Source organism: Salvelinus fontinalis, chromosome 23 (assembly GCF_029448725.1).
Source record: "Salvelinus fontinalis isolate EN_2023a chromosome 23, ASM2944872v1, whole genome shotgun sequence".
NCBI classification, from domain to species: domain Eukaryota; kingdom Metazoa; phylum Chordata; class Actinopteri; order Salmoniformes; family Salmonidae; genus Salvelinus; species Salvelinus fontinalis.
Window position 1 is genome coordinate 10,201,623 of NC_074687.1, and position 72,089 is coordinate 10,273,711.

Sequence of the window (72,089 nt, forward strand, 5' to 3'; positions counted from 1 at the left end):
CGATATTTCTGACGGTTGCATAATGATATTGATGGGGGTCAAGGACATTAAAACAGTCAAGGACATTAAAACATTAAAAGCGATGATCAATTATATAATTACATTATCTAATTTGGATGAAATCACATATTGAAAAATGTGGTGGGGCGAGAACGTACTGTATGTTGGGAACATTGGTTAAGTCATATCTCCAATAGTGTAGTTATTAGTGTAGAAAATAATGGAAGGGAGATCGAAGATGGAGGGGTGTCAGAGGAGTGGAAGGGGAGTGGCAGTGGGAGTGGCAACGGGAGTGGCAGTGGAGTGTCAGCGGAGTGTCAGGGGAGTGACAGTGGAGTGGCAGAGGATTGGCATTGGAGTGGCAAACCACATGGCAGGACAGAGGGAAAGAGACCATGTAAACTCTGGTTAATTAAGGATATTGAATAATGAAATATGGAAGGAAATGTCGAGAGGGAGAAGCCCAACATAAATGGTGCACTGGTAAAGATAGATTTCAGGGCTGTATTCAATGACGTATTCATGACATATTTGATTCGACATTGGAGGCAATTATCTGAAGGATTTAATTAATGTCAATCAAAGCTGAATACGTGGTGGAGGGGTGGGAAGAGCTTTTGAACAAAAATATTAAGTTCTCACATCGATCTGGCACATAGACGTAAGTCTAACATAATAGTTCTGCTCATAATTTTTGGAAGCAGGTAGCCTAGTGGTTAGAGCGTTGGATTTGTAACCGAAAGGCTGCAATATCGAATCCCAGAGCTGACCAGGTAAAAATCTGCCATTCTGCCCCTGAACAAGGCACTTAACCCCACTGTTCCTAATCTGTCATTGAAAATAAGAATTTGTTCTTAACTGACTTGCGTAGGTAAAGAATGGTAACAAATTCTAAATATAAATCACATTTCAGATAAGCACGGAATTGAAAGGCTATTCCACAGATGTCCTTATGATTGACCTATTATTAATCAAATTACCCTACATATCCTATATTCTGACATGGAAATACATGTTTTCTTATTTATGTTGCTATGATGCATAGACTGTAACCTTGGGAACTTTATTGAAGGCTATGTTGTAAATGAGAACTTGTTCTCAACTGGCCTACCTGGTTAAATAAAGGTGAAATAAAAATATATATATTTCTGAAGGATTTGAAACCCTTGAGACAACGGAGACATGGATTGTGTATGTGTGTCATTCAGAGGGGGAATGGGCAATACAAAAGGTGCCGGCTGCACTGGTCTCTGTGTGTTAAGAACTGCACAAACTTTCATGCTCAACAGTTTCCCGTGTGTATCAAGAATGGTCCACCACCCAAAGGACATCCGGCCAACTTGACACAACTGTGGAAGCATTAGAGTCAACATGACACCTTGTAGAGTCCATGCCCTGACTAATTGAGGATTTTCTGAGGGGCAAAAGGGGTTGCAGGTCAATATGTTTTGTGCACTTACAGTGGTGTATATCACCTAGAGAATATACTCAACCTAATTTTGGTATGAGAACAAAGTGTTCGAGTTGTGCATGGAAGTCCCCTTGCTGGCTGTATATTATGGTGTGTGCATTCTCAGACATGCCTAAAATTCATTGCATTTTAAACTATCTTAGTTGTACTATTAAACTAAACTGTTCTGATCCAGACTCAAGAGGATATTTAATATTTAGCATATTTAGCATTAGGAAACAGTGTCAGTTAACCTGTTCCAGGCAGAACATCTTCAGCTATAGACCAAAACCAGACGCTGATAGACTCAGTGCTATAGCATAAACAGGCCCTTCTTGCTGCATGTGGCTGCCCAACACCATTTACATGGCTTTACATTGTCACTTCAATTTGTATCACTACTTGAATATATCTTCAAATCTCCCTAAATCTGTTCAATAAAGTACATGACACACATGAATGAGATCTCACACACAAGGATTCAACCTAATGGAGATGAATCACTTTTCATTCTGAAATCCAAGAGAGCATCAAACAATTAGCGCTCGTACTCCTGGCCTGGAGGCAGAAAACACCCGCTTGCCCCCTTCCCCCCCTTGTCTGATTCTTACAAACCAAACAAATAGACAAGCTCTCGCTGCAGAATGATCAGACCTCCTTTCCCTGAGTTTAAGCACAGTTACCAGATAGTTTTTCTGCAGCTCTTTCTGCAGAGAAAGACATATGGCTCCCTTTAAGGGCATGAGAGGCTCTCAATCAAGCACCAACAGTCAAACACTTTCAGACAGATAAAGGAGAAAACCAGATCTGCAAGATTACCGTTTCCTGGCTGTTCAAGCACTGTCTCTTAAAGAGCAACTAACCGTACAAACTAACGAATAAAACTAACGGCCGGTGGCCTCGATATAAGTCAGAAACATGTATTCTAGTGTCAAAATTGAATACGAAGTGTAAATAGGATAACTTTGGTGATAAAGTCAGTCTCATCTAAAATGGAGTTTGGAACCTCAGTGCGACTCAACGAGTATTTGACGGTGGAATTCGATTACAATTATGTCAACAAATCATGCCCCCTTTTGCCAAGCTCCACCTGCAAATCGCCCCCCTCCGCCCACTTCACTTCCCTTCGTTGAATGCGGCGATGTTGTTTCACAGCACCTAACGCATTCACAGGATCACAGCCTTTTGAGACTGAAAACCACTATATGTACTGATGCATGCTTCCAGCAGGATGCACCACCAGCAACTATGGTTTGCATGCCCTGCTGAAGGACCCTGTAATGCGGAATAGGTGGTTGGAGTTTGTTGTTCCCCAGTGGTGGTGAGTATACCGGTAGCTAGACCATAGACCGCTGGTTATGGAGCTAGTTATGTAGATTTTGATCATTATTATCACTAAAATCACTAGCATAACTGATGTTAGCTAGCTAGCTAGCCGATGTCGCAAAGTGCTATACAGAAACCCAGCCTAAAACCGCAAACAGCAAGCAATGCAGATGTAGAAACACTGTGGCTAGGAAAAACTCCCTAGAAAGGCAGGAACCTAGGAAGAAACCTAGAGAGGAACCAGGCTCTGAGGGGTGGCCAGTCCTCTTCTGGCTGTGCAGGGTGGAGATTATAACAGTACATGGCCAAGATGTTCAAACGTTCATAGATGACTAGCAGGGTCAAATAATAATAATCAAAGTGGTTGTAGAGGGCGTAACACATAGGTGCAACAGGTCAGCACCTCAGGAGTAAAGTTGGCCTTTCATAGCCGAACATTCAGAGTTCGAGACAGCAGGTGCGTTAGAGAGAGACAGTCGAAAACAGCAGTTCAGGGTTCCATAGAAGCAGGCAGAACAGTTTAAACTGGAGCAGAAGTACAATCAGGTGGACTGGTGACAACAAAGATTCATCAGGCCAGTCAGTCTTGGTCCTCCGAGAGGAGAAGGAGAGAGAAAGAATTAGAGGGAGCATACTTAAATTCACACAGGACACCGGATAAGACAGGATAATTACACCAGCTTTAACAGACTGACCCTTGCCCCCCAACACATAAACTATTGTAGCATTGATACTGAAGGCTGAGACAGGAGGGGTCGGGAGACACTGTGCAAAGCTGTCATCTAAGCAAATGGTGGCTACTTTGAAGAATCTCAAATATAACATATATTTTCATTTGTTTAAAACTTTTTGCGTTACTACATGATTCCAAATGTGTAATTTCATAGTTGCGATGATGTCTTCACTATTATTCGACAATGTAGAAAATTGCAAAAAAAAAGAAAAACACTTGAATGAGTAGGTGTGTCTAAACGTTTGACTTGTACTGAAAGCATTCACACCCCTGAGTCAATACATGATAAATTGGATTGTACAATATTTGTCCCAAATTTTTTATTTTATTCTTTAAGCGATGTCAACATTGGTTGTTGATCATTGCAAGACAACAATTTTCAAGTCTTGCCGTAGATTTTCAAAATTGTACCTTGGCCACTCAGGAACATTCACTGTCTTCTTGGTAAGCAACTCCAGTGAAGATTTGGCCTTGTGTTTAAGGTAATTATCCTGTTGAAAGGTAAATGAATCTCCCAGGGTGTCTGGTGGAAAGCAGACTGGTTTTCCTCTAGGATTTTGCCCGTGCTTAGCTCCATTCCATATGTTTTTTTTTGTCCTGAAAAACTCCCCAGTCTTTAATGATTACAAGCATACCCATAACACGATGCAACACATTTCTTAAAAATATGGAGAGTAGTACTCAGTAATGTGTTCTATTGAATTTTGGCACAAACATAATTCTTTGTATTCAAGACATAAAGTGACATTATTTGTTGATTATATTCTACTACTTTGATGCATATCATGTCCAGCGCTTAACCTAGCCTGGTAGAACCAGCCTAATCGCTGTGTCCACCATTTTTTTCATGTCACATTTTATGATATCTGAAGTGAAATAGAAAGGTGATTACAGCAATCTGTTTTTTTCCACCAGGCTAATCATAACCACCATTGACTGTGTGTGTGTGTGTGTGTGTGTGTGTGTGTGTGTGTGTGTGTGTGTGTGTGTGTGTGTGTGTGTGTGTGTGTGTGTGTGTGTGTGTGTGTGTGTGTGTGCACGCGCACGTGCGTGCGTGCGTGCGTGTGAGCGCGCGTTAGGGGCCAGGAGCTGATATACGTTGCCATGGGGATCTGGCAAAGGCCTCACCTCCAACCTCACGTCTTGCCTGCTCACCAACGTTTGTCGATGGGGAGAACAGAATTAGGTAGGTTTAGTTGGACTTGTTCAAACTTCAACATAGTATATGTTTGTGTGTCAGACATCACCTATACATAACTGCCATTGGTAATAGAACAGTCAACTCAACCCATCCACTCAATACATCCACTCAATTCAACCACTCAATACAACCACTCAATACATCCACTCAATACAACCACTCAATACATCCACTCAATACATCCACTCAATACAACCACTCAATACATCCACTCAATACATCCACTCAATACAACCACTCAATACAACCACTCAATACATCCACTCAATACAACCACTCAATACAACCACTCAATACATCCACTCAATACATCCACTCGACACATCCACTCGACCCATCCACTCGACACATCCACTCAATACATCCACAATGAGGTAGATAATTATACAGTACAGTATACATGTCCAGTAATAGCAACACCCTTTTAATCCCATGTGTCACTGATGAACTCTGTCTCAACTCTGTCTATTTATGCAAATAGACTGGAGATTTTGCCTGACGGCAGCCTCAGTCGTTTGATGGAGACCATAATTGGGTAGGATTTATCTGACCTGTGCGAACTTAAACATAGTACTGTTTGTGTGTCAGATATTACGTATTCTAACTGCCCTTGGTAATAGAACAGTGACTGTATGTGTTCACATAATTATTTTTGGAGCCAGCACATGGCGACTTGCAAGCAGTGGTGAAAAAAGTACCCTATTGTCATACTGTAAAAGTAAAGATACCTTGATAGAAAATTACTCAAGTAAAAGTGAATGTCACTCAGCAAAATACTACTTGAGTAAAAGTCTAAAAGTATTTGGTAAGTATCAAAAGTAAATGTAATTGAAAAAAGTTAAATGATAAATCCTTTAAAATTGCTTAAATTAAGCAAACCAGAAGGCACAATTATCATATTTTTTTAAGGATAACCAGGGTCACACTCCAACATTTGCATTTGTGTTTAGTGAGTCTGCCAGGTCAGAGGCAGTAGGGATGAACAGGGATGTTCTCTTGATAAATTTGCGAATTGGACCATAATCCTGACCTGCTAAGCATAAAAAAATGTAACGAGTACTTTTGGATATCAGGGAAAATGTATGGAGTAAAAAGTATGTTATTTTCTTTAGGAATGTAGTGAAGTAAAAGTAAAAGTTGTCAAAAATATAAATAGTAAAGTAAAGTACAGATACCACAAAAAAATACTTTTAAGTAGTACTTTAAACTATTTTTACTTAAGTACAACACTAATTGCATGTCCAGACTGACAGACAGGCTTGGTACTGATGTCTCTGAATGGAGAGAGACCTGGCCCTCTGACAGACAGGCTTGGTACTGATGTCTCTGAATGGAGAGAGACCTGGCACTCTGACAGACAGGCTTGGTACTGATGTCTCTGAATGGAGAGAGACCTTGCCCTCTGACAGACAGGCTTGGTACTGATGTCTCTGAATGGAGAGAGACCTGGCCCTCTGACAGACAGGCTTGGTACTGATGTCTCTGAATGGAGAGAGACCTGGCACTCTGACAGACAGGCTTGGTACTGATGTCTCTGAATGGAGAGAGACCTGGCACTCTGACAGACAGGCTTGGTACTGATGTCTCTGAATGGAGAGAGACCTGGCCCTCTGACAGACAGGCTTGGTACTGATGTCTCTGAATGGAGAGAGACCTGGCCCTCTGACAGACAGGCTTGGTACTGATGTCTCTGAATGGAGAGAGACCTGGCACTCTGACAGACAGGCTTGGTACTGATGTCTCTGAATGGAGAGAGACCTTGCCCTCTGACAGACAGGCTTGGTACTGATGTCTCTGAATGGAGAGAGACCTGGCCCTCTGACAGACAGGCTTGGTACTGATGTCTCTGAATGGAGAGAGACCTGGCACTCTGACAGACAGGCTTGGTACTGATGTCTCTGAATGGAGAGAGACCTGGCACTCTGACAGACAGGCTTGGTACTGATGTCTCTGAATGGAGAGAGACCTGGCACTCTGACAGACAGGCTTGGTACTGATGTCTCTGAATGGAGAGAGACCTTGCACTCTGACAGACAGGCTTGGTACTGATGTCTCTGAATGGAGAGAGACCTTGCACTCTGACAGACAGGCTTGGTACTGATGTCTCTGAATGGAGAGAGACCTTGCACTCTGACAGACAGGCTTGGTACTGATGTCTCTGAATGGAGAGAGACCTGGCACTCTGACAGACAGGCTTGGTACTGATGTCTCTGAATGGAGAGAGACCTTGCACTCTGACAGACAGGCTTGGTACTGATGTCTCTGAATGGAGAGAGACCTGGCACTCTGACAGACAGGCTTGGTACTGATGTCTCTGAATGGAGAGAGACCTGGCCCTCTGACAGACAGGCTTGGTACTGATGTCTCTGAATGGAGAGAGACCTGGCACTCTGACAGACGGGCTTGATACTGATGTCTCTGAATGGAGAGAGACCTGGCACTCTGACAGACAGGCTTGGTACTGATGTCTCTGAATGGAGAGAGACCTGGCACTCTGACAGACAGGCTTGGTACTGATGTCTCTGAATGGAGAGAGACCTGGCACTCTGACAGACAGGCTTGGTACTGATGTCTCTGAATGGAGAGAGACCTGGCACTCTGACAGACAGGCTTGGTACTGATGTCTCTGAATGGAGAGAGACCTGGCACTCTGACAGACAGGCTTGGTACTGATGTCTCTGAATGGAGAGAGACCTGGCACTCTGACAGACAGGCTTGGTACTGATGTCTCTGAATGGAGAGAGACCTGGCCCTCTGACAGACAGGCTTGGTACTGATGTCTCTGAATGGAGAGAGACCTGGCCCTCTGACAGACAGGCTTGGTACTGATGTCTCTGAATGGAGAGAGACCTTGCCCTCTGACAGACAGGCTTGGTACTGATGTCTCTGAATGGAGAGAGACCTGGCCCTCTGACAGACAGGCTTGGTACTGATGTCTCTGAATGGAGAGAGACCTTGCCCTCTGACAGACAGGCTTGGTACTGATGTCTCTGAATGGAGAGAGACCTGGCCCTCTGACAGACAGGCTTGGTACTGATGTCTCTGAATGGAGAGAGACCTTGCCCTCTGACAGACAGGCTTGGTACTGATGTCTCTGAATGGAGAGAGACCTGGCACTCTGACAGACCGGCTTGGTACTGATGTCTCTGAATGGAGAGAGACCTGGCCCTCTGACAGACAGGCTTGGTACTGATGTCTCTGAATGGAGAGAGACCTGGCACTCTGACAGACGGGCTTGGTACTGATGTCTCTGAATGGAGAGAGACCTTGCCCTCTGACAGACAGGCTTGGTACTGATGTCTCTGAATGGAGAGAGACCTTGCCCTCTGACAGACAGGCTTGGTACTGATGTCTCTGAATGGAGAGAGACCTGGCACTCTGACAGACGGGCTTGATACTGATGTCTCTGAATGGAGAGAGACCTGGCACTCTGACAGACCGGCTTGGTACTGATGTCTCTGAATGGAGAGAGACCTGGCACTCTGACAGACGGGCTTGGTACTGATGTCTCTGAATGGAGAGAGACCTGGCACTCTGACAGACGGGCTTGGTACTGATGTCTCTGAATGGAGAGAGACCTGGCACTCTGACAGACGGGCTTGATACTGATGTCTCTGAATGGAGAGAGACCTGGCACTCTGACAGACAGGCTTGGTACTGATGTCTCTGAATGGAGAGAAACCTGGCACTCTGACAGACGGGCTTGGTACTGATGTCTCTGAATGGAGAGAGACCTGGCACTCTGACAGACGGGCTTGGTACTGATGTCTCTGAATGGAGAGAGACCTGGCACTCTGACAGACGGGCTTGGTACTGATGTCTCTGAATGGAGAGAGACCTGGCACTCTGACAGACGGGCTTGGTACTGATGTCTCTAAATGGAGAGAGACCTGGCACTAGGCATTCAAGTTTTACTAGACACAACTTTTACTTGTATTGTCTTATTTTATTATGGAATTGAATGGTATCAGTAAATATGAGAAGGGAGAAACCCTGTGTATTCTGCACCAGGATCAGGGAACTCCTGTTGTATACGGGACACAGGAAGGTTTGACCACTCTGACATGTTTGCCAAGGTAGACCCATCTTCCGAGTGGCACTACAGTCTAAGGCACTGCATTCCAGTGCTGGAGGAGTCACTACAGACCATGGTTCGATCCCGGGCTGTATCACAACCGGCTGTGATCGGGAGTCCCATAGGGCGACACACAATTGGCCCAGCTTCGTCCGGGTTTTGCCGGGGTCGGCCGTCATTGTAAATAACAATATGTTCTTTTTAACTGACTTGCCTAGATAAATAAAAAAAATCTAAATAATCACCAGACTAAATGCTGATCGGCATCTGTATCAGCTCGGAATGACAATAAAAGATGCACATTATTATATTAGCAGAATAATGCTTCTATGGTATTATGTCCAGATCCCTTCCATCTTCTTTGGGGGACAGAACCCAGTGCATAAGGGGAAAAACATTTAGCATCATCTGTTACATCATCATTGTCGCCTTCAATTAAATATTGAAGTGAGAGGGTGCTGATTATTACACCAATAATTCACACCACGTCAACTAGAGCCACCAGGGCCTGAAAACGCAGCTTGGGAGATGTGGTCATGGCAGCCCAGAGGGCCAATCAAGAGGGTTGTGTATGTGTGTCTGTCTGCCGCCTCCACGTGGCTTTGATTAAAGCCACAGTGTGAGACCAGTCATGGTTTCGGCCCGTACAGGATTACTGGAGTGAGCTGGCCTGGCTGAGTCGCGTGTTGGACACCATCCTCCACATGCATTGCCAAGTGTCTGGGTTTCACCCCTACAAAAAGTGAACTTTGGGGGATTTAGCTCTGTGTAATTGTTGTATGCGATCACTCTGGGCTCTCCCCTGTTTCACTGTGCCCAAGTGGCCATCAGTGTTCATGCTGTTCCTCTGATCTAACCAGAATCAGATGGTTGGACGCTCCTGCTGTGGCCTTATGTGGGTTTTCCCTCAAGGAAGAAAATGGCATCTTATTGTGAGGGTAGATCCTAGATAAATTGGGTCTTGTTGTGAGGGTAGATGCTAGATAATTGGGGTCTTGTGAGGCTAGATGCGAAATAAAATGGGGTCTTGTTGTGAGGGTAGATGCTAAATAAAATGGTGTCTTGTTGTGAAGGTGGATGCTAAATAAAATGGGGTCTTGTTGTGAGGGTAGATGGTAAATAAAATTAGGTCTTGTTGTGACTAGAGGTGTCATGTCAGGTGCACATGCCCCCTCAGATAAAAAATAATTAAATTAAACTAAGAACTGTTCAATTAAATTAAAATAATGAATTACCTAACTTCATTTTTAAGTCCATGTTTTATCATATTTATTTAAAGAAAATGTCTGTCAGCTGTACTTTGAGGGGGAACACTGACTGGACCAGGCAAAGAGTACCTCACTTTACCCCACTTATTCTGCCTAGTAAGTGGTTCCTTCCTGTCACTAGAGGAGTGTGTAGAGCAGAGATGGAAGAGGAAGAGAGAACTCTGGCTACCTAATTTCTGACTTTCGTGACGCCTCTGTTTGGTTGGAAATGTATGTAATGCTTTAGTGTGCGGGGCGCTGTCCTCAGATAATCGCATGGTGTGCTTTTGCCGTAAAGCCTTTTTGAAATCTGACAAAGCGGCTGGATTAACAAGAATTTAAGCTTTCAAATGATGTATGACACTTATATTTTCATGAATGTTTAATATTACACATTTTTTATTTGAATTCACGCTCTGCAATTTCACCGGATGTTGGCCAGGTGGGACGGTAGCACCCCACTGACTCCAACAAGGTTTTAACAGCAGAGAAAACCACCTAAATGATATTATTTAAACTTCAAATTTGATGACTTTCCCAAGTGACCCCAACATTAGAAAAAGTGAAACATTGCCTTTTGTTCATATTTCCATGAAAGCTGTACACCACCAAGGTACAAAGATTGTTTTAGGGTCATTTTTGACCATTCAGTTCTAAAATAATTTTCACACCACAAAAACCACAAGGACACACACACACAATGAGCAATTGAGATTATTTGTGCTACTGATTGAACTCAGACAAAACTAAAACTTCCTTGTGCATGTGCAGCATCTCCCCTCAATGACCCCCCCCCCCCCTCAAGTTCACAGACAAAATAAAAACAATTTCAGACAAAATAAACAAATATTGAGACAAAAATGTTTTTTCTTGAAAGCATTGTTTTCTAATGGGGAATGCAGTCAGAGGCTATAAAGGTGCTGCGGATGACAGTCCCTCCAGTTTTATTTTTCCTGAAGCCATGAGTTCACGTTTTTGTGCCCGGCAGGTTGTAGATCTGATTTATTCAGATGTCCAGGAGGAACAAGAGAACAATGATTTAGAATAGGAGGAGGTATCTGAAGAAGAAGATGGGGAAGAACACAACCCAGAGCACAATGACCCCAGGGCCCACAAGACATCCAGTTGCCCATGCCCAGGACATCGCCTCAACATTCCACATGTTCATCACACCAGCCATCGAAAAAATCATCCTGGAGATGACAAATTTGGAGGGTTTCTGTAAATATAGAGACAACTGGAAAAGGATGGATGAGATTGACCTGCGTGCCTACATAGGGCTGCTAATCTTAGCGGGTGTATATAGGTCCCAAGGTGAGGCTACATGTAGTCTCTGGGATACAGAGAGTGGAAGGGTGATTTTCCGTGCCACGATGACACTGAACGTCTTTGACACATTCTCAAGAATGCTACAATTTGATAACCGTGAGTCAAGACCTGCAAGACGTGTGAGAGACAAACTGGCGACCATAAGAGAGGTCTGGGAGAAGTGGGTGGAGCGTCTGCCATACCTCTACAATCCTGGGCCTGAAGTAACAGTGGATGATCAACTGGTTTCATTCAGAGGTACAGTTTTATTTTCATATCTGTAATGTAAATGATTTTCACTGTTCATTTTTATTATGTATTGCTGTAATATCATTGATTTATGTGATTGTTTTCTGTGACACTGATACTAATTACTGATAGTAATCTCTTTTGTCAAAAGGTCGCTGTCCTTTCCGGCAGTATATGTCCAGCAAGCCAGCAAAGTATGGCATCAAGATATGGGGGGCCTGTGATGCACAATCCAGCTACGCTTGAAAGATGCTAGTCTACACAGGGAAGCCGACCAGTGAAGGCCCGGAGAAAAGCCAGGGGATGCGGATTGTGCTTGATGTGACAGATGGACTGAGGGATAACACTGTCACGTGTGTCAATTTCTTTACCTCTTATGAACTCAGCCAGCAGCTCCTGAAGAGGAAGATCACCATGGTTAGCACAGTTAGAAAGAACAAGCATGAGCTCCCCCCTGCATTCCTCGCATCAATGGGGAGAGAGGCCTTCTCATCTAAGTTTGCCTTCACCCAAACCACAACTCTAGTTTCTTACCTCTCAAAGAGTAACAAGAATGTGGTCCTCCTCAGCACACTGCACAAAACAGCTGAGATCAGTGATTGTGAGGACAGGAAGCCAGCCATCATCCTGGACTACAACCACAGCAAAGGAGGCATGGACAACCTGGACAAGGTGATTGGAACTTACAGCTGCAGAAGGATGACTGCCCGCTGGCCCCTGGTCATCTTCCATAACATCATTGATGTGTCCTCATACAATGCCTTCGTGATATGGAACAAGATCAACCCTAACTGGATGCCTGATAAGTGGAACAAGAGGAGGGTGTACCTGAAGCAGCTAGGAAAGGCACTTGTAACCCCACACATTCAAAGAAGGGACGCCCTCCCCCTCACAGCAGCCTCTGCAGCGCTTGTGAAAGCTGTTCAGGGGGCTGAATCTTGTCCTGATACACCTGAGGCTGCATCTGGGGCAGGCAAGAAGAGGAGATGCCAATTCTGCCCCCCATAGAAGGACTGTAAAACAAATACTATGTTCTGCACATGTGAGAAATACATCTGCAAGTCCATGCACATACTTGTATACTGTCCTAGATGTGCTAATTAGAGTTGATTGATTTGTGTTCTTCAAGTTTTAGTTTTTTATCTATTATCTTTTTTTATTCTTATTTATTGTTGTTGTTTATACACCTTGTGCGTGGGAGCAAAGGTAAAAAAAAAAAATGGGACAAGACTACTATTCTGTAGTTTAATTCTTCATTATACAGTTTATAAGAATATATTAGTATGTTGCGAAAAAAGTTAAAGTCTGTTATTGTTTCCCTTCAATAAAATGCTTTCAAAGCTACTTTCTGCACATGTCTGCTACTTTCCTAGGCTATACAAGTGCTATCTCTTGATAAAAAAAAATGTATGTTTACATCTATGCAGTACCTTTAGCAATACTACTAATAATAATAATAAACCTCTACTTTAGTAAAGAAATTATGACAGGTGTATATATGTGTTTTTACAATTATGACAGGTGCTTTGTAATAAAAACGAGTGGTGTCCACTGATTAAATGCAGTCGTTCTGCAATGTGCAGAGGGAAAACCCAGATATTCACAAAGTTTGTGATGAATGACAGGTTGTTTCTTCATGCAAAATAGATTTGTGGTTTAAAATTCAATTAAGCAGCCTTATTGTAGGGGTTTAGTGAAGGCGGATCATTTTTTACCCTTAGGACAAGGGGAGTATACACACAAGGGTTAAGTAGACTAGAGCTGACCATGGCCTGAGTCATCTTCACAGATTATGCACCATCGTTGGTGTGTAGAGTGACACACACAGCGTAGATTCCGGTGACGGACAAGACTCACTGGAGGTATGTTTGTCAATGAATTTGAGCTAGCTTGTCTAACTGTCTTAGCTGGCATGTCTGCTGGCAAGGTTGGTAGACTTTACTAAAGCAAGCAATTAATAAATGTACTGAATAAGACTCCTTTCAATCTTTTACTGAGATTTTAGCAGCGATGCAGATAAGCATATTTAGTTTCTTAAAAAAAGAACCACCAGTAACGAAGATAAAGATAGTTCAAGAGTTATGCTTAGATATGCAGAAAAATGTACTTCATTTCACATCAAATTAAGCATAATTATTATGGCTCTAGATTGCAGGACAAAGCTGTTTCATAGCCCCCCTCCTGACCAACCCCCCAGCCATCATCACATACTTTGTGCCGCCTCAGATTTGGGAGTGCATGATGGCCCTCGTTGTGAGGGCAGATGTTAGATAAAATGGGGTCTTGTTGTGAGGGTAGATTCCAGATAGAAATGGGGTCTTCTTGTGAATGTAGATGCTAGATAAAAAATGGGGTCTTGTTGTGAGTGTAGATACTAGATTATAAGTTTGATAGCTGCACGGTTGGAAATAATGGGGCTTGGTAAGCTCTTGAGATACCATATAGGCAACAGATACCCATTCATTCAGCTCTGCTGATGTGGTTATGTCAACTGGTATGTTACTGTTGATTCTCAGAGGCTTCCGTAGTTGATCTCATCCTAGACACAGACACCCAGACAGACACATTTCGGTCTTGTCTCACAGCTCTGAGAGAGCTTGAGTAAAGTTGAGTCATGTTACTAAGTGACACAAACAAATCCAACAACTAAGCCTGCCACAGACATTGATTAGAGTTTGCCTTGAGCTGAAGCCACACTCTGCAGGCCCTATTCTGACCCCATTTCAGTGCAGCCTCACTGGATGTAACCCTGTCACCTTCAACCCCCAAATGTCACCACAGACAACACTTACGTTTCTCCTGTGGAATGGAGAACAATGTAAGTTTGTCTTTCAGTTTGTGTAATCCATTAAACTCCACTGACCACAAATGGGATAGGGTTCAGCTCAGGCTGACAAAACAATGAAATGCAATCACAATTTGTGGCTTACAACCACTCAAGGCACATCACATGTTCACGATTACCACTCAAACAGAGTTTGGGGTTGCTAAGAAATATTCACCCAGCAAAGGACTTCATCATCTGGACAAAACACTCACTTCCCACATGGCTTGTAGAGAACGAGTGGATTTACTCTGTGCTCACAAATGAAACTATGGCGAATGCAGAAAAGGGTAATGTTTGTTTAATTACACAACTCCGCAATTGGTATGTTTTGAAGGCACGATCACAATATAGAACTGTGGTGGCATATGTTTATGGACGCATTCTAGCAAAAAAGGAATTGTAGTTGGAAAGCCTCAGAAATGTCCCTGAAAAGGATTATGTTCAGCCCATGAAGAAAAACACACAATTCGCCAACTCATTCAACTTATTTTTCTCCCCTCTCCCCATGTGCCTTTCCCAAGCACACTGTCAATTTCTCTCACTTAGTACATTTTTTTAAGGCACTCATCTCTAATTTGATTTGCTTCTTTTGTACTCCTCTATTTGCGGTTTGAGATCAGTAGACTTGTGTTTCAGTTAGGAATAATTAGACTGTGTAATTACACGGTGGTTCGTGACAAAGTTATATTTAGGGCACTAATTACACAGCCAAGCTTAGGTGAAAATCCTTTGTTGTTCCACAAGTGACCATATCTGAGCTCCCCATCGCCTCCAGCGATCCTCGCTGTTGTGTAATGTGTCATAACCTGACTCTCTCTTCAACGGCAGCCCTAATTGCGGTTATTTTCTCCATGTTGAAGCCTTGAAGAGTCAGTGCCAGTGAGGGAGGAGCAGGGTTAGGGCTGGGTGGGGCGGGACGTTGCCATAGTGGCCCTGGAAGTTGGCACGGCAAGGTCAGGTGATGGAAGGATTCCTTGAAAGAGAAAGAGATGGTGAGATAAAGATACTGGTTGTGAGAAAAAGGCTCAGGAATGAGAGAGACTGAAACAGGGAACATGAAGAAATACTGACAGGCTAGAAGCTCAGAGCACAGAGACAAATGATTACACTTCTAGTGTTACGTGTATCTTTCTGCCTAGGGATGTTTATATCTTGACACTGTCACTTTAGACTTTCTCTTTTCTGAGAATTTGTCCCAGATTTTGAGAAGTACAGTATTCTGTCATGAATGCCTTTCTCTAAAGTACAATTAAAATGAGATTGACTGATAGTGTCACGACTTCCGCCGAAGTTGGTGCCTCTCCTTGTTCGGGCGGCGTTCGGCGGTCGACGTCACCGGTTTTCTAGTCGCCACCGATTTGTTTCATTGTCCATTTGTTTTGTCTTCATTGTACACACCTGTTTTACATTACATTATTAGCTATTCCCTATTTAACCCTCTGGTTCCCACATGGTTTTGTGCGTGTTTATTCGTTGTTGAGTGTTCTCATTGTCTGTGAGCTGGAGTATTGTTTCCCTGCGTGGAATTAGTTTTGTTGTTATTTTCGAGTAAAGTACGTTTTTACTCCGTCCTGCGTCCTGCGCCTGACCCCGCCCTTCCTGCTGCACAGTGACACATGACAGATAGATAGAGGATGAATAGGGTAAGAACTGCTCTGTTCCTGGTGACTCAAGATACCTGCAACACTACCTGTTCTCTGAATGACCACAGCTTCACCTGACATCTTGCATCACATTTTACAGCCATCTGTTCAGGCTTCCAAGGAAACAACATGGCCTCATAATATGGTCTGCTGTTCTCCCAAGGAAACAACATGGCCTCATAATATGGTCTGCTGTTCTTCCAAGGAAACAACATGGCCTCATAATATGGTCTGCTGTTCTCACAAAGAAACAACATGGCCTCATAATATGATCTGCTGTTCTCCCAAGGAAACAACATGGCCTCATAATATGGTCTGCTGTTCTCCCAAAGAAACAACATGGCCTCATAATATGGTCTGCTGTTCTCCCAAAGAAACAACATGGCCTCATAATATGGTCTGCTGTTCTCCCAAAGAAACAACATGGCCTCATAATATGGTCTGCTGTTCTCCCAAGGAAACATGGCCTCATAATATGGTCTGCTGTTCTCCCAAAGAAACAACATGGCCTCATAATATGGTCTGCTGTTCTCCCAAGGAAACATGGCCTCATAATATGGTCTGCTGTTCTCCCAAGGAAACATGGCCTCATAATATAGTCTGCTGTTCTCCCAAGGAAACATGGCCTCATAATATGGTCTGCTGTTCTCCCAAGGAAACAACATGGCCTCATAATATGGTCTGCTGTTCTTCCAAGGAAACAACATGGCCTCATAATATGGTCTGCTGTTCTCACAAAGAAACAACATGGCCTCATAATATGATCTGCTGTTCTCCCAAGGAAATAACATGGCCTCATAATATGGTCTGCTGTTCTCCCAAAGAAACAACATGGCCTCATAATATGGTCTGCTGTTCTCCCAAAGAAACAACATGGCCTCATAATATGGTCTGCTGTTCTCCCAAAGAAACAACATGGCCTCATAATATGGTCTGCTGTTCTCCCAAGGAAACATGGCCTCATAATATGGTCTGCTGTTCTCCCAAAGAAACAACATGGCCTCATAATATGGTCTGCTGTTCTCCCAAGGAAACATGGCCTCATAATATGGTCTGCTGTTCTCCCAAGGAAACAACATGGCCTCATAATATGGTCTGCTGTTCTTCCAAGGAAACAACATGGCCTCATAATATGGTCTGCTGTTCTCCCAAGGAAACAACATGGCCTCATAATATGGTCTGCTGTTCTCCCAAGGAAACAACATGGCCTCATAATATGGTCTGCTGTTCTCCCAAGGAAACAACATGGCCTCATAATATGGTCTGCTGTTCTCCCAAGGAAACAACATGGCCTCATAATATGGTCTGCTGTTCTCCCAAGGAAACAACATGGCCTCATAATATGGTCTGCTGTTCTCCCAAAGAAACAACATGGCCTCATAATATGGTCTGCTGTTCTCCCAAGGAAACATGGCCTCATAATATGGTCTTCTGTTCTCCCAAGGAAACAATATGGCCTCATAATATAGTCTGCACAACAAGCTCTATATGACTCTGGACACTAAAAACAGTCCTTCAAACCGCCAATCTTAAAGTGCATGTTTTTAAACTTTTTCAGTTTTCTCCAGCAGATATGCATGATGGGATATAAACGAGGGGGTAGAGCAAGGACAAAGTCATGAGATAATTACAGTTTTCAATTGTTTAAGCACAATTTTGAAAACAGGGCCCGGTTTGTCAAAACACTACACACAATTAGCACAACACTTCAGATAATTTGGAAAATGGAACACTTTTATCAAAACTATACACGACTTCATAAAAATAATATTTTGTTACCATACGAAACACACACATTTCATATGACTTCAATCTTTTTGAACCAGTTACACACTGCTGTTGCTAACCTAAAACACTTTTAGCAAGTCTAATTGTCAGTGATTAGGGTACTGTAAATTAAGTACACAGAGAAAGTGCAACTATACAAACACTACACAAGACCAACGCTGCAGACTGAGGAAAATATCATTTATTTCTCTCCATATACCCAAATCAGTCAACGTGTCAACATGGAGAATCACAACAAAACACGTCCCAGTTTTCATGCTACTAAAGTAGTGTGTATAACACTGTTAGCTCAGCAAACAGACACACGTAAAATACTGTATCCAGTACAGGTTACAAATACAGTAAATAACAACAACAACAAACATAAAAAATTCTGAAAAAATCTTACAATATTGTACAGAAAATACTACAGTAAACATACTATACATTATCTCTTCGCCTAGCTGGATCTGGCCAGAGAATTTCATCAACATCACAAGCAATATCGTCATTAGCTAGACAACGCGGGAAGAACCGTCTTGAATGTCGAATCCATCCTTGCACAGTTGCGCCGTCGACTTGGTCACAGGCGTCCTCCATGGCCTGAATGAGGGGTACCTGAGCCTGGGGCTGGAGATCGTAAACCTTCCACCACCATGCAGAGAAAAACTCTTCGATAGAGTTTAGAAAGGGAGAGTATGGTGGAAGATATAGTACTGTCAACAGTGGATGGTATTGAAACCAGTTCTGGACCAAAGCAGAGCGGTGGAATGACACATTGTCCCAGATGACCGTGTATTGCATCTGGTGCATTTCATTACCTGCTGTGGCGATGTGGTGCAATCGATCAAGAAATGTGAGAATGTGAGGTGTGTTGTAAGGGCCCATTTTGGCATGACGGAGGACAACCCCATGCTGTGAAATGGCAGCGCAAAGGGTGATGTTACCCCCACGTTGCCCTGTGACATTGATTATAGCCCTGTGGCCAATGTTGTGCATACAATAAGCAGCTCATTACTGTAACTGTTCTGTTTTCCTGACGAAAAGTCCTTATGACAGATGTCACTGTATATCTGCTAAGATTTGGCTGAACTCTCAGTCCAGCCTCCCTCAGCGTCAATCCGTGGTTCACAACATGGTCCACTAGTGTTGCACAAATGTCATTTGATAAGTTTGGTCTTCTTCTTCTTTGTGCACGTTCTCCTCCTGCTTTAGGTCTTCCTCGACCTCTGGCTCAGCCTCTGCCTCTCCCTCCTTCTCCTCCTCTGTGTACTCCTCCTCCTCCTCTCACTCTTCTTCTGACTCCTTCCATTTTGGTTGAAGGCAGGTGAACCTACCTCCTGCATTTTTATAGTGCTTAAACCTGATTGGTGTCTCTACAATTTAGCAATCATGTGTCTGTGCACCTGATGGCTGTGTTTAACAGATTGGCTCATAGGTGTGGTAATTTGACAGTCAGTGCTTTGGAATTGCAAGGAAGTGACATCATGATATACTTCTGTGTCTGATGTATACAAGTGTGTTTAGTGTTTTTTAAATCACTGTGTGTAATGTTTTGCAAATAGTGTGATGCTGACAATGTGCTTACAGTTGTGCAAATCTAGCCTTGTGTTTTGCTCCTTGAGTGTAAGGTTTTGCTAATTGTGGGAAAAGTTCAATTTTAGTGTGTAAGCAATCGCAAAAAAAATGTAAATGAGGACAAAGTCATGAGGTAATTAAATGAGGACAAAGTCATGAGATAATTAAATGAGGACAAAGTCATGAGATAATTAAATGAGGACAAAGTCATGAGATAATTAAGCACACCGTTAACAGGAAGGGGCTCTTCCTACCAAACCAGCGTGGTTGGCGTTATGATTTACGACCCCGCTGCTGAGGGCTCGCGTTATTGGACAGAAGCGGCTGGAACCAGTCTGTAGTTTGCAAGGTGCCAGTGGCGTGACAGGGCATAACGCACAACAGCCTGTCACTTGGCTAAGAAAATATGACCCTATGTGTTGCTTGTGCCTTTACCAGTATAAGATCCAGGATCAAACCAGATTGTCTTGTTTATAGCCTGTGACTGTGTTGTTGAGATGGTGACTTAGCTCTCTGTCCCCTTGACCGCAGACATCAGACATGACATCGTCATCACAGACATCGTCATCATACGATGAGGATATTCCTGTTCCCACCTCCTCCAACCCACAGGACCTGAGCATGTTAAAGGACAGGGCCACTCAGAGGCCACAGCTGTCATGTCTCTAATAAGTGTCTCTCTTCTCGCTTTCAAGAGTTGTATATAATACATGGTAATATATTTTATTTTACAGTATACTGTATATCTGCCCTGGCTGTTCTTTCCTTCCTCTCCTTCCTCCTCTGCTTCTACCCTTTATTCCATGGTATCTCTCTCTCAATCCACCCCTTATTCATTGGTATCTCCCTCTCAATCCACCCCTTTTCCCATGGTATCTCCCTCTTCATCCACCCTTTATTCCATGGTATCTCCCTCTTCATCCACCCTTTATTCCATGGTATCTCCCTCTTCATCCACCCCTTATTCCATGGTATGTCCCTCTTCATCCACCCCTTATTCCTATTGTATCTCCCTCTTCATCCACCACTTATTCCATGGTATCTCCCTCTTCATCCACCCCCTAATTCATTTTTTTAAAGGACTGACATTTCTCTCTAATTTCCTCGATTCCCCTTTCTTCCTTTCTCCTTTCCTCCCCTCTCATTCTTTCTCCTCCTTTCTCCTCGGCATCTTCCCCCCCCTTATCCCTCTCCTCCCTTCTCCTCCATTCTCCTCACCTCTCCATGAATCTTGTTTTTCTCTAAGTGCGTCCTGGGCTGCTCTCCCAGCATGCTGTTCTTCCGCATATTTAGGAAGGCTGTGTTCTCATTCATCACGCCGTGACTTGTGTGTATTTATGGAATCTCAATATGATATATAGTGGTCATCCATGTTAAACCTGTAAACATTTCTCTGTCTCTCAGCTCTGAGGGAATTTACACCTAAATACTTCTCATTTGTTTTTCTCAGCTCTGAGGGAATTTATACCTAAACACATTTCTGCTGGCAAACAATTGAATGTTTCTTGTTTTCCCACATGCCCAGTCCTTTAGAGGTGGATCAGGTAATATGTTTTACCTTGGATTCAGAAACATGTACATTTTTAATAGATTGTTGACCATAAAGAAGACATTAGATCATTTACATTAACGGAAATTATAACATAGCTTGACAACCCTGTTTGTGAGCTTTAAAATGATATCAAACTCAACCGTTTCTCTTTTCCAGTGATGAAGACATGGATGTCTCATGGTATGGTTGGGTTTACAAAATGGGTAAACTTTGAGCACCTCTATGTATTTCACCTTTATTTATACAGGTGAGTCAATTAACCCCCTAAAGTCAATGTCTGTCGGTTTAAGCTAGAGAAATCTATTATTTTTTTTGCATTGGATGCATCTCAATCCACTGCATCCACCCATGTAACACTTCAGCATCTGTGGTGAAAGGTGACAGCGCTAGACCCGAAAATCGTCTGTAGCGTCCAAACGGTTTAGCGTACAAACTAATATGACCCTATATGTCTGTTGTTTTGCTCTAGGACGCTCACAGACCTCACAAGACTCCTCTGAAGGTCCCCTGGTATTAGTCCCAAAAATGTATGGAAGTATACAGTGGGGCAAAAAAGTATTTAGTCAGCCACCAATTGTGCAAGTTCTCCCACTTAAAAAGATGAGAGGCCTGTAATTTTCATCATAGGTACACTTCAACTATGACAGACAAATTGAGAAAATCACATTGTAGGATTTTTTATGAATTTATTTGCAAATTATGGTGGAAAATAAGTATTTGGTCAATAACAAAAGTTTATCTCAATACTTTGTTATATACCTTTTGTTGAATGACAGAGATCAAATGTTTTCTGTAAGTCTTCACAAGGTTTTCACACACTGTTGCTGGTATTTTGGCCCATTCCTCCATGCAGATCTCCTCTAGAGCAGTGATGTTTTGGGGCTGTTGCTGGGCAACACGGACTTTCAACTCCCTCCAAAGATTTTCTATGGGGTTGAGATCTGGAGACTGGCTAGGCCACTCCAGGACCGTGAAATGCTTCTTACGAAGCCACTCCTTCGTTGCCCGGGCGGTGTGTTTGGGATCATTGTCATGCTGAAAGACCCAGCCACGTTTCATCTTCAATGCCCTTGCTGATGGAAGGAGGTTTTCACTCAAAATCTCACGATACATGGCCCCATTCATTCTGTCCTTTACATGGATCAGTCGTCCTGGTCCCTTTGCAGAAAAACAGCCCCAAAGCATGATGTTTCCATCCCCATGCTTCACAATAGGTATAGTGTTCTTTGGATGCAACTCAGCATTCTTTGTCCTCCAAACACGACGAGTTGAGGTTTTACCAAAAAGTTATATTTTGGTTTCATCTGACCATATGACATTCTCCCAATCTTCTTCTGGATCATCCAAATGCTCTCTAGCAAACTTCAGACGGGCCTGGACATGTACTGGCTTAAGCAGGGGGACACGTCTGGCACTGCAGGATTTGAGTCCCTGGCAGCGTAGTGTGTTACTGATGGTAGGCTTTGTTACTTTGGTCCCAGCTCTCTGCAGGTCATTCACTAGGTCCCCCCGTGTGGTTCTGGGATTTTTGCTCACCGTTCTTTTGATCATTTTAACCCCACGGGGTGAGATCTTGCGTGGAGCCCCAGATCGAGGGAGATTATCAGTGGTCTTGTATGTCTTCCATTTCCTAATAATTGCTCCCACAGTTGATTTCTTCAAACCAAGCTGCTTACCTATTGCAGATTCAGTCTTCCCAGCCTGGTGCAGGTCTACAATTTTGTTTCTGGTGTCCTTTGACAGCTCTTTGGTCTTGGCCATAGTGGAGTTTGGAGTGTGACTGTTTGAGGTTGTGGACAGGTGTCTTTTATACTGATAACAAGTTCAAACAGGTGCCATTAATACAGGTAACGAGTGGAGGACAGAGGAGCCTCTTAAAGAGAAGTTACAGGTCTGTGAGCCAGAAATTTTGCTTGTTTGTAGGTGACCAAATACTTATTTTCCACCAGAATTTGCAAATAAATTCATTCAAAATCCTGCAATGTGATTTTCTGGATTTTTTTTTCTAATTTTGTCTGTCATAGTTGAAGTGTACCTATGATGAAAATTACAGGCCTCTCTCATATTTTTAAGTGGGAGAACTTGCACAATTGGTGGCTGACTAAATACTTTTTTACCCCACTGTATCTAGGACAGACACTTCAGAACAAACTTTCTGTTGATCCATGTAATGAACGCCATATAGTGAAAAAAATGTCATCAAATACGTTTTTATATATTTTTTTGATACTTCAAAGTTCCAAATTAAATAGCAAAATTATCCATGGTATTACCTTCTTAAAACAATTCCATATCGCTCAGTAGTACCCCTCCCGGCTTAGACTCTTATGGGTTAAGAGCAAATTCTTCTTATTTTTTTAAACATTTATTTAACTAGGCAAGTCAGTTAATTTTAGACCAAATTGTTATTTACAATGACGGCATACCCCGGCCAAACCCGGACGACGCTGTGCCAATTGTGCACCGCCCTACGGGACTACCAATCACGGCCAGATGAGATACAACCTGGATTCAAACCAGGGACTGTAGGCACACCTCTGGCACTGAAATGCAGTGCCTTAGACCGCTGCGCCACAATGCCCTCTTAAATGTTCTGGCATTCAAGTTCAAAAAGTGACTTTCTGACCACTACTTCCACGTGCAAAAATATTCCAAAAGTTAATTCAAATCAAAAGCGGCAAAGTCAAAAAGTTTTGAATTAAAATGGACTCCTCAGCATTGTTTTTGTTCACGTCAAGTTACTTTGTCGTACAAGGTATTTCATGTTGACTGAGAAACAATCCAGACGGAAAAAAAGAAAGTAAATTCAAGTGCGAGTTCAACGCACAATAACACAGAGTTCATATAAGCAAATTTGAGTGATGACACTAGCTGCTATTCTTTGGAATGTGTACACTTCAAGTGTTCCAAGTGTTTACTCCATCACAGGTACTGTATTTGCACAAGTTAGACAGGTGATTAACGAATAAACAGTTCCTTCTCTGTCCCTCCTATTCATCAACCTGGTGTACTCCTCCTTCGTATTGTTTAACAAAACATTTTGGAATAGTTTAGCTGATGTGCGTACCCATTGACATATGGGACCTTTTACTAAGTGTGGGGCAACCATCTTAGCTTACCACGTCATTGGATGACAGAGGCATTAGTTCAAGTAGTTTTCTTGAAAAGGTATTTGCATGCACACACACACACACACACACACACACACACACACACACACACACACACACACACACACACACACACACACACACACACACACACACACACACACACACACACAGAGAGAGAGAGAGACAGTGTGACAGACATGTACATTCAGCAGGTGAGCTCACCTTAAACACAAGACTGGCCTGGCTCCCACAACCTTCAGGGTTCAATGGAAAATACTAATTGCCTGTTATGGGTCAAATTCAGGGAAGAATCGGCCGCAGGCTTCGATCAAACGTGTACGTGCAACACAGCAGCATCGGGAAGAGCAAGTCAATATATTGTATGATAAGACCATAAGGTTGATGAGCTGGCAATTTGGCAGCCAATTCAGTATCTGTTCTGGATTGAGTTTATATGAAGTGGAGAGGCACTGACGCTATACTGGACTCAGTTTACAGTGAGGGAGACAGACTGCAAATGATGTCCTTTTATTCAACATGCACATTTTTCTGACTTACCCCCTCAAACAAACCGTGTGGGCATGCATAATACACACTCCCAATGCATGCATACATGCAGTCACAGTCTCTCTCACACACACACATGTACAGTCTCTCTCACACACATGCACACATGCACTCTCTCACAAACACACACACGCACTAACAGTGCAGTCACAGTGCTGCCATCCCTTCATAAACACACATCTCTGTAAACTGTCCCGTCAGCACAAATCAAAAGTCACTTGAAGGAACACAAAGTTAAACATTTGCTTTGTAAAGTCAATATTTACTGGATGTGAACCTCTCATGTCGACAGCTCTGGCAGCCCGGTGAACTGTTTGATCCCGTTCTTTGTCTGGAGTGTGTTAATGTGTGTCTTAGCTTTCAAACAACCACAAAAAAAACCCGCGAGTGAGTTCAGTGCTCACGCATCACGATCGCTTTTCTCCGTCTCTACAAAACGGAGTTTGAGTTTGGAGATTGTCACCTAGCAACCACTGTCAATAGGCTAGTAATGAAGGACTGCACAACTTTTGATGAGTGTGGGTGATGATTGTGTGTGTGTGTGTGTGTGTGCGTGTGCGTGTGCGTGTGCGTGTGCGTGTGCGTGTGCGTGTGCGTGTGCGTGTGCGTGTGCGTGTGCGTGTGCGTGTGCGTGTGCGTGTGCGTGTGCGTGTGTGTGTGTGTGTGTGTGTGTGTGTGTGTGTGTGTGTGTGTTGGAGGGTGGGGGGGTCAGGAAACGTGGTTTACAATGAGCCCATACAAGCCCAACTGTATTTCCTTCCTAACGGCCTGTTTGTGAAATAAATTAGCATTGGCTCTTGACTTTATAATGGTGCTTACAAATGAGGTGGAAATGACCTTGGACATCAGATCTAACAGGAATAAGAGTGAATGTAGACTGAACACTGAACTTAATCATGTGAACTGGAGTCCTGCTAATGACCACTATACCGTCAACTCTGTCACTCAGAGAGACTGGCAACACATTAAACGGCTTGTCGACGGGTTTTATCTTAAAGAGTCTGACATTTTCTCATATTAATGAATGGCACACGATTTAGCGCAAGTAATGTTTGAGGTCATTAAAAAAAAAAGGCTTTTGGGAAAACGGACCGTTTGATTGAAGGGGCAGGTCTAAGTGTTGGTTTTTATCTCACAATTCACTAACATTTCTTAAGGTTGTAGTAATACTGGGAGTAGAGGCCGTGGCTAGAGCTAAGGTTGTAGTAATACTGGGAGAAGAGGCCGTGGATAGAGCTAAGGTTGTAGTAATACTGGGAGTAGAGACCGTGGATAGAGCTAAGGTTGTAGTAATACTGGGAGTAGAGGCCGTGGCTAGAGCTAAGGTTGTAGTAATACTGGGAGTAGAGACCGTGGATAGAGCTAAGGTTGTAGTAATACTGGGAGTAGAGGCCGTGGCTAGAGCTAAGGTTGTAGTAATACTGGGAGTAGAGGCCGTGGATAGAGCTAAGGTTGTAGTAATACTGGGAGTAGAGGCCGTGGCTAGAGCTAAGGTTGTAGTAATACTGGGAGTAGAGACCGTGGATAGAGCTAAGGTTGTAGTAATACTGGGAGTAGAGGCCGTGGCTAGAGCTAAGGTTGTAGTAATACTGGGAGTAGAGGCCGTGGCTAGAGCTAAGGTTGTAGTAATACTGGGAGAAGAGGCCGTGGATAGAGCTAAGGTTGTAGTAATACTGGGAGTAGAGGCCGTGGATAGAGCTAAGGTTGTAGTAATACTGGGAGAAGAGGCCGTGGATAGAGCTAAGGTTGTAGTAATACTGGGAGTAGAGACCGTGGATAGAGCTAAGGTTGTAGTAATACTGGGAGTAGAGACCGTGGATAGAGCTAAGGTTGTAGTAATACTGGGAGTAGAGGCTGTGGATAGAGCTAAGGTTGTAGTAATACTGGGAGTAGAGACCGTGGCTAGAGCTAAGGTTGTAGCAATACTGGGAGTAGAGACCGTGGCTAGAGCTAAGGTTGTAGCAATACTGGGAGTAGAGACCGTGGCTAGAGCTAAGGTTGTAGTAATACTGGGAGTAGAGGCCGTGGATAGAGCTAAGGTTGTAGTAATACTGGGAGTAGAGGCCGTGGCTAGAGCTAAGGTTGTAGCAATACTGGGAGTAGAGGCCGTGGATAGAGCTAAGGTTGTAGTAATACTGGGAGTAGAGGCCGTGGATAGAGCTAAGGTTGTAGTAATACTGGGAGTAGAGACCGTGGATAGAGCTAAGGTTGTAGTAATACTGGGAGTAGAGACCGTGGATAGAGCTAAGGTTGTAGTAATACTGGGAGAAGAGACCGTGGCTAGAGCTAAGGTTGTAGTAATACTGGGAGTAGAGACCGTGGATAGAGCTAAGGTTGTAGTAATACTGGGAGAAGAGACCGTGGCTAGAGCTAAGGTTGTAGTAATACTGGGAGTAGAGACCGTGGATAGAGCTAAGCTTTTACCCCCAGCCATAAGACTCCTGAACAGGTAATCAAATGGCTACCCAGACGATTTGCATTGTGTCCCGTCACCCTTCCACCACCAACCACTCTTTTACGCTGCTGCTACTCTCTGTTTATCATCTATGCATAGTCACTTTAACTATGCCTATATGTACATATTACCTCAATTAGCGCGACTAATTGGTGCCTGCGCACATTGACTCTGGACTGGTACCAACTGTATATAGCCTCACTACTGTTATTTTCACTGTCATTTTACTGTTTATTTAATTGATTTTCTAATCTATTGTTTACTAAATATCAATTTTTAACTTAAAATGTGCATTGTTGGTTAGGGGCTTGTGAGTAAGCATTTCACTGTAAGGTTTTGTATTCAGCGCATGTGACAAGTACATTTTGATTTGATTTGAGGACAGGTTGTGCTCACTCTGCCCTCAGAGAGAGGTCAAGAGAGATCTTTACGACCAACCAGACCTAGAACTTTGTTACCTGTATCTATCTCACCAGTTCATCAGTGTCCTCATTCATTTCTTGCTGTGGTGTCCTGTTATTTGTTACTAATCATTGACTATTATTATTTTGTATATTATTATCTGTCTGAGTCGCCATTGATTTTATATGTGTCTATATGTTTTAAGTGTGTCTCCAATAGGGTCATACATTTGGTAGGAGGTTTGGCTTGAGTGACTGGTGATTTTTGAGGTCGGTTCGGTTTTGGTTCAATTATAGAAAATTATCACGTTTTTTGATTTCGGTATCGTTTATATTATTTTTTACATTAAATGAACTGTGCATTATGTGGGTTGAATGCTGTAACAACACTGAATCAAGTCCTATGATGGTAGGGACTGTCCATTACTGTTAACTTTAATAAAGTATTTCAGTTGTTGTTTATATTACATACATTTTATTTGATGAATTTATTATTTCATTCCACGTCATCTCATGTCTATAGAGCTGCTGTCTACGCTGTCTGACAAAATCCCTATTATGTAGTTCTTTAAAGTAAATACATCATAATATTATGACTGCTGAATACCAACTGTCAATCACTTAGATTGTGTATTTTCAAGTAGAGATCTTAGATTGTGTATTTTCAAGTAGAGATCTTAGATTGTGTATTTTCAAGTAGAGATCTTAGATTGTGTATTTTCAAGTAGAGATCTTAGATTGTGTATTTTCAAGTAGAGATCTTAGATTGTGTATTTTCAAGTAGAGATACCTCCCGAAGCAATAGCTGCTTTTAAAAATCACCTCACAAAAGCACATTATTCTGTCTCTTCCATAGCAGGCGTTTAAAAAAACACAGACCAGACAAGTAGATGAGCAATGGATTATGGTCATTGTAGTTAATTACCATGTTTTATGCGTTTTATATTGGCATGTTGAAAATTACGACTCCCTACTACAGTACATCGCAGAGTTAAGGCTTGATCCGATTTATCTCTAGAGAAACTGTGCAATATGCTCACAGCAATAAATCGAGCAAAATGGCATTCAAATAATTGAACCGACGTCAGTCAACCGAAAAATATAAACAAACAAATAACAAACATTTTGTTTATTCTCTCAGCACTTATGAAAGGAAAGGTAAGCAACTGAAAAGTCTTAGCTTATCTTCTTCCATTACATTTCATCACTTTTGCAGGACCCTCAGATTGCCAACACTGCTTGACTCAGCTGCTCCTGTCCGAAAGAATGACAGTCAAAGACAGAGGTACTTCTTGTGTACATGACATATAACTAATATGTCAGCTTTGGTAAGGGTCATAGTTCATTGTCCCCGGGAGATTGCAGAGGCTTTCCACAGGCATCCATGTTTATGATTGGGGGTAATAAGTAAAGTCCCTTCGGCCCCAAGGCCCAGAGTTCTCTCAGCCTTTCCCGAGGGGGAGAGAGGAGCACTTCCTTGGCCGGAGGGTCCAGGGCAGTGTGGTGGCTGTCTTGCGTAACTCCAGATGTCCCTCTGGTCATGGTTTTGGAGGGACTGCAAGCAACAAATACCACTTCCCATACAGACACAGACATAAATACAGACACGCACACACGCACGCACACACCCTCTAATCCATCAGATATTTGAGTTTCCCCAGCTCTGTAACCGTCTTCCAGCTCTGCTCCCATCCCAGAGGGGAAAACCACCCTGAGCTTCCCCAAGCTCTTTTCTGAAAGGGCTTAGTGGCTGTCCCTGTGACTCTCTCTGTCTTATGATAAGAACAGTGGGGAGGCTTGAGTTGTGTTTGATATGAGAGAATATGAATGTAAAAAATGACAAAATCTGTAAAATATATAAAATATGTAGTATCTGTCAAATCTGCAAAATCTGCAAAATCTGTCAAATCTGTAAATCTGTCAAATCTGTCAAATCTGTCAAATCTTTGAAATTGGTACAATCCGTCCAATCTCTAAAATGTGTCCCGTATGTGAAAAGGTAGAGTATAGGTGAGCTGGAGGAGTATGTGGACTACGTCTACTCTGTAAAGTGTGTGTGTGCGTGTGTATATATTTCTAGTATTCAAGCCCAATCAAGATGGCGCCGGAAAGGATGTGTAACAGTCCTGACCTATTTATGTTAGTTTTTATGTGTTTATGGTCAGGGCATGTGTTTTGGGTGGGCAGTCTATGTTATCTGTTTCTATGTTGGTTTCGGTTTGCCTGGTATGGCTCTTGATTAGAGGCAGGTGGTTTGCATTTTCCTCTAATCAAGAGTCATATTTAGGTAGGGCATTATCACTGTGTGTTTGTGGGTGATTGTCTCCTGTGATGTCTTCGTTATGTTAGATGTATTCACTTTTGGAGCTGTTTGGCTGTTCGTTCGTTTCGATGTCCGTTCCTGTTCGTGAGTTTACGTTTGTCCATGTAAGTTTATGTTCAGGTTGCGTGTACGTCGTTTTGTTATTTTGTAAGTTTTGAAAGTGTTTGTTTTCGTGTCATCAGTTTTCGTATTAATAAAAAAAGATGGCATATTTCCCTGACTCCGCATATTGGTCTGAAGATCCTTCTCTCCTCACCTCTTCCGAGGATGAGGAAAGTGACAGCTCTTACAGAATCACCCACCAAAATACAGAGACCAAGCGGTATGGGAAGGCTCGACGGAGCAACAAGGACTTTTGGACTTGGGAGGAGATCCTGTCTGGTAGAGGACCCTGGGCGCAAACTGGAGGAAATCGCTGCTCTCGTGAGAAGAGTGAGGCAGCCACAGCCCAGGAGCGCTGGTATGAGGAGGCAGCTAGGAGACGTGGATGGAAGCAGGAGATTCAAGCTCGTAACCGGAATTATGAGGGGACACGTCTTGCACGGAAGCCCGAAAAGCCCGTGAGTAACTCCCAAAAATTTCTTGGGGGGGGGCTAAAGGGTAGTGGGCCAAGGGCAGGTAGGAGACCTGCGCCCACTTCCCAGGCTAACCGTGGAGAGCGGGAGTACGGGCAGACACCGTGTTACGCAGTAGAGCGCACGGTGTCTCCTGTACGTGTGCATAGCCCAGTGCGGGTTATTCCACCTCCCCGCACTGGTAGGGCTAGATTGGGCATTGAGCCAGGTGTCATGAGGCCGGCTCAACGCGTCTGGTCTCCAGTGCGTCTCCTCGGGCCGGCATACATGGCACCTGCCTTACGCATGGTTTCCCCGGTTCGCCTGCATAGCCCAGTGCGGGCTATTCCACCTCGCCGCACTGGCAGGGCGACCGGGAGCATTCAACCAGGTAAGGTTGGGCAGGCTCAATGCTCAAGAGAGCCAGTACGCCTGCACGGTCCGGTATTTCCGGCGCCACCTCCCCGCCCCAGCCTAGTACCTACAGTGCCTACATTACGCACTAGGCTACCAGTGCATTTCCAGAGCCCTGTTCCTCCTCCACGCACTCTCCCTATAGTGCGTGTATCCAGTTCAGTGCCTCCAGTTCCGGCCCCACGCACTAAGCCACCTGTGCGTCTCCTAAGTCCTGTACACACTGTCACTTCTCCCCGTACTAGTCCTGAGGTGCGTGCCCTCAGCCAGGTGCCACCAGTGCCGGTACCACGCACCAGGTATAGAGTACGCTTTGAGAGTTCAGTGTGCCCTGTCCCTGCTCCACGCACTAGTAGGAAGGTGCTTATCATTAGCCCGGTGCCTCCAGTTCCGGCACCACGCACCAGGTCTACAGTGCGCCTTATCCGGCCAGAGCCATCCGTCTCCCCAGCGCCATCTGAGCCATCCGTCTCCCCAGCGCCATCTGAGCCATCCGTCTCCCCAGCGCCATCTGAGCCATCCGTCTCCCCAGCGCCATCTGAGCCATCCGTCTCCCCAGCGCCATCTGAGCCATCCGTCTCTCCAGCGCCGTCTGAGCCATCCGTCTGCCATGAGCCTGCAAAGCCGCCCGTCTGCCATGAGCCTGCAAAGCCGCCCGTCTGCCATGAGCCTACAGAGCCATCCGCCAGACAGGAGCCGCTAGAGCCGTCAGCCAGACAGGAGCCGCTAGAGTCGTCAGCCAGACAGGATCCGCCAGAGCCGCCAACCAGACAGGATCTGCCAGAGCCGCCAACCAGACAGGATCTGCCAGAGCCGCCAACCAGACAGGATCTGCCAGAGCCGCCAACCAGACAGGATCTGCCAGAGCCGCCAACCAGACAGGATCTGCCAGAGCCGCCAACCAGACAGGATCTGCCAGAGCCGCCAGCGAGCCATGAGCAGCCAGAGCCGCCAGAGAGCCATGAGCAGCCAGAGCCGTCAGAGAGCCATGAGCAGCCAGAGCCGTCAGAGAGCCATGAGCAGCCAGAGCCGTCAGAGAGCCATGAGCAGCCAGAGCCGTCAGCCTGCCATGAGCAGCCAGAGCCGTCAGCCTGCCATGAGCGTCGAGAGCCGTCAGCCTGCCATGAGCGTCAAGAGCCGTCAGCCTGCCATGAGCGTAGAGAGCCGTCAGTCTGCCATGAGCGTCGAGAGCCGTCAGCCAGCATGGACCTGCCAGAGCCGTCCAAACAGGACCTGCCAGAGTCCTTCAGCCGGGATCTGCCCCTTGTCCCGGTGTTGCCCCTTGTCCCGGTGCTGCCCCTTGTCCCGGTGCTGCCCCTTGTCCCGGTGCTGCCCCTTGTCCCGGTGCTGCCCCTTGTCCCGGTGCTGCCCCTTGTCCCGGTGCTGCCCCTTATTCCAGTGATGGTCCTTATCCTGGTGCTGCCCCTTGTTCTGGTGCTGCCCCTTGTCCCGGTGCTACCCCTTGTCCCGGTGCTGCCCCTTGTCCTGGTGCTAGCTGTTCATTTAGGGGAAGGTAGTGTTAGGGTGGGCATTAGAAGGGGTAGAAAGAAGAGGGGAGTGACTATGGTGGTACGGGGACAGCGTCCTGAACCGGAACCACCACCGTGGTCAACTGCCCACCCGGACCCCCCCCTGGACTTTGTGCTGGTGCGCCCGGCGTTCGCACCTTGGGGGGGGGGGTACTGTAACAGTCCTGACCTATTTATGTTAGTTTTTATGTGTTTATGGTCAGGGCATGTGTTTTGGGTGGGCAGTCTATGTTATCTGTTTCTATGTTGGTTTCGGTTTGCCTGGTATGGCTCTTGATTAGAGGCAGGTGGTTTGCATTTTCCTCTAATCAAGAGTCATATTTAGGTAGGGCATTATCACTGTGTGTTTGTGGGTGATTGTCTCCTGTGATGTCTTCGTTATGTTAGATGTATTCACTTTTGGAGCTGTTTGGCTGTTCGTTCGTTTCGATGTCCGTTCCTGTTCGTGAGTTTACGTTTGTCCATGTAAGTTTATGTTCAGGTTGCGTGTACGTCGTTTTGTTATTTTGTAAGTTTTGAAAGTGTTTGTTTTCGTGTCATCAGTTTTCGTATTAATAAAAAAAGATGGCATATTTCCCTGACTCCGCATATTGGTCTGAAGATCCTTCTCTCCTCACCTCTTCCGAGGATGAGGAAAGTGACAGCTCTTACAGGATGGCTGTCGTTTCATGGGCTCTTTAACAACTGCGCTGTTGGTTAAGGGCTTGTAAGTAAGCATTTAACTGTAAGGCGTTGTATTCGGCGCATGTGACAAATCAGATTTGATTTGATTTGAAATAGCTTTAATAGACTTAGCTCAGCAACACACACGCACATTCACTTTGGAGAGTCCACAAAGAAAGACGCACACTCTTAGATAAAAAGGTGTTATCTAGAACCTGCAAGGGTCATTCAGCTGTCCCCATAGGAGAACACTTTCCATAGAAGAACCTACGATGGTTATACCTGGAACCCAAAACAAATCTATCTGGATGCACGAACGCATGTACACACACACACACACACACACACACACACACACACACACGCACACACACACACACGCACACACACACACGCGCGCGCACGCGCACACACACACACACACACACACACACACACACACACACACACACACACACAGGGGCGCAACTTTGGTTTTAGAAGTGGGGGGGGGGGTATTATTATACACTGCTCAAAAAAATAAAGGGAACACTTAAACAACACAATGTAACTCCAAGTCAATCACACTTCTGTGAAATCAAACTGTCCACTTAGGAAGCAACACTGATTGACAATAAATTTCACATGCTGTTGTGCAAATGGAATAGACAAAAGGTGGAAATTATAGGCAATTAGCAAGACACCCCCAATAAAGGAATGGTTCTGCAGGTGGTGACCACAGACCACTTCTCAGTTCCTATGCTTCCTGGCTGATGTTTTGGTCACTTTTGAATGCTGGCGGTGCTTACACTCTAGTGGTAGCATGAGACGGAGTCTACAACCCACACAAGTGGCTCAGGTAGTGCAGTTCATCCAGGATGGCACATCAATGCGAGCTGTGGCAAAAAGGTTTGCTGTGTCTGTCAGCGTAGTGTCCAGAGCATGGAGGCGCTACCAGGAGACAGGCCAGTACATCAGGAGATGTGGAGGAGGCCGTAGGAGGGCAACAACCCAGCAGCAGGACCGCTACCTCCGCCTTTGTGCAAGGAGGTGCACTGCCAGAGCCCTGCAAAATGACCTCCAGCAGGCCACAAATGTGCATGTGTCAGCATATGGTCTCACAAGGGGTCTGAGGATCTCATCTCGGTACCAAATTGCAGTCAGGCTACCTCTGGCGAGCACATGGAGGGCTGTGCGGCCCCCCAAAGAAATGCCACCCCACACCATGACTGACCCACCGCCAAACCGGTCATGCTGGAGGATGTTGCAGGCAGCAGAACGTTCCCCACGGCGTCTCCAGACTCTGTCACGTCTGTCACATGTGCTCATGTGCTCAGTGTGAACCTGCTTTCATCTGTGAAGAGCACAGGGCGCCAGTGGCGAATTTGCCAATCTTGGTGTTCTCTGGCAAATGCCAAACGTCCTGCACGGTGTTGGGCTGTAAGCACAACCCCCACCTGTGGACGTCGGGCCCTCATACCACCCTCATGGAGTCTGTTTCTGACCGTTTGAGCAGACACATGCACATTTGTGGCCTGCTGGAGGTCATTTTGCAGGGCTCTGGCAGTGCACCTCCTTGCACAAAGGCGGAGGTAGCGGTCCTGCTGCTGGGTTGTTGCCCTCCTACGGCCTCCTCCACATCTCCTGATGTACTGGCCTGTCTCCTGGTAGCGCCTCCATGCTCTGGACACTACGCTGACAGACACAGCAAACCTTTTTGCCACAGCTCGCATTGATGTGCCATCCTGGATGAACTGCACTACCTGAGCCACTTGTGTGGGTTGTAGACTCCGTCTCATGCTACCACTAGAGTGTAAGCACCGCCAGCATTCAAAAGTGACCAAAACATCAGCCAGGAAGCATAGGAACTGAGAAGTGGTCTGTGGTCACCACCTGCAGAACCATTCCTTTATTGGGGGTGTCTTGCTAATTGCCTATAATTTCCACCTTTTGTCTATTCCATTTGCACAACAGCATGTGAAATTTATTGTCAATCAGTGTTGCTTCCTAAGTGGACAGTTTGATTTCACAGAAGTGTGATTGACTTGGAGTTACATTGTGTTGTTTAAGTGTTCCCTTTATTTTTTTGAGCAGTGTATATTTTTTATCTCCAGTTGGATAAACACGGCCTAACCGACCACTCGGAGCCGTCCGTATGGTCCTGAAGCACACCGTTGCCTCGTTTTGTATCACATTCCATTTATAAAACTGGGGGGTAACAAAAATGCAATTTCAGAACGTCCCCAGGAAAGTTGTGCCCCTGCACACACACACACCGAAGGAACTGTAGTCTACTGCCTCCCCCTCACCTTTGTACGCAATAAAGCACTTGAGCAACACAACCATGAATATTACTGACAACTTTATGCATTTCCCATGTACTCTAAAAGTCTGCTGAGAGAGAGAGAGAGAGAGAGAGAGAGGGAGAGAGAGAGAGAGAGAGAGAGAGAGAGAGAGAGAGAGAGAGAGAGAGAGAGAGAGAGAGAGAGAGAGAGAGAGAGAGAGAGAGAGAGAGAGAGAGAGACTGCTGCCAAGGCCTGATTTAGTGCTGTACATCAGATTAATATGGTAGCCTGAGGCTGGACGACTGCTATAGAGCAGACTGGCGGTCTTAATAACTATCACCACCGCCAACAAATATATAGCAAAAGCAGACCTGAATCTAGTGCTGGGGATTCCATGAGCCAACTCTATGTTTGAGAAAAGTCTCTCTACGGACAGCTGGAAACAAACTGTACTTACATGAGGTTGTTTAATTGTTTAAAACGTTAATGCTATCAGGTGTGTCCTTATCATTTGAGTACATACAGGTTCTTACTTTTAGCCGTCATCATGGTGACTCAGGCTGCAACAACAATGTCATATATCTCTAAAGCACAGTCAACAGTGCTGTGCCAAAACATAACAAACTTCACTTGCCAATTCCCTGGGTTTATCAGCACGTTCTCAGGTTTGCAGCGGCTGCTACGCTCAACGACAGGTGGGGGTGGGGGGGTGTGCTCCAGAAATCACAGACATTTCTATTAATATCCTCCAATGAGCTTGCCTTAGCCAGGAGGGTGGATGGTGAAAGGCACGTCAGCCATTGTTCTCTGTCTTGTAATACAGTGTGTTTCTGGGAATCCACCAGGGAATTACCCATCCCTCCCACTGCTAGGGACTGTACCAGCACTCACAACTACTTTTGGTTTTGATAAGGCCCCCATTCAGTATGTTGCGTGTTACAGGAAGCCATGATAAAATGATTACAGTAATCAAATGGCAAATGGATACCAAAATTATATAAATCACTGTAACTTTTTAAGGTTTGCAGTTCTCTTAAACATCTGTGACACTGTCTCCAACTTGTGTAATCTTGTAACACAGCACTCTAAACTCTGGCTGCTCTCTCTGCTTGAAACATAGGTTTCGCTCACGGCTAATTGTACCAGCAGCCTTTAATTATGTGGTATGTTAGGTGTGTCCATCCAAAAGAAAGACGTCCTCTCCTCCCATCTAACCAATAGTGCAACATTATTTTGCACACTGTTGTTAGTAAGAAGGTGACTGAAATGTAGTCACCTTCTTATCAGCGTTCAATAGTCACCATTCTAGTCATCCCATATTGATCTCACCTGGCCAGACTTCTTATTGTAGTTGATAGATAATCTGTTAATTAATCAAATGCAATGTAATTGTATAATGTTAGTGTTTCAGTGCCTGTTCCTACCACTGTTGTTACCTCTGCTACCTCAGTCTGTCAGTAATGACAAGGGTACCAAACACCTGGTTTATAAAGTACAATTGTTCAATTCATTCATCTCCAAGAAGTTGGGGACCTTCATATTTCACTGACGCAGCTCATGGCTGGTCAAAGCTTTAGTCCTGTTCTCTCACCAGAGATGTGACAACAGACTGATCGATTGTTATTCTCTATGTATCTTATCTGCATGTCTGGTGACTCTAAACCCTGAGGAGGTGATGAAGGCAAATATGGTGGCAGGAGATCTAGGAGGTTGGGTGAGGGTGGTGGCAGGAGATCTAGGAGCTGGGTAGGGGTGGTGGCAGGAAATCTAGAAGTTGGGTGAGGATGGTGGCAGGAGATCTAGGAGGTTGGGTGAGGGTGGTGGCAGGAGATCTAGGAGCTGGGTGAGGGTGGTGGCAGGAGATCTAGGAGTTGGGTAGGGGTGGTGGCAGGAGATCTAGGATGTTTTGTGAGGGTGGTGGCAGGAAATCTAGGAGTTGGGTGAGGGTGGTGGCAGGAGATCTAGGAGTTAGGTGAGGGTGGTGGCAGGAAATCTAGGAGTTGGGTGAGGGTGGTGGCAGGAGATCTAGGAGTTGGGTGAGGGTGGTGGCAGGAAATCTAGGAGTTGGGTGAGGGTGGTGGCAGGAGATCTAGGATTTTGGGTAGGGGTGGTGGCAGGAAATCTAGGATGTTGGGTGAGGGTGGTGGCAGGAGATCTAGGATGTTGGGTGAGGGTGGTGGCAGGAGATCTAGGATTTTGGGTAGGGGTGGTGGCAGGAGATCTAGGATGTTGGGTGAGGGTGGTGGCAGGAGATCTAGGGTGTTGGGTGAGGGTGGTGGCAGGAGATCTAGGATTTTGGGTAGGGGTGGTGGCAGGAAATCTAAGATGTTGGGTGAGGGTGGTGGCAGGAGATCTAGGAGTTGGGTAGGGGTGGTGGCAGGAGATCTAGGATGTTGGGTGAGGGTGGTGGCAGGAGATCTAGGATGTTGGGTGAGGGTGGTGGCAGGAGATCTAGGATTTTGGGTAGGTGGGTGGCAGGAGATCTAGGAGGTTGGGTGAGGGTGGTGGCAGGAAATCTAGGATGTTGGGTGAGGGGTGGTGGCAGGAGATCTAGGAGGTTGGGTGAGGGTGGTGGCAGGAGATCTAGGAGTTGGGTAGGGGTGGTGAAGGGGGGCTAGGAGGTTGGGTGAGGGTGGTGGCAGGAGATCTAGGATGTTGGGTGAGGGTGGTGGCAGGAGATCTAGGAGGTTGGGTGAGGGTGGTGCTGGAGATCTAGGAGTTGGGTGAGGGTGGTGGCAGGAAATCTAGGAGTTGGGTGAGGGTGGTGGCAGGAAATCTAGGATGTTGGGTGAGGGTGGTGGCAGGAAATCTAGGAGTTGGGTGAGGGTGGTGGCAGGAGATCTAGGATTTGGGTAGGGGCGCGGCAGGAGATCTAGGAGGTTGGGTGAGGGTGGTGGCAGGAAATCTAGGATGTTGGGTGAGGGGTGGTGGCAGGAGATCTACGTGGTTGGGTGAGGGTGGTGAAGGGGGGCTAGGAGGTTGGGTGAGGGTGGTTGCAGGAGATCTAGGATGTTGGGTGAGGATAGTGGCAGGAGATCAAGGAAGTTGTGTGAGGGTGGTAGCAGGAGATCTAGGAGGTTGGGTGACGGTGGTGGCAAGAGATCTAGGAGGTTGGGTGAGGGTGGCATAATGCACAATACTCTTAATCTGTGAGTTCTAGCAGTTTGAATCAGGCATGGTTTTGTTTTTCAATCTTACCCTAACCCGTACCTTAACCACTCTCTAACACCGAAACACACCTTAGTCCTACCACTTACCTTAACTCTACCTCTTACCTTAACCCTAACCTGTCAAACTTGTATAAAAATGTTGGTTGTTTTGCAATTCTGTGAATATTAAAGGTTTGTTTTAGGATGTTGTAACTTGGTCCCCATCGGAGTCTTAGGAAGCTTTTCCAAAGCCATGGTTAACCAAGTAACGCACACACGCACACACATGCAAAAACACACACCACACACATTCCCCCAATATATGCCGTGGAGCCATATGTCATTTTGGCTGATGAGGTGTGAACAAGAACAATGTAGGCTCTCACCACAGGCAGCGGAGGTGTCTGACCTACAACCTGCCAGTGCTCTCATTGGCTAAAGGAGGTGTTAATGAACGCTCTGAAGGTTGGACTCCAACCCAGAGAATGACCTCAGCACCTTTGCTAATTGCTACTTCTGTATGGTGCCATTGAATACAAAAGTAAATGGATCTGTATGGTGCCATTGAATACAAAAGGATATGGATTCGTCCCAGCAAGACTGCAGTATACTGTATAGATAAACTGTTTTTCTATTCCAGTAGCTCAACCACAATGGAAACAAAACAAAAGTCTGTGGCAGGCCATATGTTACGTCTGGGCCTAGCATTTATCCAACCACAAGGGAACCTGAGACGCAATGAAGGTATGCATTAAAAGTCAAACGATGGTATATTAAAGTATACATGGGAGGTTTTATGCACTCGTGGGCTATAACAACAACGGCCCCCTCTTATGATTTATGAATCTTAACTACATCTACTTTCAAACCTTTAGGAGGTTTTGCGCTGTAACAGTGTTCACCCAAATGCTATTCCATCTTCTTCACCCAAATTGCTGAGCTGGAGTCATTTGTGTGCTATTTTATGAAATGTAAAATATTTAACATTTAGAATACACTACAGTGAGCTTTTACAAAATTTACATGGCTTTAGGAGCTAATATTTATCGTTTTTTTCCCATTGTTAACATGCGTTGGTCAAAACTATAGTCACATTGTCAAAACTCTTCAGACAGTCGGCGAAACAGAAGTGTATGTGGACGAAACTGTGAATCATTTTTCATTGCTTTCACACAAAATTCATTCAATGACCTCATTCTCTCTGAAATCCATGAACTCTTTTCTCATTCATACTCCACCACCTGCAAAACTATATATTTGCAGCACGTTTCCAAATGCTAACACTCCGGTTCCAAAACGGTTAAAAACACATTCAAAACAGAACGATGGCAAATGTCATCCATTTCTGTAGTAACCAGATTGAAACACATAGAACATTTCAGCAGAATATTTGATCATTTCAAAGACAGCTCATTGCAATTTCAGCTGTTAGCCTACCCAAGTATCCTGTTTTTAGTCTCGTTACCAAACAGACAAAAGAGGACGGCTTCGGAATGATTTAGTTTGGAAACATGGATCAAGGAAGACAGGTTGGTGGGGAAAGAAGAGTGGCAGGGAGAGGGAGAATGTGTGGAGGACAAAGGAGAGGAAGACACAGAGCGGTGGTAAACCATGGTCTCTCTTTGAGAGAGGCCGGTTTAATGGTGTGAGGGGAACGGCACCTGTGAGGGGAACGGCACCTCCGTACCTTCAGGCTCTGATCAGGCCCTACACCCAAACAAAGGCACTGCGTTCATCCACCTCTGGCCTGCTCGCCTCCCTACCTCTGAAGAAGTACAGTTCCTGCTCAGCCCAGTCAAAACTGTTCGCTGCTCTGGCACCCCAATGGTGGAACAAACTCCCTCACGACGCCAGGTCAGCGGAGTCAATCACCACCTTCCGGAGACACCTGAAACCCCATCTCTTTAAGGAATACCTAGGATAGAATAAAGTAATCCTTCTAACCCCCCCCCCCCCTTAAAAGATTTAGATGCACTATTGTAAAGTGGTTGTTCCACTGGATATCATAAGGTGAATGCACCAATTTGTAAGTCTGGATAAGAGCGTCTGCTAAATGACTTAAATGTAAATGTAAATGTGTAAACAAATCTGCAGCGTTCAACAGTTGCATCAATAGTACGGATTTTCCGTAAAAACAACAGGTGAGATGTGTATTCGTCAGTGATAATTGAACTACATATTACAGTACAATACAGTATGTTCACATTTTTACATGTACTGACATTTTTAAATATATTAATTGTTTTGTGTTTTTCAGTAGGTACCAAACGTTGCCTCCCACAAGAGTGAGAGGCAGAATATTATCAGATGCGCAGGAAATTGTTATTGTTGACATGTTGATGAAAACACTCACAGTACTGTACAGTATGAGTGATTATATTATACATGTTGATGTGAACTAGAACCCTCTCAGTACTGTACAGTATGAGTGATTATATTATACATGTTGATGTGAACTAGAACCCTCTCAGTACTGTACAGTATGAGTGATTATACTATACATGTTGATGTGAACTAGAACCCTCACAGTACTGTACAGTATGAGTGATTATATTATACATGTTGATGTGAACTAGAACCCTCACAGTACTGTACAGTATGAGTGCTTATACTATACATGTTGATGAGAACTTAATCCCTCACAGTAGTGTACAGTATGAGTGATTATACTATGCATGTTGATGAGAACTAGAACCCTCACAGTACTGTACAGTATGATTGATTATATTATACATGTTGATGAGAACTAGAACCCTCACAGTACTGTACAGTATGAGTGATTATACTATACATGTTGATGAGAACTAGAACCCTCTCAGTACTGTACAGTATGAGTGATTATATTATACATGTTGATGATAACTAGAACCCTCACAGTACTGTACAGTATGAGTGCTTATACTATACATGTTGATGAGAACTTAATCCCTCACAGTAGTGTACAGTATGAGTGATTATACTATGCATGTTGATGAGAACTAGAACCCTCACAGTACTGTACAGTATGAGTGATTATATTATACATGTTGATGAGAACTAGAACCCTCACAGTACTGTACAGTATGAGTGATTATACTATACATGTTGATGAGAACTAAATCCCTCACAGTACTGTACAGTATGAGTGATTATATTATACATGTTGATGAGAACTAGAACCCTCACAGTACTGTACAGTATGAGTGATTATATTATACATGTTGATGTGAACTAGAACCCTCACAGTACTGTACAGTATGAGTGATTATATTATACATGTTGATGATAACTAGAACCCTCACAGTACTGTACAGTATGAGTGATTATACTATACATGTTGATGAGAACTAGAACCCTCACAGTACTGTACAGTATGAGTGATTATACTATAGATGTTGATGAGAACTAGAACCCTCACAGTACTGTACAGTATGAGTGATTATATTATACATGTTGATGTGAACTAGAACCCTCACAGTACTGTACAGTATGAGTGATTATATTATACATGTTGATGATAACTAGAACCCTCACAGTACTGTACAGTATGAGTGATTATACTATACATGTTGATGAGAACTAGAACCCTCACAGTACTGTACAGTATGAGTGATTATACTATAGATGTTGATGTGAACTAGAACCCTCACAGTACTGTACAGTATGAGTGATTATACTATACATGTTGATGAGAACTAGAACCCTCACAGTACTGTACAGTATGAGTGATTATACAATACCTGTTGATGAGGACTAGAACCCTCACAGTACTGTACAGTATGATTGATTATATTATACATGTTGATGAGAACTAGAACCCACACAGCACTGTACAGTATGAGTGTTGTACTATACATGTTGATGAGGACTAGAACCCTCACAGTACTGTACAGTATGAGTGATTATACTATACATGTTGATGAGAACTAAATCCCTCACAGTACTGTACAGCATGAGTGTTGTACTATACATGTTGATGAGGACTAGAACCCTCACAGTACTGTACAGTAAGAGTGATTATATTATACATGTTGATGAGAACTAGAACCCTTACAGTACTGTACAGTATGAGTGATTATATTATACATGTTGATGAGAACTAAATCCCTCACAGTACTGTACAGTATGAGTGTTATACTATACATGTTGATGAGAACTTGAACCCTCACAGTACTGTACAGTATGAGTGATTATACTATACATGTTGATGAGAACTAAATCCCTCGCAGTACTGTACAGTATGAGTGATTATACAATACATGTTGATGAGTACTAGAACCCTCACAGTACTGTACAGTATGAGTGATTATACTATACATGTTGATGAGAACTAAATCCCTCACAGTACTGTACAGTATGAGTGATTATACTATACATGTTGATGTGAACTAGAACCCTCACAGTACTGTACAGTATGAGTGATTATACTATACATGTTGATGAGAACTAGAACCCTCACAGTACTGTATAGTATGAGTGATTATACAATACCTGTTGATGAGGACTAGAACCCTCACAGTACTGTACAGTATGAGTGTTGTACTATACATGTTGATGAGGACTAGAACCCTCACAGTACTGTACAGTATGAGTGATTATACTATACATGTTGATAAGAACTAGAACCCTCACAGTACTGTACAGTATGAGTGATTATACTGTACATGTTGATGAGAACTAAATCCCTCACAGTACTGTACAGTATGAGTGATTATATTATACATGTTGATGAGAACTAGAACCCTCACAGTACTGTACAGTATGAGTGATTATACTATACATGTTGATGAGAACTAAATCCCTCACAGTACTGTACAGTATGAGTGTTATATTATACATGTTGATGAGGACTAGAACCCTCACAGTACTGTACAGTATGAGTGATTATACTATACATGTTGATGATAACTAGAACCCTGACAGTACTGTACAGTATGAGTGATTATACCATACATGATGATGAGAACTAGAACACTCACAGTACTGTACAGTATGAGTGTTGTACTATACATGTTGATGAGGACTAGAACCCTCACAGTACTGTACAGTATGAGTGATTATATTATACATGTTGATGAGAAATAAATCCCTCACAGTACTGTACAGTATGAGTGATTATATTATACATGTTGATGAGAACTAGAACCCACACAGTACTGTACAATATGAGTGATTATACTATACATGTTGATGTGAACTAGAACCCTCACAGTACTGTACAGTATGAGTGATTATACTATACATGTTGATGAGAACTAGAACCCTCACAGTACTGTACAGTATGAGTGATTATACAATACATGTTGATGAGGACTAGAACCCTCACAGTACTGTACAGTATGAGTGATTATACTATACATGTTGATGAGAACTAGAACCCTCACAGTACTGTACAGTATGAGTGATTATACTATACATGTTGATGAGAACTAGAACCCTCACAGTACTGTACAGTATGAGTTATTATATTATACATGTTGATGAGAACTAGAACCTTCACAGTACTGTACAGTATGGAGTGATTATACTATACATGTTGATGAGATCTAAATCCCTCACAGTACTGTACAGTATGAGTGTTATATTATACATGTTGATGAGGACTAGAACCCTCACAGTACTGTACAGTATGAGTGATTATATTATACATGTTGATGAGAACTAGAACCCTCACAGTACTGTACAGTATGAGTGATTGTACTATACATGTTGATGAGAACTAGAACCCTCACAGTACTGTACAGTATGAGTGATAATATTATACATGTTGATGAGAACTAAATCCCTCACAGTACTGTACAGTATGAGTGTTGTACTATACATGTTGATGAGAACTAAAACCCTCACAGTACTGTACAGTATGAGTGATTATACTATACATGTTGATGAGAACTAAATCCCTCACAGCACTGTACAGTTTGAGTGATTATATTATAACATGTTGATGAGAACTAGAACCCTCACAGTACTGTACAGTACGAGTGATTATATTATACATGTTGATGAGAACTAGAACCCTCACAGTACTGTACAGTATGAGTGATTATATTATACATGTTGATGAGAACTAGAACCCTCACAGTACTGTACAGTATGAGTGATTATATTATACATGTTGATGAGAACTAGAACCCTCACAGTACTGTACAGTATGAGTGATTATACCATACATGTTGATGAGAACTAGAACCCTCACAGTACTGTACAGTATGAGTGTTATACTATACATGTTGATGAGGACTAGAACCCACACAGTACTGTACAGTATGAGTGATTATACTATACATGTTGATGTGAACTAGAACCCTCACAGTACTGTACAGTATGAGTGATTATACTATACATGTTGATGAGAACTAGAACCCTCACAATTGAAAAAAACTGCAATGAATTTGGAGTTTGTTCATGGCATATTTCACTACACAATGTCCAAATGTGATGCGTAGCTTGACTTCTATGTGAGGCCCCATCATATGATCTTCAGTACATTGTTCCGCCTGTCAGTCATGCTTCAGAAGCCATCGGGCTCCTAAATAATAAAGATGGGATGGCTGCTGGCTTGGTGCCGTGTGTGTGTGTGTGTGTGTGTGTGTGTGTGTGTGTGTGTGTGTGTGTGTGTGTGTGTGTGTGTGTGTGTGTGTGTGTGTGTGTGTGTGTGTGTGTGTGTGTGTGTGTGTGTGTGTGTTTTAACTACTCTCCAGCTGAGTGTCATACCAGTAGCCTGCATGCTTCACAGAGTCTCTCCTGACAAGGATGAGTTAATTGATGGTTGCTGTTGAATTCATTTTAACACTTGCATGCAAACTGACATTGACATTTATGGCCTATATAATTGTTTTGGCTTTTGGCAGACGGTGCTACTGGACAATAACATTTCTCTCGGGTAGATGCACTGTTGTGTAAATCTTTTGAGATTACTCATGATGCTGTGTTATATTAGGCAAAAATGATTACACCAAAATGTGTATTTTGTGAGAGAGAGAGAGAGAGAGAGAGAGAGAGAGAGAGAGAGAGAGAGAGAGAGAGAGAGAGAGAGAGAGAGAGAGAGAGAGAGAGAGAGAGAGAGAGAGAGAGAGAGAGAGAGAGAGAGAGAGAGCACGGTATATATATAATATGACATTTGTAATGTCTTTATTGTTTTGAAACTTCTGTATGTGTAATGTTTACTGTTAATTTGTATTGTTTGTTTCACTTTTGTGTATTGTCTACCTCACTTGCTTTGGCAATGTTAACACATGTTTCCCATGCCAATAAAGCCCCTTGAATTGAGAGAGAGAGAGAGAGAGAGAGAGAGAGAGAGAGAGAGAGAGAGAGAGAGAGAGAGAGAGAGAGAGAGAGAGAGAGAGAGAGAGAGAGAGAGAGAGAGAGAGAGAGACAGAGAGAGAGACAGAGAGAGAGAGAGAGAGAGAGAGAGAGAGACAGAGAGAGAGAGAGAGAGAGAGAGAGAGAGAGAGAGAGAGAGAGAGAGAGAGAGAGAGAGAGAGAGAGAGAGAGAGAGAGAGAGAGAGAGAGAAAATAGGAGAGATAGATATGTATAGAGAAGAGGAGACAGAAGAGAGAGAGAGACAGAGAGAGAGAGAGAGGCAGAGAGAGAGAGAGACAGAGACAGAGAGAGAGAGAGAGGCAGAGAGAGAGAGAGACAGAGACAGAGAGAGAGAGAGAGAGAGAGAGAGAGAGAGAGAGAGAGAGAGAGACAGAGAGAGAGAGAGAGAGAGAGAGACAGAGAGAGAGAGAGAGAGAGACAGAGAGAGAGAGAGAGACGGAGAGAGAGAGAGACGGAGAGAGAGAGAGAGAGACGGAGAGAGAGACAGAGAGAGAGACAGAGAGAGAGACAGAGAGAGAGACAGAGAGAGAGACAGAGAGAGAGACAGAGAGAGAGACAGAGAGAGAGACAGAGAGAGAGAAACAGAGAGAGAGAGACAGAGAGAGAGAGACAGAGAGAGAGAGACAGAGAGAGAGAGACAGAGAGAGAGAGACAGAGAGAGAGAGAGAGACAGAGAGAGAGAGAGAGAGAGAGACAGAGAGAGAGAGACAGAGAGAGAGAGACAGAGAGAGAGAGACAGAGAGAGAGAGACAGAGAGAGAGAGAGAGAGACAGAGAGAGAGACAGAGAGAGAGAGACAGAGAGAGAGAGACAGAGAGAGAGAGACAGAGAGCGAGAGAGAGAGAGAGAGAGAAAGTATATTTAAGCACTACTACAACACTTTTTTACAGCATTTTGTTTTACCCAATGCTGACACCTCATGGATAGTTCTTAAGGGGCTACTTGGATTGTTGTAAAGCTTTGTCTTACATGTGGAAGCCTAAACCATTTCACAGACATGAAGACATAGCAGCAGGCCAATGTCCGCGTTACAAGTACGCACTCTTATCATGCCATTTGGTCCAGTGGGCGGAGCTACACCTCACATTGGGTGTGAGTTTCAAGTGCAAGGACAGTCCGACGAGCATCCACATTCAACCTAGAACTCTCCGCCTGGGACCTCATTCATAAATTAAGCTATGGTGGGTTTATACTTTACAGTTTACAATTGCGCTTTTACATTAATAGATAACTTTGCTTTATTTGAACTAATGATAGCTAGCTGCCAAGTGGCTGGAATTATTTTCCCAAAAGTAAATGATATGTAACGTCAAGTTAGCTAACCAGCAATGTCAATGCCGCTATCAAGCCAATCTTCTAAACGTACCGGAATTAATTATATGACACTGATAATGACTAGATGTAATCTAATTTCACTGCAATTGCTTAATCGTTCAATAATAGCTGAATACTGTCAATTACTGAGATTAATTATTTATTTTGCTGGTCTCGTTAAAAACTGTTATTCTGACGGATTTTGGATGTCCTTGGTCTTATATATTTGATGGAGGGCCTACAGTATACTTGAAGTCAACTTTACCATATTATCCTGGAGGCAGACTTACTCACCCAGGATTGTGGAGTAACGGATTATGTAAGAATGAAAAAATAAAATTGTAACTGTAATCCATTACATGTAAGAAAGAAAAATGGTAACTGTAATCCATTACGTTACCAGCAAAAATATTGTAATCTGATTACATATGCTTTTGAAAAACTAGATGATTACTTTGAGGATTACTTTTACATTCAGAAACGAGATTTGCGGCAAAAAAATCTTTGACACTTCTCTGTTTTTTCAATGACATTCAAATCATAATTGAAAAAAGCGCCCATTTAAATTTGTTCCACCTGAAAGAGTCTGACCAAAAGTCAGAGACCACTATGATGACACACCAAACGTGTTTGATGGAACGCGGGAAAAGAGCAGGAATAGGCTTTTGTAGGCTCCAGTCCAAGCTATGTCTTCCAATGGTACATCTGGTGTCTGCATTCAAGGATTATACAACTTGAATAAACGCTTGGAGGTCAGGATGACAGCAGTGGTGTAGTCTACAGCGATACGGATATCACTTATTATTGTTAAATACATAGCGCAAACATGTGAATCACACAGCTGCTCTCTCATTTAGCTATTTGCGCCTTACGGATTGTGATTGTTGTGGACGGCTGTTTACAAATCTAAATGTGCACTTGAACCCAATAATGGCTGAATTCCAGAAGTTGCCTATCGGTCACACACAAATTATCTCTTGCAACATCTGCACAGGGAGGATCCCACCCTATGGAATAAAACTGGGGCTTTTATTGCTCAATCTAATTCATGCTCATAAAAAAATGTGATCCATAGGCCTAATGGACACATGTTCAAACATGCACACTTTTTTATACATTTTTATTTTTATTTCACCTTTACTTAACCAGGTAGGCCAGTTGAGAACGAGTTCTCATTTACAACTGCGACCTGGACAAGATAAAGATAAGCAGTGCGACAAAAACAACAACACAGAGTTACACATAAACAAACGTACGTATCTCTGATATCTCAAAGTGCTGTACAGAAACCCAGCCTAAAACCCCAAACAGCAAGCAATGCAGGTGTAGAAGCACGGTGGCTAGGAGAAACTCCCTAGAAAGGCCAAAACCTAGGAAGAAATCTAGAGAGGAACCAGGCTATGAGGGGTGGCCAGTACTCTTCTGGCTGTGCCGGGTGGAGATTATAACAGAACATGGCCAAGATGTTCAAATGTTCATAAATGACCAGCATGGTCAAATAATAATAATCACAGTAGTTGTCGAGGGTGCAGCAAGTCAGCACCTCAGGAGTAAATGTCAGTTGGCTTTTCATAGTCGATCATTAAGAGTATCTCTACCGCTCCTGCGGTCTTTAGAGAGTTGAAAACAGCAGGTCCGGGACAGGTAGTGTACCTTTTCCTTTCTCTGTCACTTCTTTCTCTCTGTCTTTTTGGAAGAGACGCAGTAGATCCTTTCAGCAGGACATAACCAATGGAGAAAGACCTAATCCTATTTTAATAACCTCCTGTAAAAGAGCAGAAACAGGAAATGGATTAACCTAACATTTACTAGCCCTGGAAATGGGTACTTGCAGTGGGATATGTGGTGGTATGTTACTTAAATGGCCTTTTAGTTAGTCTGGGACTTCTGCTATTAGACTTAAGGTGATCATCTCCAGGAGTTGACCAAGGATTTGGAGCTGAACCTAGTCCCAATAAAACGTACTGTGGGTTTCATGTTTAATTCCCTGTGATTGGGTTCAGAGGGAGAAAAATGACCAAGCTCTAAAGAATTCAACGAGTTGGGAGCTGTGGCATCAAAATCAATTTGTTCATTTGGTTGGTCCCAATCAATTTTACAGGAAAGTAATGGGTTGGGCGGTTGGGCTATGCACCAGAAAGAATATTGCCTTGGTATGCTTCGACTTGACAGGTTTAAAATGACTTATTTTGAGCAGTGCAAGCCTCAGTAAACAAAGCTGTGTGGTGTACTTTCTTTAATGTTTGTTGAAGCTGAATAGAGCCCAGATAGGTGCAGGTCGGGGAGGAGGGTTGGGGTTAGGGAGGAGAGTTGGGGAGGGGGTTGGGAGGAGGTTTGGGGTCAGGGAGGAGAGTTGGGGAGGGGGTTGGGGTCAGGGAGGAGAGTTGGGGAGGGGGTTGGGAGGAGGGTTGGGGGTCAGGGAGGAGAGTTGGGGAGGGGGTTGGGAGGAGGTTTGGGGTCAGGGAGGAGAGTTGGGGAGGGGGTTGGGGTCAGGGAGGAGAGTTGGGGAGGGGGTTGGGAGGAGGGTTGGGGTCAGGGAGGAGAGTTGGGGAGGGGGTTGGGAGGAGGGTTGGGGGTCAGGGAGGAGAGTTGGGGAGGGGGTTGGGAGGAGGGCTGGGGTCAGGGAGGAGAGTTGGGAGGGGGTTGGGAGGAGGGTTGGGGTCAGGGAGGAGAGTTGGGGAGGGGGTTGGGAGGAGGGTTGGGGTCAGGGAGGAGAGTTGGGGAGGGGGTTGGGGTCAGGGAGGAGAGTTGGGGAGGGGGTTGGGAGGGGGGCTGGGGTTGGGGTGGAGAGTTGGGGAGGGGGTTGGGAGGAGTGTTGGGGTCAGGAAGGAGAGTTGGGGAGGGGGTTGGGAGGAGGGTTGAGGTCAGGGAGGAGAGTTGGGGAGGGGGTTGGGAGGAGGGTTGGGGTCAGGGAGGAGAGTTGGTGAGAGTGTTGGGAAGGGGGCTGGGGTCGGGGTGGAGAGTTGGGGAGGGGGTTGGGAGGGGAGCTGGGGTCGGGGTGGAGAGTTGGGGAGGGGGTTGGGGTCAGGGAGGAGAGTTGGGGAGGGGGTTGGGAGGAGGGTTGGGGTCAGGGAGGAGAGTTGGGGAGGGGGTTGGGAGGAGGGTTGGGTCAGGGAGGAGAGTTGGGGAGGGGGTTGGGAGGGGGGCTGGGGTCAGGGAGGAGAGTTGGGGAGGGGGTTGGGAGGAGGGTTGGGGTCAGGGAGGAGAGTTGGGGAGGGGGTTGGGAGGTGGGTTGGGGTCAGGGAGGAGAGTTGGGGAGGGGGTTGGGAGGAGGGTTGGGGTCAGGGAGGAGAGTTGGGGAGGGGGTTGGGAGGAGGGTTGGGGTCAGGGAGGAGAGTTGGGGAGGGGGTTGGGAGGGGGGCTGGGGTTGGGGTGGAGAGTTGGGGAGGGGGTTGGGAGGAGGGTTGGGGTCAGGAAGGAGAGTTGGGGAGGGGGTTGGGAGGAGGGTTGAGGTCAGGGAGGAGAGTTGGGGAGGGGGTTGGGAGGAGGGTTGGGGTCAGGGAGGAGAGTTGGTGAGAGTGTTGGGAAGGGGGCTGGGGTCGGGGTGGAGAGTTGGGGAGGGGGTTGGGAGGGGAGCTGGGGTCGGGGTGGAGAGTTGGGGAGGGGGTTGGGAGGAGGGTTGGGGTCAGGGAGGAGAGTTGGGGAGGGGGTTGGGAGGAGGGTTGGGGTCAGGGAGGAGAGTTGGGGAGGGGGTTGGGAGGGGAGCTGGGGTCGGGGTGGAGAGTTGGGGAGGGGGTTGGGAGGAGGGTTGGGGTCAGGGAGGAGAGTTGGGGAGGGGGTTGGGAGGAGGGTTGGGGTCAGGGAGGAGAGTTGGGGAGGGGGTTGGGAGGGGGGCTGGGTCAGGGAGGAGAGTTGGGGAGGAGGTTGGGAGGAGGGTTGGGGTCAGGTAGGAAGGTTGGTGAGGGGGTTGGGAGGGGGGCTGGGGTCAGGGAGGAGAGTTGGGGAGGGGGTTGGGAGGTGGGTTGGGGTCAGGGAGGTGAGTTGGGGAGGGGGTTGGGAGGGGGGCTGGGGTCGGGGTAGAGAGTTGGGGAGGGGGTTGTGAGGAGGGTTGGGGTCAGGGAGGAGAGTTGGGGAGGGGGGTGGGAGGAGGGTTGGGGTCAGGGAGGAGAGTTGGGGAGGGGGTTGGGAGGAGGGTTGGGGAGGGGGTTGGGAGGAGGGTTGGGGTCAGGGAGGAGAGTTGGGGAGGGGGTTGGGAGGAGGTTTGGGGTCAGGAAGGAGAGTTGGGGAGGGGGTTGGGGTCAGGGAGGAGAGTTGGGGAGGGGGTTGGGAGGAGGGTTGGGGTCAGGGAGGAGAGTTGGGGAGGGGGTTGGGAGGAAGGTTGGGGGTCAGGGAGGAGAGTTGGGGAGGGGGTTGGGAGGAGGGTTTGGGTCAGTGAGGAGAGTTGGGGAGGGGGTTGGGAGGAGGGTTGGGGTCAGGGAGGAGAGTTGGGGAGGGGGTTGGGAGGAGGGCTGGGGTCAGGGAGGAGAGTTGGGGAGGGGGTTGGGAGGAGGGTTGGGGTCAGGGAGGAGAGTTGGGGAGGGGGTTGGGAGGGGGGCTGGGGTTGGGGTTGGGGTGGAGAGTTGGGGAGGGGGTTGGGAGGAGGGTTGGGGTCAGGAAGGAGAGTTGGGGAGGGGGTTGGGAGGAGGGTTGAGGTCAGGGAGGAGAGTTGGGGAGGGGGTTGGGAGGAGGGTTGGGGTCAGGGAGGAGAGTTGGTGAGAGTGTTGGGAAGGGGGCTGGGGTCGGGGTGGAGAGTTGGGGAGGGGGTTGGGAGGGGAGCTGGGGTCGGGGTGGAGAGTTGGGGAGGGGGTTGGGAGGAGGGTTGGGTTCAGGGAGGAGAGTTGGGGAGGGGGTTGGGAGGAGGGTTGGGGTCAGGGAGGAGAGTTGGGGAGGGGGTTGGGAGGGGGGCTGGGGTCAGGGAGGAGAGTTGGGGAGGAGGTTGGGAGAAGGGTTGGGGTCAGGTAGGAAGGTTGGTGAGGGGGTTGGGAGGGGGGCTGGGGTCAGGGAGGAGAGTTGGGGAGGGGTTTGGGAGGGGGGCTGGGGTTGGGGTGGAGAGTTGGGGAGGGGGTTGGGAGGAGGGTTGGGGTCAGGAAGGAGAGTTGGGGAGGGTGTGGAGAGTTGGGGAGGGGGTTGGGAGGAGGGTTGGGGTCAGGGATGAGAGTTGGGGAGGGGGTTGGGAGGGGGGCTGGGGTCAGGGAGGTGAGTTGGGGAGGGGGTTGGGAGGGGGGCTGGGGTTGGGGTGGAGAGTTGGGGAGGGGGTTGTGAGGAGGGTTGGGGTCAGGAAGGAGAGTTGGGGAGGGGGTTGGGAGGAGGGTTGAGGTCAGGGAGGAGAGTTGGGGAGAGTGTTGGGAAGGGGGCTGGGGTCGGGGTGGAGAGTTGGGGAGGGGGTTGGGAGGGGAGCTGGGGTCGGGATGGAGAGTTGGGGAGGGGGTTGGGAGGAGGGTTGGGGTCAGGGAGGAGAGTTGGGGAGGGGGTTGGGAGGGGGGCTGGGGTCAGGGAGGAGAGTTGGGGAGGAGGTTGGGAGGAGGGTTGGGGTCAGGTAGGAAGGTTGGTGAGGGGGTTGGGAGGGGGGCTGGGGTCAGGGAGGAGAGTTGGGGAGGGGGTTGGGAGGAGGGTTGGGGTCAGGGATGAGAGTTGGGGAGGGGGTTGGGAGGGGGGCTGGGGTCAGGGAGGTGAGTTGGGGAGGGGGTTGGGAGGGGGGCTGGGGTCGGGGTGGAGAGTTGGGGAGGGGGTTGTGAGGAGGGTTGGGGTCAGGGAGGAGAGTTGGGGAGGGGGGTGGGAGGAGGGTTGGGGTCAGGAAGGAGGGCTGGGGAGGGGGTTGGGAGGGGGGCTGGGGTCAGGGAGGAGAGTTGGGGAGGAGGTTGGGAGGAGGGTTGGGGTCAGGGAGGAAAGTTGGGGAGGGGGTTGGGAGGGGGGCTGGGGTCAGGGAGGAGAGTTGGGGAGGGGTTTGAGAGGGGGGCTGGGGTCAGGGAGGAGAGTTGAGGAGGGGGTTGGGAGGGGGGCTGGGGTCAGGGAGGAGAGTTGGGCAGGGGGTTGGGAGGAGGGCTGGGGTCAGGAGGAGAGTTGGAGAGGGGGTTGGGAGGAGGGTTGGGGTCAGGGAGGAGAGTTGGGGAAGGGGTTGGGAGGAGGGTTGGGGTCAGGGAGGAGAGTTGGAGAGGGGGTTGGGAGGAGTGTTGGGTCAGGGAGGAGAGTTGGGAGGGGGGCTGGGGTCGGGGTGGGAGGTTGGTTGGTCAACCCCTGTCCATGACAGGTATAGTTGATCCCACTCCATTCAATGCGGTATCAAGTTCTTCAGTATCTTTGCTGCTATGTGTTCAACCCTGATAAATCTAACTACTGTAGGATGGGATTTAAATTACACCAACTGCAGAAATAACACAAAGAAGGCATTGACGTACAGATTAGAATTAGCTATAAGTGTTTTTCTATTAGCTATATGACAGAGGCATTATATATCCAGTACTGTTCACAGCGTAAGAGTGAAAAAATAACATCCATAATTACATGCACCTCAGAACATATTCCTAGTTAGACGTTCAATGCAACTATTCCACCTGTAAATCGCCATACATTATTCAATGTAGGCACAATTACTGAATTCACATTCTGTACAAAGGGAGACTGAAAATAGTTCCCCTGTCTATTGTGATTGCCTTGATGTAAGCAGCCAAAATAAGCACTGACGTGCAGTACAGTTCACTACAGTAGCAACCCACTGTTTGTTCCAGTTCCTATGAGTTTGGCACAATCCAACATGTTTACTGGAGTAGAGTGCAACACAACCAGTGTTTAATTTGAGTCCCAGTGGACGGCCATTCATGTCATGGCCGTCTGACAAAGTCTGACAAAAAGTCCAAACAACATGCAGTGAGAGTGTTCCACCGCTGTGGTCTGGTGGGTAATTGAAGGGTTTTGAGTAGCCTGCAGCCCATGTTGGCAAGAACCAGAATGCCATTTTAGATCTAGGGGTTTGGACAGTGAGCCACAAGGAGCGACGGGGCTTCCAGCTGATATGGTTTTGTGCTCATTGGCTCCAGGCTTCTGTTTTTCTCATTGTGCCTTGACCTCCAAGCTACTCTTTACACCAACGTAGGGATTTGTCTGTTGCCTGATGCCTTCGTTTGGACCTCAGAGAATTAGGAATTATGACAATGAATTGAACCATTGTTTGTTTTTGTGAAACTTAAAGACTTAATTGAATGCTTCAAGCCACAGGCCACAGTTGGACAATAAACTGTCAAAATGCAGATCCACCCTTGGGCTTCCTGAATGACACAGTGGTCTAAGGCACTGCATCACAGTGCTAGAGGTATTACTACAGACCCGGGTTCATCCCCAGGCTGTGCCACAACCAACTGTGGCCAGGAGTCCCATAGGACAGCACACATTTGGCATCATCCAGGTTAGGGGAGGGATTGGCCAGGGGGGGTTTACTTGGCTCATCACACCCTAGCAACTCCTGGCAGGCCAAGTTCCTGCAGGCTGACTCCAGTCACCAGTGTTTCCTCCAACACATTGGTGCGGCTGGCTTCCGGATGTTGAGGAGCACGGTCATTTTTTTTATTTTATCAGGCACGTCCAGCTGCATCTGGTCTCCCATCCAGGACCAACCCTGCTAAGCTAGAGAAGCAAGCTAGCAGTGGGATGCAAGGTGATATGCTGCTGGTGATATGCTGCTGCCGGTTAGGTGGGTCACGTTTTGGATGACGCATTACTCCACCTTCGCCTTTCCCGAACCTGTTGCAGTGACGAGACAACATCGAAATTTGGCAGAAACAAGGCGGGGGGGGGGGTAAAATACAAAAAATACAAAAAATATATAATACATAATATACATGACTATCTTCACTGACTATCTTCAGAATTTTAAACAACCTTATGTCCTCTGGTTGATATGTGAAGGTCAAAGATCAGGCCTGGGGATACTACTTATTTGTGGCCATTCAGTGTGTAATGCTGCAAAACATTTGAACAGTTCATTCTGAATGAGAGGACTTCAAACATTCTGGAAATGAAAATCTAAGAAATGTGTAAAGTTATCAGTGAAATTAAAGTACACTCCAATAAACCTTCAGCTGCCATACTAACAACCCTCTGCAACTTTGCTGTTCAATTCAACATTGACTGTTTTTAGAGTGCTCATTCAACATTTAAAGCATTTTTAACACACCCCAAGTACTGATGACACAGGTGAGAGGGAGGAGCTGAAGGAGGGGAGCTTGACCGCAGATGTGAGCAGGACTCTCCTGGGCCTGATATTGGATAGATTCCCCGCTCCGGACCAATTAATGGTGGCTGGTGACTGCAGCACCAATCCCTCACACATGCTACATCCATTTCCTGGGGGGCGCTGCAAATGTACGTCTGAAACTGAAAAAGGAATGATCATATCCAAAAGGAAGAAAGAAATGAAGATGAAGATCCATCTGGTGGCTTGTTCAGATAGAGGGAAAGGGGCAGAGAATGAGATAGGCCTCATAGGCATGAGTTCAAATGTCTTCTACTTGGGAAACATCTGTTGTGATCCCCCCTCCTCCTCCCACCAACCCAGAACACATTGCACCATGTGGATATTTGTTTGAGATGCTTTCTCCATTTACTCAATCTTCTTGAGCAAGCACACTCCTTCAGCATAACAATTAAATAGCATGGGAGCAACAATAATCAAATAAAGAACATGTTACATTTTAGTAAGACATTCCAAGCAAGGTAATGCAAAGAAAGAACAAGAGTAGGCGGCCAGTACATAGCAATAAACTTTAGTGAATTATTAACAGAATATAATTATAAAATAATACCTATGGTAGCAGTCAGCACAGTACATCAGGACGAACAACTTCAACACGTTTCGATTACTAGAGAATTCCTCAGGCAGCAGGGTAATGTTAAATATGCTCGTCACAAAGAAAAACAGACTAGATATACTGGATACTATCTATATACTGGGCACTATCTCCATACTGGACACTATCAATATACTAGATTATATCTATAAACTGGATACTTTCTATATTCTAGATACTATCTCTATACTGGACACTATCAATATACTAGATACTATCTATACACTGGATAGTTTCTATATACTGGACACTATCTACATACTGGACACTATATATATATATATATATATACTAGAAACTGTTAAATACTGGATACTATCTGTATTCAGGTCACTATCTACATACTGGAAATTATCTACATACTAGATACTATCTATATACTGGATACTATTTATATACTAGATACAATCTATATACAATACACTACATACTGGATAAAATCTATATACGGGATACTATCTGTATATTGGATACTATCTATGGTATATACTGGATACTATCTGTATATTGGATACTATCTACGGTATATACTGGATACTTTCTGTATACTGGATACTTTCTAAATACTGGACACTATCAATATACTGGACACTATCTATATACTGGATACTTTCTAAATACTGGACACTATCAATATACTGGACACTATCAATATACTAGATACTGCCTGAATACTGGATACTATCTATATTCAGGTCACTATATATATACTAGATACTATCTGTATACTGGATACTATTTATATACTAGATACTGTGTAAATACAGGACACTATATACTGGATACTATACGTATACTGGATACAATCTATATACTGAACACTATCAATATACTGGATACTATTTCAATTCTAGATACTATCTATATACTGGACACAATCAATGTACTAGATACTGTCTAAATACTGGATACAATCTATGTTCAGGTCACTATCTATATACTAGATACTATTAATATACAGTATACTATTTATATACTAGATACTATTTATATACAGGACACTACCTACATGTATATACTGGAAACTATCTATATACTGGATACTATCTGTATACTGGTGTGACGACCCTCCCACTCTACTTTTTTCTCTCTCTCTTTGCTCTATTAGGATGCCGGTGGGCGGAGTTGGGAGGGTCGTCAGCTACATGGAAAACACCTGGGCCCACTCTCCCAGAATAAAATCACCACTTCCCCATTCAACCAGGAGACTCTCTCCTTGTAGACACCTTGTTAGATTCGGTTATGTTTCATGGTGTTTTTTGTTTGTTTGTTTTAGCATCTTTCAACACCCTGCACTATCACCTTCATGCATGCAAAACATTCAATTACACTACTGATTACACATCCCATGGTATATTATACTTAGTTTCGTTAGTTAAATAAATATATTTTGGTTACTCCTTATCTCCACGTGGTCTCCCTTTTTGTTACGGGCTCTGAGCCGGTTCGTGACAAGTGGGGGCTCATCCGGGATCTATTGAACGTATTTGTTTGGGAGAACGTGGAGGTATGTGTTTGGTTTAAATATTTGGTTTGAGTTGTTAGGCCCAGTATTGGTTGCCTTAATTGGTTGGTTGGTGTGCTGCGTTGGAGAGAGTACATTGGTTAGTTTCCAGGCCCTGCCCAGCCTGGAAACTCTTGTTCTACTTTCTGTTGGGACATCGGTCTGAGGTGAGTAATCGGCTGTGTACCTCAGTGGGAGATTTGGATAGGGTAGTACTATTTACTACCCGGAGCTATAGCCTTTTACCCCTGATAGGTTTAGCGACGTGTTTCATTTTTGGAATATGTTGGGCATGGTTAATGTTTGTTATTTTTGTGTGGTGTCTGTGGACTGAGCAGTTGTCTCGGGGGCACATCCGTGGCTTGGTGGAATCTGCCAGCGTGCTGGGGGGTTTATTTCCTTGCCAGCGGGCTACAGTGCGTAAATACCCACCGCAAATCCGTATGAAGACTAGGGTTGAGTTAATGTAGGTTTGGGGAAGCTCCGTATCTCATCTCTCTTCGGTGGTACTCAGGGTGATTGTCATTTCTTGAGTTGTGATCTGGTGTGCTCAGCAGAGGGGAAGAGTGAGAATTTTTTTTTGTAACTATGGCGTCTTTTGTAGAGGAGTTCATTCGCTTTCCATCAGAGGAATTGTTAGAATTAGGTACTAAAGAACAGCTGTTGAAAATCGCCGAATACTACAAGGTTGAAATTAGTGATAAACGTCTAAAGAATTCTATTAGGTTGATATTGAAGGCCAATCTGATGGAGAGTGGTATTCTTGAAGTTACCACTGGGCCAGCTTCTGCTGAGGAGTCATCTCCCCGTAATGTTACAATGGCCATTCCATCGGTTAGTCCTAGTAGTCTTCTTTTTGAACAGCAGAAAGAACTGCTTCTGTTACAGCAGCAGTATGATCGTGAGAAGCTAGAGTATGATCGTGTAAAGTATGAAAAGGAATTGGCATTTAAACAAGATATTGAACATGCTAAAATCAAATTGCAACAAGAACGGATAGAGTTGGTTAGGGAAGGAAAGATTTCAGGGGAGAGTTTGTTCTGGGAAGGTGACCCAGATTTACCTAGGGGTCGTTCCTCTATGGGTCGTGCCCTGGACACATTTGATATTGTTGGGAACTTACGGTTATTGCCTCAGTTTAATGAAAAGGACCCTGAGACATTCTTTTCGTTGTTTGAGCGTGTTGCTGACGCTAGGAGTTGGCCTGATTCTGACCGCACCTTAATGTTGCAGTGTGTGCTGACTGGTAAAGCGCAGGAAGCATATTCAGCTCTTAGTGTACACGACAGTGCCAGTTTTGATAAGGTTAAAACGGCTGTGTTACAAATTTATGAATTGGTCCCTGAGGCTTACCGCCAACGATTTAGAACTTTAAAAAAGGATGATAAACAGACTCATGTTGAGTTTGCGCGACAATTATCTTTACAGTTTAATCGCTGGTGTTCCGCCTCTGAAGTTGTGACCCTCCAAGGGCTGTGTGATCTGATTATATTAGAGCAATTTAAGGACACAATCCCTGCTCATATTGCCACATATATTAACGAACGAAAAGTGAAGAATGTCGTTGAAGCTGCGGTTTTTGCGGATGAGTATGTGTTGACTCACAAAAGAGTCTTTGCAGAGCCCCGTATTCGGAATGAGTGGGGGCGTTCGGATAGATTTGGGTTTCGCTCACCAAGATATTTTGGTTCACGGGCAGAGTTCAATTCAACTCGGGTTGAACCTGACTCCCGTGGTAAAGCTGACTTTGGGCAAGAGTGTCACTACTGTCAAGGTTCAGGTCATTGGAAAAACGAATGTCCACTTCTCAGATCAAAGGGTGCTTACGCTAAACCTAAGCCTACCGCGTTAGCTGCGCCTGTTCTACATCAGTTCATTCATGACTCATTGCCTCAGGTCCAGGAGCATGTGAAAGTACATATTGATCCAGACTATTTACCTTTCATCACGGAAGGTTTTGTGTCTATGTTAGGAAGTAAGGAATTAGTGCCAGTGAAGATCTTGAGAGACACAGGTGCCTCCGAATCGTTTGTGTTGGAGTCTGTGTTTCCCTTTTCAGCTGAGACTGATTCAGGGAATAGTGTTCTAATTAGGGGAATAGGTTTGAATACTCTTTCAGTTCCATTGCATAAACTGATGTTAGATTGTGGACTGGTGAAAGGTGAGGTTGTTGTGGGGGTGCGTCCTTCGTTGCCTATTGAGGGTATCGACGTTATTCTTGGGAATAACTTGGCAGGTGAGCGGGTGTGGCCTGTCGCATTTCCATCTCTAGTGGTTTCCACAAAGCCGTCAGTTGTTGAGACTCCTGATGAGAGTGTACAGAGTTTCCCAGAGGTGTTCACTGCGTGTGCAGTGACGCGTTCTATGAGCCGTGGCGAACTGGTCACTGTGCCGACTAATGAGAAGTATGCCACTGCTTTCCCTGTTATTCCGTTATCTGTTAACCGAGAAGATCTAATCAATGCGCAACGGACTGATTCCACATTAGAAGAGTTGCGTGACAAAATTGTGCCTGTGGAACAGTTGGGAGATGTCGCCCATGGTTATTTTCTCCAGGATGATGTCCTGATGAGAAAGTGGGTGTCTCATGGTAGTTGTTTTCTAGGGGAGGCGATTAGTCAGGTTGTGGTACCAGTAAAACTTTGTGAGTTGGTGTTGACAACTTCTCACAATGATGTTGCGGGACATATGGGTGTAGGGAAAACATACCATCGCATATTAAGACATTTCTTTTGGCCTAGATTAAAGAGGGATGTTTCTGATTTCATCAAAACTTGCCACATCTGTCAATTAACTGGGAAACCTAATCAAGCTATTAAGCCGGTACCACTGTTTCCTATTCCTGTACTCAGCCAACCTTTTGAGTATCTGATTATTGACTGTGTGGGTCCTTTGCCTCGTTCTAAAAAGGGTAGTAGTTACCTGTTCACTGTGATGTGTCAGACCACAAGGTTTCCAGCAGCCTATCCTCTCCGGTCTATCACGACTAAGTCTGTGTTAAAAGCTTTGACTCAGGTATTCCAAACAGTGACAGAAACTAAGGTCATTCAGAGTGATCAAGGGTCTAATTTCACCTCTAATCTGTTTGGTCAGGTTCTCCAACAGCTCCATATTAAGCACAATCTGGCTAGCGCCTATCACGCGCAAAGTCAAGGAGCACTAGAACGTTTCCATCAAACACTTAAGTCTTTGTTAAGAAGTTATTGTACTGAGATGGATAAGGATTGGGAGGAGGGGTTGCCTTGGTTATTGTTAGCCGCTAGGGAGGTTTCACAGGAGAGCACCGGTTTTAGTCCAAATGACCTTGTGTTTGGACATAGGGTGCGGGGACTTCTATCTGTTCTTCAGGATGACTGGAAGTCTCCCGAGCCTCCTCAGTCTTTGTTATCGTATGTGTGTGATTTCCGGCGCCGCTTGTATGCCGCTGGCGAAATGGCTAAAGAGAAGCTATCATCTTCACAGGAGAGGATGAAAAACATATTTGATCGCCGAACTGAGCCACGTCACTTTAGTCCAGGGGACCAGGTTCTTGCTCTGCTGCCAATTGTTGGTTCTCCTTTTGAAGCCAAGTTTCAAGGTCCATATACAGTGGTGCGCAAGTACACTGAGCAAAATTATCTAGTTGCCACACCAGAACGGAGGAAAGCACACCAGCTGTGCCATGTAAATTTGTTAAAACCCTATTATGCACGTTCCTCAGAGACTGAACAGTGGGAATCTATAGAGGACGGTAAACCTGTTCTTTTGGCTGAAACCGTTATTCCCTTGGATTCTTCTCAGGATAGGTCTACGAATGAGGAGGAAGATGTTCCTGGTCCCGACGATTGCATACTGCAGGGTAGATTGAAAAACTCAGAGACACTGGATATTTTGGGCAGCATTCTCACTCATCTACCCGTTGATAGGCGGGAAGAGATGGTTGGTCTGATTCAGAGATTTCCAGGTTTGTTTTCTGATACACCTACCCGAACAAACTTGATAGAACATGATATTGACGTTGGAGATGCTGACCCCATTCGTCAGCGGTTCTATAGAGTTTCTTTAGAGAAACTGCATTGCCTGGATGCTGAGGTCAAATACATGCTGGAGAGTAAGATAGCAGAGCCTTCTTTCTCCAGTTGGGCTTCTCCCTGTATCTTGGTCAGAAAACCAGATGGAACAAACAGATTTTGTACAGACTACCGTAAGGTCAACAGTGTCACTAAGCCAGATTCATTTCCTCTTCCTCGGATGGAGGACTGCGTTGATCAAGTCGGGGCAGCTAGATTTGTGAGTAAATTTGACCTGTTAAAGGGCTATTGGCAGGTGCCACTGACGAGTAGGGCACGTGAAATCTCTGCCTTTATTACACCCTCTGGTCTATACTCGTATTTGGTTATGAGTTTCGGACTGTGTAATGCACCTGCCACTTTTCAGCGACTTATGAACAGGGTTATCGCCGGTCTGACAGGGTGTGCTGTTTATCTGGACGATGTAGTGATATATGCAGATACATGGGAGGAACATCTGTCCCGTATTCAAGCCTTATTCGAACGCCTGGCTGAGGGTCACCTCACGATCAATCTGGCTAAATGTGAGTTTGCTCAGGCGACTGTTACATACCTTGGAAAGGTGGTTGGGCAGGGGGAAGTGCGTCCTGTTCGAGCTAAAGTGGTAGCTATTGATGCGTTTCCTCCACCAACTACTAAAAAGGAACTGATGCGTTTCTTGGGCATGATTGGTTATTACCGTGGTTTTTGTAATAACTTCTCTACTGTGGTCGCTCCATTGACAGATATGCTGAAAGCAAAGGCTGTTTACACTTGGTCTTCTCGTTGTCAACACGCTTTTGAAGATGCAAAGAGGTTGCTTACCTCAACTCCGGTGCTGGCTGCTCCTCGTGTGGAATTGTCATTTACCTTGCAGGTGGATGCTAGTCAGGTGGGGGCAGGGGCAGTTTTGCTGCAGGCAGATGTGTCTGGGGTTGAGAGACCTGTCAGTTTCTTTTCGAAAAAGTTTAACCATTATCAGTTAAACTACTCGGTCATTGAAAAAGAAGCGTTAGCGCTCATCTGGGCACTGCAACACTTTGAGGTCTATGTCGGGTCGGGAGTAGTACCTATTACGGTCTACACTGACCATAACCCTCTCACCTTTTTGAGGTCCATGATGTGTCCTAATCAGAGAATAATGAGATGGTGTTTATTTTTACAATCATTTCATCTCGATGTGCAGCACATTCGTGGAACGGATAACGTGATTGCTGATGCGCTCTCTCGTGCGCCCTGTTCCTGAATGTTTGTATGGTCAGGTTCTGTCTTTCCTGTCTATTCCGTCCTGGTCTGGAGAGGAGGTTGGCTGGGGATGTGTTCCGGGGTCCTTGTTGGTCCCCGGTTTTATGGGGGGGAATGTGACGACCCTCCCACTCTGTCTACCGTTTTCTCTCTCTCTTTGCTCTATTAGGATGCCGGTGGGCGGAGTTGGGAGGGTCGTCAGCTACATGGAAAACACCTGGGCCCACTCTCCCAGAATAAAATCACCACTTCCCCATTCAACCAGGAGACTCTCTCCTTGTAGACACCTTGTTAGATTCGGTTATGTTTCATGGTGTTTTTTGTTTGTTTGTTTTAGCATCTTTCAACACCCTGCACGATCACCTTCATGCATGCAAAACATTCAATTACACTACTGATTACTGATTACACATCCCATGGTATATTATACTTAGTTTCGTTAGTTAAATAAATATATTTTGGTTACTCCTTATCTCCACGTGGTCTCCCTTTTTGTTACGGGCTCTGAGCCGGTTCGTGACACTGGATACTATCTGTAAACTGGATAATATCTGTATACTGTATACTATCTATATACCAGACACTATCAATGTACTAGATACTGTCTCATTACTGGATACCGTCTATATTCAGTTCACTATCTATATACTAGATACTCTCTATATACTAGATACTCTCTATATACTAGATACTCTCTATATACTAGATACTCTCTATATACTAGATACTCTCTATATACTAGATACTCTCTATATACTGGATACTCTCTATATACTGGATACACTCTATATATACTGGATACACTCTATATATACTGGATACACTCTATATACTGGACACTATCTATATACTGGATACTATCTATATACTGGATACTATCTATATACCAAATACTATCTATATTCTAGATACTATCTATATGCTGAATACTATTTTGTGTGTCAATAGGACGCAGTGTTTTGATTATTGAAATTGTTTGTTATTCTGTTTCATTTGTTCCCAGGGGGGGAAGGGGAAGGCACCTAGGGAGTGCTTAGGCAAGAGGGCAAGAGGCATACATATACCCATAGAATATTCACTGTCTAGGCACACTTGGTAAGTCCTGGGCGACCACCCCCTGTATTTTGGTTAGCGCACCAGGTGGTGCTAAGTTAGGTAAGTAGTGGGTAGGCAGGTAAGGTAGGAGAGGGGGCTTTGATATTTACTTTCTTTGCGTTGGTTCCGTCCAGCCCTTTTTCCCCATATTACCGTGTGAAGGAATAAATTCCTAGTAACGGTAAGGTCTCTGCTTTTGTCATCCTTACTCGCACCTACAGTCCGTACCTCTTTCGTTTCACAGGGAGTTGAGTTGTAGCAGGGAGTTGCGTTCCCTCTTCTTAGAGGCGTGCGTAACAATATACTATATACAACATATATACAGGACACTATCTACATGTATATACTGGATACTATCTATATACTGGAAACTTTTTATATATTGGATACTTTCTGTATACTGGACACTCAATGTACTAGATACTGTCTAAATACTGGATACTATGTGTATATTGGATGCTATCTATATACTATTTATATACTGGATACTATCTATATCCTGGATACTATCTGTATACTATCTGTAGGTCCTCAACGTGTAGGTCTGGGGGGGGGGTTGTCTTGCTGGTCTGGATGTAGGTCCTCAACGTGTCGGTCTGGGGGGGGGGGGGGGGTTGACTTGCTGGTCTGGATGTAGGTCCTCAACGTGTCGGTCTGGGGGGGGGGGGGGGGGGGTTGTCTTGCTGGTCTGGATGTAGGTTCTCAACGTGTAGGTCTGGGGGGGGGAGGTGGGGGGGTCTTGCTGGTCTGGATGTAGGTTCTCAACGTGTAGGTCTGGGGGGGGGGGTGTCTTGCTGGTCTGGATGTAAGTCCTCAACGTGTAGGTCTGGGGGGGGGTGTCTTGCTGGTCTGGATGTAGGTCCTCAACGTGTAGGTCTGGGGGGGGGGGGTTGTCTTGCTGGTCTGGATGTAGGTACTCAACGTGTAGGTCTGGGGGGGGGGGGGGTTGTCTTGCTGGTCTGGATGTAGGTCCTCAACGTGTCGGTCTGGGGGGGGGGTTGTCTTGCTGGTCTGGATGTAGGTTCTCAACGTGTCGGTCTGGGGGGGGGTTGTCTTGCTGGTGTGGATGTGGGTTCTCAACGTGTAGGTCGGGGGGGGGGGGGTGTCTTGCTGGTCTGGATGTAGGTCCTCAACGTGTAGGTCTGGGGGGGGGGGTTGTCTTGCTGGTCTGGATGTAGGTTCTCAACGTGTCGGTCTGGGGGGGGGGGGCTGTCTTGCTGGTCTGGATGTAGGTTCTCAACGTGTAGGTCTGGGGGGGGGTTGACTTGCTGGTCTGGATGTAGGTCCTCAACGTGTCGGGGTTGTCTTGCTGGTCTGGATGTAGGTCCTCAACGTGTAGGTCTGGGGGGGGGGGTGTCTTGCTGGTCTGGATGTAGGTCCTCAACGTGTAGGTCTGGGGGGGGGGGGTTGTCTTGCTGGTCTGGATGTAGGTTCTCAACGTGTCGGTCTGGGGGGGGGTTGTCTTGCTGGTCTGGATGTAGGTTCTCAACGTGTCGGTCTGGGGGGGGGGGGGTTGTCTTGCTGGTCTGGATGTAGGTTCTCAACGTGTCGGTCTGGGGGGGGGTTGACTTGCTGGTCTGGGCAGGGTCTCTATTGATCTGTTGCTCCTGTGTGAAGTGATGGGGCTGCGTTTGAGAGCGATGTCCTTTTGGGTCCAGGAGAAGGTGGGCACTGCTGCCTTGTATAGGTGGACCTGGTCGTAAAGACTGTTCAAGTTCAGTTCAGGGTGGAATTGTGGGCCAGGTAAACATTTGGTTTTAAGGCACAGTCATGGGAAATACTTGCATTTACCTGCTGTAAGCCAGCAGTATACTAACCTGTTTCCCACTGCTAGCTTGCTTCTGAAGCTAAGCAGTGTTTGTCCTGCTTGATCCCTAGATGGGAGACCAGATGCTGCTGGAAGTGGTGTTGGAGGGCCAGTAGGAGGCAACCTTTCCTCTGGTCTAAAAATAATATCCCAATTCCCCAGGGCAGTCATTGAGGACATTGCCCTGTGTAGGGTGATGTCTTTCAGATGGGATGTTAAGCAGGTTTCCTGACTCTCTGTGGTCACTAAAGATCCCATGGCACTTACTGTAAGAGTAGGGGTGTTAACCCTGGCGTCCTGGCTAAATTCCCAATCTGTTCCTCATACCATCACAGTCACCTAATCATCCCCCACCTTACAATTGGCTCATTCATCCCCCTCCTGTAACTATTCCCCAGGATGTTGCTGTAAATGACAGTGTTCTCAGTCAATTTAACTGATAGAATAATGGTGGAAGTCTTTTCATGGTAGCAAGGTGGCGATAACCACATGTGCGTTGGGGAACGTAGAAGAAGCTTTTTCAATCACTCCCTTGAGTGCTGTGGCCACACTTTACTGCTGTGCTCTCAGGTCGTTTGTGCCTGTGTGTACTATTATGTGGCTGGGTGACCCTAGTTGGTCCTCAGTACAGAAGGTCTAAGGCGCGTTGGGTGTTTGGACACCAGAGTTTAGACACTGTGTTTGGAAAAAAGTTTATTTTCTTATATATATTTCCCGTTTTAGTCCATAAGGAGTACAATCTGTGGCTTTTGTATGTCCTCAGTGGGTGTGGGGGTGGGTGTCAGGAGGGCTATCAGGGTGGCTGATAGGGGGGTAATCGGAGGGGGTGCTCAGTCTGTCCTGCTGTGATGTCGACGCTTTGGCCAGGGTCTGGGGTGAACTGTTCTGCTATGGTGTCAAGACTTTTGTCGGGGCTGAGGTGGGCTGTTCTGCTGGCTTCTCTGCAGGGGTGGCCAGCTCTCTAATGGGTCACACATCATCCCCCTCACCCTCTCCTCCAGCACTCTGATAATCTCCTGTAATGCTCTGCTCTTCTCCTACTCCTGCTCTTTCTCCTGTTGATGTTTTCTCACCACAGTCCAGAGTGCAGACACAGTGCCTTGCAAAAGTACTCATTCCAATTGGCATTTTTTCTATTTTGTTGCATTACAAACTGTAATATAAATGTATTTTTATTTGGATTTCATGTAATGGACATACACAAAATAGTCCAAATTGGTGAAGTGAAATGAAAAAAAATACTTGTTTCAAAAAATTATTATAATATTTTTTTTAAGTGGTGGGTGCATATGTATTCACACACTTTCTTATGAAGCCCCTAAATAAGATCTGGTGCAATCAATTACCTTCAGAAGTCACACAATTAGTCAAATAAAGTCCACCTGTGTGTAATCTAAGTGTCACATGATCTGTCAGAAGATCTCAGTATATATACACCTGTTCTGAAGACCACGGAGTCTGCAACACCACTAAGCAAGCTGCACCAAAAAGCAAGCGGCACCATGAAGACCAAGGAGCTCTCCAAACAGGTCAGGAACAAAGTTGTGGACAAGAACAGATCAGGGTTGGGATATAAAAAATATTTGAAACTTTGAACACCATTAAATCCATATAAAAAAATGGAAAGAATATGCCACCACAACAAACCTGCCAAGAGATGGCTGCCCACCAAAACTCACAGACCAGGCAAGGAGGACAATAATCAGAGAGACAACAAAGAGACCAAAGATAACCATGAAGGAACTGCAAAGCTCCACAGCAGAGATTTGAGTATCTGTCCATAGGACCACTTCAAGCCGTACACTCCACTGAGCTGGGCTTAATGGAAAAGTGGCCAGAAAAAATTAAGCAAACATGTTTGGTGTTCGCCAAAAAGCATGAGGGAGACTCTCCAAATATATGGAAGAAGGTACTCTGGTCAGATGAGACTAGAATCTATATTTTTGGCCATCAAGGAAAACGCTATGTCTGGCGCAAACCCAACTCCTCTCATCACCCCAAACACCATCCCCACAGTGAAGCATGGTGGTGGCAGCATCATGCTGTGGGGATTTGTTTCATCGGCAGGTACTGGGAAACTGATCAAAATTGAAGGAGTGATGGATGGCGCTAAATATAGGGAAATTCTTGAGGGAAACCTGTTTCAGTCTTCCAGAGATTTGAGACTGGGACGAAGGTTCACCTTCCAGCGGGACAATGACCCTAAGTATACAACACTCGAGTGGTTTAACGGGAAACCTTTAAATGTCTTGGAATGGCCTAGTCAAAGCCCAGACATCAATCCAATTGAGAATCTGTGGTATGACTTAAATATTCCTGTACACCAGCGGAACCCATCCAACTTGAAGGAGCTGGAGCAGTTTTGCCTTAAAGAATGGGCCAAAATCCCAGTGGCTAGATGCCAAGCTTACAGAGACATACCCCAAGAGACTTGTAGTGTTAATTGCTGCAAAATGTGTCTCTACAAAGTATTGACTTTGAGGGGGTGAAAAGTTATGCACGCTCAAGTTTTCAGTTCTTTTTTCTTTTTTCTTGTTTGTTTCACCCCAAAAAATATTTAGCATCTTTAAAAAGGTAGGCATGTTGTGTAAATCAAATGATGCAAACCCCCAAAAATCTATTTTAATTCCATGTTGTAAGGCAACAAAATAGGAAAAATGCCAAGGGGGGGGGAATACTTTCGCAATCCACTGTATCTCTCTCCACCTCATGCTCTCCGGGTGTTGTTGAGCTGGACTATTTATTTGTGCTGACTAGAGTGTTCACCTCCTGATCCAGCTCCACTTGCCTTACCTCCAGCTGAGTGAATTGATCCTTCTTTCTTTCCCTCTCTCCCTCTCCCCCTTCCCTCTGTCTTTCTTGTTCACCATGTGAAAAGATGAGTCCTCTGAAAGGTTATATACTTCCGGTGAATACGACCTGCATCAGTAAAGAGAGATCATAGGGGCAAGCACTCAAGAAACCCAAACTGTCACCGCCCTTCACAGGCATGGAGGAAAACCAAAGAAGTGCCAATCCAGCCCACACATTTTGTGGTGAGGGAGGAGGGAGAGAGGGTAAGTGGAGAAACACTATCATTGACGTAATGGCGACGGTTCTCCCAGGACTAGCACACATATCCAGATGGTAGGTTATACTGGATGGAATCATGCTGTTTTATTTCTCTTTCTCAAACAGGAAATGTCACACACAAGTGTCTTTGTACTGGAGACGAACAATCATAGGAACATGTAATGCTGTAACTTCATGCTGTCAAATTCCCCTTGTATTGTAGCATCCATGTCTTGCATTATCATGTTATTAAATCACTCATAAGATGTTATGAATGTATATTGAAGTGGGTATTTATCAGTGGTGTAAAGTACTTAAGTAAAAATACTAATACGAAGTACTAAATAAGTAGTTATTTTGGGGGTATCTGTACTTTACTTTATTTGACTGCTTTAACTTCACTACATTCCTTAGGAAAATATTGTACTTTTTCTCCGTACATTTTCCCTGACACCCAAAAGAACTCGTTACATTTTGAGTGCTTAGCAGGACAGGAAAATAGTCTAATTCACTTATCAACTGAACATCCCTGGTCATCCGTACTGCCTCTGATCTGGCAGACTCACTAAACACACGTGCTTTGTTGGTAAAGGATGTCTGAATGTTGGCACATACCCCTGGCTCTCCGTAAAAAAGAAAATGGTGCGATCTGGTTTGCTTAATATCAAATTTGTCACATGCGCCAAATACAACAGGTGTAGACCTTACAGTGAAATTCTACTTACAAGCCCTTAACCAACAAGGTAATAAGGAATTTGAAATTATTTATACTTTTGATACTTAAGTACATTTTAAACCAAATGCTTTACTCAAGTAGAATTTTACTGGGTGACATTAACTTTTACTTGAGTCATTTCTTATTAAGGTATCTTTACTTTTACTCAAGTATGATAGTTGCGTATCTTTTCCACCACTGGTATTTATAGGCAGTGATGTTTGTTTTTTTGCCAAGTTCTGTGGTGTTTGGCATGTGGAACATACAACCTTTTTTCCCCCTCCAAGATGGCGTAGGATGTCGGTTTGTCTTGTTCCATGTATATATCTTTATATTTTATCTTTTTAAAATCTCAATTTCCATCTACGGACAGAACATACTCTCCTGCATCCCGCCTCACCCAATGTGGTACAGATCTGCAATTTGTTGCACTTTAGAACCGGAACCCCCATTAGAAGCTAACTAGCTAGTCACCTAGCCACTGCTAGCGGTCATCACCATTAACTCAGACATCAGCCAGCCTCAGCACGGTCAATTCCTGCCAGTCTGCACAGCGCGATATCAACCCAAAGCACATCAGACTGCTTTTTCTCTACCTCCTCTCCGGATTCCTACAGCAAGTTCTGAACCTTTACACCTGATCATCGCAGCTAGCGAGCTGCTATCCGATTGGCTACTCCAGACTAACGTCTCTGTCCCAAAGCAAGCACCAGTTAGCCTGGAGTTAGCCTCGAGCTAGGCCCATCTCCCGGCTAGCTGAAGATGTCCATCAGCCAATTCTTGGGCTACAATACCCATTTTGCCAATTGGCCTGGACCCTTTTACTGTGGACACGGAGCCCTGCCGATCCATCACGACTGGTCTGCCGACATAACCGTCCGAGGGGGTTTCAACAGGCTTCCGTTGCGACGTCCCCCGAAGGCACATCTGCTATCCCCAGCCTGCTAGCTATCTGAAACGCCGTGTCTCCAGCTTACTTACTGGACCCTATGATCACTCGGCTACACATGCGTCTCCCTATATCAATATGCCTTGTCTATTGCTGTTTTGGTTAGTGATTGTCTTATTTCACTGTAGAGCCTCCGGCCCTGCTCAATATGCCTTAGCTAGCCCGTTTGTTCCACGCCCCCACACATGCGGTGACCTCACCTGGCTTAAATGGTGCCTCTGGAGACAAAACCTTTCTCATCATCACTCAATGCCTAGGTTTACATCCACTGTATTCACATCCTACCATACAACACCTTTATTTAACCAGGTAGGCCAGTTGAGAACAAATTCTCATTTACAACTGCGACCTGGCCAAGATAAAGCAAAGCGGTGCGACACAAACACCATTTCTGAGAAGCGTGTTAAATATATAATTATGTATACACATAGTCCACCAATACAAAATTGGCACAGACGAAAATCCAAAACTACGCTCTCGAAGGAACAGAAACTCGTGCCAACACACGGAGGAACAACCACAGTTGCGACACTACATACAAGTGCCTAAATAGTGAAAACAATACAGAAACTCGTGCCAAACGCACGGAGGAACAAACTCAGTTCCGAAACTTAACTATACGTACGTAATAACAAAAACAAGAAACATCAAAGCTAATCGAGCGCAAATACACACAAGCAGCAGCAAATACACACAAGCACCCTGCTGTACAAATAAGAAGTTAATCCCGCACGAAATAAGGTAGGTAACAGGTGCCCTATATACACACAGAAATAAACGCAATTGAAACCAGGTGTGAAAAGGAACACAGACAAAACAACAAGAAAAGGAAAAAGGGATCGGTGGTGGCTAGTAAACCGGCAACGCCGAGCGCCGCCTGAACAGGGAGAGGAGTTATCTTCGGTAGAAGTCGTGACAGTAATTATAATTTAGCAATTAAACACTGGAGTGATAGATGTGCAGAAGATGAATGTGCAAGTAGAGATACTGGGGAGCGAACGAGAAAAATAAGAAATATCAATATGGGGATGAGGTAGTTGAATTCGCTATTTACAGATGGGCTGTGTACAGGTGCAATGATCTGTGAGCTGCTCTGACAGCTGATGCTTAAAGTTAGTGAGGGAGATATAGGTCTCCGGCTTCAGTTATTTTTTTTTGCAATTCGTTCCAGTCATTGGCAGCAGAGAACTGGAAGGAAAGGCGACCAAAGGAGGAATTGTCTTTGAGGGTCACCAGTGAAATTTACCTGCTGGAGCGCATGCTACGGGTGGGTGCTGCTATTACCTAGCAAAGGCTTAAATATGACCTGGAGCCAGTGGGTTTGGCAATAGAATATGAAGTCAGGGCAGGCCAATGAGAGCATACAGGTTACAGTGGTGGGTAGTATATGGGGCTTTGGTGACAAAATGGATGACACTATGATAGACTGCATCCAATTTGCTAAGTAGAGTGTTGGAGGCTATTTTGTAAATGACATCGCCGAATTCAAGGATTGGTAGGACAGTCAGTTTTACGAGGGTATGTTTGGCAGCATGAGTGAAGGAGGCTTTGTTGCGAAATAGGAAGCCGATGGTGTCGTCTGCGTGGAGGTGGATCACAGAATCACCAGCAGCAAGAGAGACATCATTGATGTATACAGAGAAAAGTCAGCCTGAGAATTGAACCCTGTGTCACCCCCAGAGAGACTGCCAGAATTCCGGACAACAGGCCCTCCGATTTGACACACTGAACTCTGTCTGATAAGTAGTTATTGAACCAGGCGAGGCAGTCATTTGAGAAACCAAGGCTGTTGAGTCTGCCGATAGGAATGTGGTGATTGACAGTCTAAAGCCTTGACCAGGTCGATGATGCTTATTGAAATTATCAATTATC